We start from the raw sequence: 72,089 nt of genomic DNA on the forward strand, positions 1-72,089 counted from the left end.
TATTGATTGAATTCGAATTCGATTACTAAATCGAATTATGATGAATTTTTTTATCAATCATTAATTGGTCATTAATCGGATTTAGTGACCGATTAAAGACTGAATTTTCAGTCGCTAATTACAATTATTTTTGTAGTGTCTCCTATCCTTCATACACTTCTAAAATCTATCCATGATTTTCTCAATCCTTTTAATATAACAAATAGGAAGAGAACATGTTGCAAAATAGATTGTCAATTAACACGGAAAATTAATAATCATGATACACCCAATTAATACTAATATTAATAATTTTAATCATGTTACTTTTACAGAGGAACAACCCAATAATAAAATTATTATCAACAAATTTTAATAATAATAAAAATTATTAAATTTTAATATTTTTTATGATTAATATATATTTTTATGGAGCATTTTCACTTGTTGACATCACTGCACAAATGCAATCAACCGAATTGAAGACTTGGTCAGTGGTAATTTGCCATGATAGTAAATTTATAAAGGATCAAAGTGAGTGAAGACAGATGAATTTTTAAATAGCCCATCTACTTGCCCTGCATTTCTATTTCATTTGAAAAATGTATTCTTTTCATGCAAGCATTTAAAGATAGAAAGATTCTATGTGTGATGTTACGGATATAATCTAATGGACCTGTGAGCGGACCCGAGTCCAAGTCTGGTCCCTCTCCCGAAAGGCACAGCCAGCTGGATTCTCAAACTTGATGAGTCAAGTCGTTCAACATAGACAACCACTCGAGTGACCTTCGCCTGGCCAGTTCACCTTAGGCTGACGTGGCTAGCCGGATCGCCTATCCGGCTAACTACTAACCGAATCGCCTATTCGGCTATTGCCTTAGCCGAATAGCCATTCAGCTATGGCCTCTGCCGAATCGCCTAGTCGGCTATTGCCTTTGCCGAATAGCCATTCGGCTATGGCCTCTGCCGAATCGCCCAGTCGGCTATTGCCTTTGCCGAATATCCATTCGGCTATGGCCTCTGCCGAATAGCCTAGTCGGCTATTGCCTTTGCCGAATAGCCATTCGGTTATCGCCTCCGCTTAATCGCCTATTCGGCCATATACTGACCGAATCGTCTATTTGGCCATGACCGAATCGCCACTCGCCCATCGCCTTCACCGGATCGCTATTCAGTTATAGCCCTCCGCCGAATCTCCATTCGGCTGACGCCTCCGCCGAATAGCCGTTCGGCTATTGCCTTCGCCGAATTACCCCTAACGCCATAGTAACCCCGCATCGTCTACATGACTACATTCTTAGTTGTATCTCTCAATCGGCCCTGTTGCCCTGAACCATCTCATCATAATCTCTGACAAGCACGCACTTACATTAATTGTCTCTCCACTGTGACACTCTGACACTCTTACGGCGATGAGACAGGGAACTCGATTGTTCCTGACATCTCATTAATCATGATGAGATATTCCTTAATGATGACGTGACACTCGCGCACGCTCATCTCCACCTTAAAAGACCACTCCTTCCGGCAGGTAAAACTCTCGGGCAACTTTTACTCTTTACGCTCAAGTTCTTTAACACTGTTCATCATCTTCTTCTTCCTCCTCTCCTCCACCAGCCACTGACTCGAGCGTCGGAGTGGTCGCGCCAGGGCAACCCCTGGCCTACCTACTGACGTCTGCTGTGCTCGCAGGTTCGGAGGTCCCTGAAGCTCTCCCCGCTCTCTTCTTCTCCTTCCTCTGTTCCAGTCCACGACGAGCTAAGGTCCGGTGACGTGTCCAGGAGCAGTTCTCAAGCGCCAATTATAAATTGTACGTCCTCTTGAATTTCCTATACTTAATGATAATGATGCTTCTTCAGGCTCTCCCCATGCCAAGGCTTTTCAACCATTCGCAATACTCTCCCGACTCGAGCGAAGTCACGGATTGAGCTTAATTCAGGTCTCGGACCTGCTCCATCAGCAATTGCCCTTTTCATGGTTCAACCTCCCTTCGGCTCGGATATAGCCAAGGTTGAGCTTAACTCAGGTCTCAGACCTGCTCCATCAGCAATTGCCCTTTTCAGGGTTCAACCTCCCTTCGGCTCGGACATAGCCAAGGTTGAGCTCAACTCAGGTCTCGGACCTGCTCCATCAGCAATTGTCCTTTTCAGGGTTCAACCTCCCTTCGGCTCGGACATAGCCAGGGTTGAGCTTAAAGGTCTCGGACCTGCTCCATCAGCAATTACCCTTTTCAGGGTTCAACCTCTCCAGCACTCCCGCAGCCATGGTCAAAGCAAACTTAGGTCTCAGACCTACGCCATCGACAAACACCTCCAGCCAACACCTTCTGCAAGGCTCCATATCTCCTCGCTCGGACCAAGTCGTGAAATGAACACTTAGCCATCTCACCGTATACCGTCCTCACAAGCCAGACTCGCAGGCGAATATCTGCCATGTTCTTGTAGCCCCCCAACAGCGCCCTCAGCCACACTTCCTCCGCTCAAGGATAAGGAAATTCGCCGAGGTAAAACATCTCTTCGCCGAATCGCCAACCGGGCTACACCTTCGCCGGATCTACTATCCGGATACGCCTTCGCCGAATCGCCAATCGGGCCACACCTTCGCCGGATCGACGATCCGGGTACGCCTTCGTCGAATCGTCAGTTCAGCAAACACCTCCACCGAATAGCCTATTCGGCAACATCTCCTCTCCGAATCACTAGTCCGGATACACCCCCGCTGAATCGACTACTCCTTCGCCGAAAATCGACGCTTCGGCCATTGCCTTCGCCGAATCGGCCACTCGGCCACCTCTTCACCGAAGCGTTTGCGCGGCAATGCCTTCGTCGAATCTCCAGTCCATCTACGCCTTCGGCAAATCTACGATCCTGCTACGCTTTTTGCCGAAACACCGGTTCGACACCGCCTTCGCCGAATCGCCTATTCGGCAGCGCCTCCACTTAATCGCTTATTCGGCAACAACTCCACCTAATCGCCTATTCGGCAGCGCCTCCGCCGAATCGTCCATTCGGTAATACCTCCACCGAACCCCCTGTTCGGCTAGCGCCTTCGCCGAGTCACCATTCGACCGCCTACACCGAATCGCTCAACCACAGCCCGCCCTTATTCGGTAGTGTCCCGATGAGCAGATAATGAAGCTTAGAGTAACACCGCACTTCGTTGCCAGCAGCCTGTCTCACAAGTATGTTTAGCCGAAAGACCAAGGCACGCAGTCTCCGGCACAACCCTCTCGCCACTCTATGATGAAGACAAAGCTTAGCTTTCTTGTGGTCTTCTCTGAAACCAAGCTTCACTCACATCCTTCCTAATGCTTGCCCTCGTTACTCCTCTAACTTAGACCGGATAAAGCATCAGCCGAATAGACAAGAAGAAGGAAAAGAGAGATAACTGAAATTTTCATTAATACGTCAAAAGATTACATTAAGCAAACCTAAGCCGAACTACAATTACTTCTCCTGGCCCTTCCCCTTGCCCTCACTAGCTATAGGTTTCTTTATCACCTCAGCGGCAGTTCGGACTGATTCGGGCAGCTCCTGCCAGATTCTTTGTGGGTCCAGCTGGTCCAAGGCAGCGCCTGGGATGTTCACCCCCGCTGCCTCAAGCTGTTTCAAAGCGCCCTCAAAGCCGGACTGAAGCATGCTGGCTGTGCGCTCCAAAAATTGATCGGTGAACTCCTCCGACTTCAGCCAGTCCTCCTTGGCCGCCTCGATCCGGTCTTCTTCACCGAGCTTATAGGCAGCAAGCTCGTGGCGCGCATCGGCTGAGACGCCCTCGACCACCTTGGTCGCTTCAGTCAAGTCGGCCACTTGCTTCTTCAAGTCCGCCGCCTCAGCCTCCAGAGCTTCGATTCGCGCCTGCTTCTCTTTGGTTTCATCGCAGACAAAGTCCAGATCTACTTGTTGTTGGTCAAGCTGCTCTTCCAGGTAATACAGCTGATCGTGCTGCTCGACCAGCCGCTCCTCTACCTTGGCCAGCTGCTCCTCCTTTTGCTGCCGCTCCTCATAGGCATCTTGTACCCGAGACAGGGCCTCTTGCAGCTCGCGCTCTAGGTTCTCTGCCCTGTCCTCAGTTGTCTGCTGTTTCGCCAGGGCCAGGTCCACTTGAAGTTGGTGGTGTGCCGCTGCACGCTGGGTCATTTGGAGCTCGCTGATCAGTTTGGTCTCCCGAGTCCGTAGAACCGCGATCTGCCCTTCTAAGGATTGGAACTGCAAGCATATCTGGGGCAGACGGTTGTGAACCTCCAGGATCTCACACAAAGCCTGCACAGAGGAATGACATCAGCCAAGGTTATGGTTAAACTATCCACAAGACAAAGGAGAGAGCATACCCGGACAGAGGAGAAGAGGCCTCGGCTAGTGAGGTCTGACATCACCAAGGGAGCATAATGACTAGGACCCCGGATTGCTCTCGCCAGGTCCAGGAGGCTGTTGATGTCATCCTCTGAGTGAATGAACAGCATCAGCTGGGGCAGAGTAGTCCGTGTCGCTGAAGGAGGGAATATTCCGTCTGGGAAAATACTCGCTGCACCTTGAGGGAAGACTGGAAGAGGACGCATAGGCAGTCGGCGCAGAAGAAGGGCCCGCCGAAGATGAAGCGGCAGCCCTTGCTGTTCCCCTTTGCCCCCCAGGAGCAGTTGCTGGTGGAATCGGGGAAGTCAGCCTCTGGTCACCTCTCCGCGAAGACGCCTCCGTAGCCGCTTGTGGTTCGCCCAGTGGGCAGCTGCAACTGTGGCTTCAGCTTCCTCCTCCACCATTGCTGGCGCCCCTTGGGAATCGGCCGGCAACTCAGAAGGTAACGCGGGTACTGGCGCTCCTGGGGAGGCAACCGGTAACTCCAACGACGCACCGGTGGCCTCGGGTTCAATCTCCTCTACAACCAAAGTAACCACGACGTCAGCTGGCTCGGTGATCGACGCCGTCAGAGGTGGTACCTGCTGGTCTCCCGAGTCGGACGCGGGCGCTATGGGCCGTGGAGCCGACTCCTCTACCGGGACCACCGTTGACACTGCCGGCGCAGTCGGATCCATCCCTGCTGAAATCATCGCCGCACTGGAGACTCCGCGTGACAACTCGACCCAGTCCCAGGAGCGCTCTTCGGCACTACCAAAGGACTCGTCTTCTTCTTCTTCTTCTTCTGTTTAGGCTTGGCCGACGATTCGGGGCGAGCCTTTCCCTTTAATTTGCCCTCTTCAACCGCTGGAGGACGTTGCCGAGACTCCGGTTCAGTAAGAGGCTCCCGGATGGTTAGCGCCGTGGACCTCGACGCCTTCTCGCGTGACTCCTCTATGCGGGGCCGTTTGGCTTTGGGAAGCTTCCCGGACGGTGCTTCAGTAGAAGGCCGCTTGGCAGCTCGGATGGAAGGTGATGGCGGCAGAATCCTTGACAAGGATTCAGCCGCTGCCGAATGGCTGGCAGCTGAAGCCAACGCCGCTGGACTCCCGTCCAAAGGGCTGGGAGTCGCCAACTTCCGGAAAGACGCGCGGTCCCACTTCATAAATTTGTTCAGAGAGGCCGCCATCCAAAGATCTTCTGCAGAAAGCCAATACACATATAAAATTAGAAATAACGAACTACAGTAAGTAAAGTCATCTTACCCAGCGGTTGAGATAACTCCGCGGCTATCGGGCTTAATCCCGCCCGGTTCAGGAGACCCTCCTCGCCGACCAGTCGATCGACATGGAATTTCAAACCAGCTAACACTTCCGCGGTCGTTGAGTAGGCGGTATTCTTCTTGTAAGCCCCCAATTTGGGTGGGAGTGGTAGGTCGTTCTGCCATTCGGGCACATGAATAGGACTTGGGGGGCGAACAAAGAAAAATTTGGTCTTCCAGAATTTAAGGGAGGATGGATACTCGGCCAGGAAGTTGAAACCGGTCCGGGCATTGAAAACGGTGGGGTTCAAGGGAAGGGGTCCCATAGACCTTGAAGAACAACAGACACAGCTAAGTAGGCGAAAAGAATTGGGGGCAAATTGGTTGACAGGAGCCCCAAAATACCCAGCAATCCTAGTAAAAAACTCTGGGATCGGAAATCTCAACCCTCCCTCTAACTGGTCTTGAAAGAAGGTCTGAAAGCCAGGAGGTGGCAGGTGGGGTCGATGATGACTCTTAGGAACCTTGATTTTATACTGGCGGGGGATTTCGTACCGAAGCCTCACCGCCGCCCTCGACGCCTTGTCGAAAACAGACACTGTGGACTCGAACCAAATACTATCAGACTTCGACATCCCCACAAGACCCAATGAAGAAAAAACGCTGACTCAACGGAAAAACACGAGGAAGAAAAACGAGGCTTACACGGAAAGGGTCGCCGGAGAAGAAAAGGCGGAGTACCGGAACACGACTAACGCAGAAAGCGGCGGAGACCCTCGAGGCAGAAGAAGCAAATGATCCGTTGAAAGACGCCGCGCCGCTCATATATACGGAAACCCTAACTGACCACAACCGTCCGATGGCGCACCAGGAAAAAGGCGGGGTTCCACATCCACCGTCGGACGATCGCGGATTCCCGAGCAAATCTGCTGACGTCTGGAAGATCAGTTCGAAAATCACTTCGATCTCTGCGCCTCCTCAAATGCCCGCCTGGGGAAAAGATAGCCTCCCTTTCCGCGCACACTGGCCGCCATTCCTTCCCATTAATGCCGCCATTCCTTCCCATTAATGCTGCCAATAGCAAGGTGACGCGTGTCCTCCACTAAGGAATCGTTTCGCTTAGCACGGTTGCTCAACTAGCTCGCTAATCCGACCGAACGAAGTTTTTGGACCAGACTCAAACTCGAGTCCGACTTGGTCTAGTCAGTCCACTTACGCTGCCTTCGACTAGACTAGCTGGGAGGCTTAATGTTACGGATATAATCTAATGGACCTGTAGCGGACCCGAGTCCAAGTCTGGTCCCTCTCCCGAAAGGCACAGCTAGCTGGATTCTCGAAATTAATGAGTCAAGTCGTTCAACATAGACAACCACTCGAGTGACCTTCGCCTGGCCGGTTCACCTTAGGCTGACGTGGCTAGCCGGATCGCCTATCCGGCTAACTACTAACCGAATCGCCTATTCGGCTATTGCCTTAGCCGAATAGCCATTCAGCTATGGCCTCTGCCGAATCGCCTAGTCGGCTATTGCCTTTGCCGAATAGCCATTCGGCTATGGCCTCTGCCGAATCGCCCAGTCGGCTATTGCCTTTGCCGAATATCCATTCGGCTATGGCCTCTGCCGAATAGCCTAGTCGGCTATTGCCTTTGCCGAATAGCCATTCGGTTATCGCCTCCGCTTAATCGCCTATTCGGCCATATACTGACCGAATCGTCTATTTGGCCATGACCGAATCGCCACTCGCCCATCGCCTTCACCGGATCGCTATTCAATTATAGCCCTTCGCCGAATCTCCATTCGGCTGACGCCTCCGCCGAATAGCCGTTCGGCTATTGCCTTCGCCGAATTACCCCTAACGCCATAGTAACCCCGCATCGTCTACATGACTACATTCTTAGTTGTATCTCTCAATCGACCCTGTTGCCCTGAACCATCTCATCATAATCTCTGACAAGCACGCACTTACATTAATTGTCTCTCCACTGTGATACTCTGACACTCTTACGGCGATGAGACAGGGAACTCGATTGTTCCTGACATCTCATTAATTATGATGAGATATTCCTTAATGATGACGTGACACTCGCGCACGCTCATCTCCACCTTAAAAGACCACTCCTTCTGGCAGGTAAAACTCTCGGGCAACTTTTACTCTTTACGCTCAAGTTCTTTAACACTGTTCATCATCTTCTTCTTCCTCCTCTCCTCCATCCGCCACTGACTTGAGCGTCGGAGTGGTCGCGCCAGGGCAACCCCTGGCCTGCCTACTGACGTCTGCTGTGCTCGCAGGTTCGGAGGTCCCTGAAGCTCTCCCCGCTCTCTTCTTCTCCTTCCTCTGTTCCAGTCCACGGCGAGCTAAGGTCCGGTGACTGTGTCCAGGAGCAGTTCTCAACCGGAACATGTGAATTTATAGGGATAATTTGTGTTGATGCCCCCAACATGTTCCCCTATAACAACTTTGAGCCCCTCTTTTATTCTTCCTGGAATCATCAGTGTTCCACATTGGAGGCTTCCTCCTAATTTGCAGTAGTATTACATCACTGTGATCCATCTTTGTAATTGACTAGGACAACAATATAATACTTCAGCAACAAGGCAATACTTATCTCCATCATATCTTGAAATTTTTTACAGTGGATTGGGTCTTCACTTGCTCCTTTTACATGCAGTTCATGTCAGCCATATCGGCTGTTCTATACAAACGGTATTTTATATTGTTCAATTACATCTGCAGAGAAACAGCTGTCTGCCTATCTTTTTCATCATCTTGGCATCAGCATGACCACACAACACATGTTAACAAGGACAACGATTAAGACTCGAAAGAGAAAACAGAGATTGCTTATGTCATGCCGTGCTTCGAGTGGTAAGACCTTGCCATTGATCAATCAGTAGCTGACAAGAAGCTAAGCACAGTGGAAGGGTTGCCCTTTGTCACCGTCAACAAAAACTCCTGCTTCCGGGACAAAAATTGCCTTTTCTTTCATAGCCCACTTGGATGCCATGCTCTCTGTGTTCATCTTTCTGGAATTCTTTGAGGTTCTACGTACTCCTCTTTTTCTACGGAGTTTCCATTTTTTTTTTCTGAGAACTTGCTTCTCTTTTTTGTTTTCTGTTTTTGTTTCATTCTCCATGAGCGGTTAAGCTTTTCAGCCGAAATTTTCCTTTCTGGTTCGAGTTGCTCGCGTATCTCTGTGCTCTAGAATGATATGCTTTACTGCTCTCGAGCAAGTTGCAAAGCCACTCATATCTCTGATTGCTTTTCCTTTACTCCATCTTTATTTAACTATTCTTGGGGTCTGACTTAGAGAAGCATTTATGCTTCGTGTTTATCTTTTTGTGAAATTGGGTGGAAAGAGAACAGTGCCCGTGACCACTTTCAGTAGAAACAGCATGTGAAAAAACCTCATGAATCACCATTCAGTTGGTTGTCTCCAATTGGCACCAGCTTTTCTTAGCTAATGATAGAAGGTTCTCCACCTGCATGCTTAATTTCTTCATTGCTGTCATTCCTGTAATATGTATATATTTTCCTTGCTAATCCTGCAAGTTTAATATTAGTTAATTCTAGGAATTTGTCTTCCCCTTGTTTATATTCTGAAACATCTCTTCCCTTTTATAGAATTAGGATCTCCAATATGGGTTGTGTTCTATCTAGTCCAAGAGATGCTAGTCCATTAAGAGCCGGGAGTATTGGGGAGGTAGCTGTTTTTGTGCCTGGATTCCGTATCCCCAAAAGCGTGGATTTAACTCAGCAATTAGGTGACTTTTTGTCGAAAAGTCTTTTGGATCGCTTCTCAGCCCTAAGAACTAGAATCGTCTCCATGGCTTCTATCGAGGCTCGGCAATTCACAAAGCCAATGCGAAGAAGAACGACTACAAGACATGGTTTGGAATGAAAAAGTTGCTTTCTAAGTTTAATGTTTTTGCCTCTTTTACAAGATTAAAACCTCATAATTTTTAATCAATTTGAATTCCATCTGTGCTGTAGGTTCTGCTTTGAGCGAACTTGTGCGTGCGGTTGAAGACTACTTGCCTATTCTTTTAGGCCTAGTGAATGATGGTAATTTAAAAATCACCTCACAAACTGATTGCCATTGTTGTTGGGGTTTGCATCATTTAAGTTTATACAATCATATAGTTTCTTGGATTTTATTTTATAGGAAGCCAATTGACAGATAAGGTAAAGTTTATATGGATTAACCTTGAGGATGAGGCAGAGGTTAGTATCGGAATCATTTGTCTTCCTATTCTTATGAAAGTAGCAAAACTTGCAAAATTTTTTTGCCTTTACACAAGTTGAGTCTCTTAAATGCAAGGAAGGAAACTGCCATGACAAATGCTTGGTATGAGGTCTTGTCTGTGCTACACTTGATGGCTATGTTGTCATTGTTTCAAGCCAATTTGTTACTTCTTCCCAAGATGTCACATGAGGGCTACCAACTCAAGATACCTGAAGGTGGGTATTGAGCTTAATTTCTTTGAGCATAAGTTCATTCTCTTTGTCGACTTTGTTGGATTAAACCAAATTAAAGAATCAAATTACAAATTGATTTCTCTTCTACAAGAAGCAAAGTCCAATTTCATCTCAAGTACCTCTTCATGGATTCATTGTACCTTTTCATGAATTCATTAGTTAATGCATTTAATGTCTTGTTGTTTTTCATGTCATCCAAAATCCTATAAATATGGATGAAATGTTAAGTTTGCAACAATTGTGAGAGTTGTAGCAACAAGAAGTCCAATACAAAAAAATCCTATTTGCTTCATAAGTCTTCTCTTTTGTCTTTAAATTTCTTACTTCCTACTTTTTATTCCTTCGCAGTTGAATAAAACCTCAATGCGGTATGTAAGGTTACTACTAAGAAAGTTTAACTATCTGATAAATGCATACAGATCTGTCATGCTCCAAGTGAGCCCTCTTCCTAAGGCTAGAGCATTCCAATGATGTGACAATTCTATTGACACCTTCCTCGTGTTCGTCGACCGATTGAAATACCGAGACACTAAACAATGCTTGTAACACTTCCACATGTGGTAGCAATAGAACACAAGTAATACATATGTACAAGAATGATAAGGAAACATGAACATATTAAGGAAAAATAATAAAAATGTGATCAATTAGTCATAAGCTTTAATGCATAAAAATGAAGTACAAGTATCATTAACATAAAAGAAAATGCAAAGAAATAAATAAATAGTAAATAGACTGAAATTCCTCAGTCATGCAAATCTCTAACTCTCATAGCAATTTAATTTAGTACTCCAGTGGAATTTTGATGTGTAATCAAATAAGTTTGAAATTAGGTCCTGTGATATTTGACATGTGTGTCTAAGTGTATAGAGACTTAGGAGATCATACGTAATATCCAGATGACGAACCTTGGCAGAAGACGCAAGCAAGCGAGAAGGATGACACGGGAAAGGAAGCGACGGACTCAGTGCATCCGAGGTACGAGGAGCTACGGAAGAGTACTCCGGCGGAGCGAGAAGGACGCACGGGAGCGAGCCAGAAGGGCTCGGTGCATCCGAGGGACGAGAGGCTGGGAGGAAGACTGCACAAGGCAATCAAGGCAGAACGGAGAACAGAGGAGGAAAATGGTCAACACAAAGTTGACCATTCCAAGCGCTCGGATCTAATTTGGGCGCCCTATTCCAAGTCAATCCAAGCGCCCCAGGCGCCCAGATCCATTCCGGGCGCTCGGATACCCAATCCACGTCAGCGCGAGCCGTTGCCGAAGCGGATGAGGATGGAGTCCACGTCAGCGGAGTCCAGGTGCCTGAGAGGTTCTAGGTGCCCGGATCGTGAGGAGTCATCTAGACCCGTTAGTGGGACCGTTGACAGATCAGATTGGGATCGACGAATCCAAGCGCCCGAAAGGCTTCCAGGCGCTCGAAAGTGCCACATCAGCACAACGGTCAGATCGAGGTGAAAGCTATAAATAGACTGAAGCTCGATGTAGAATGAACACACTCGAATTATCTATTTCATTCAGTTCGTTTAAAGTCTACGCTCAACTGTTGTACGAGGTTTCTCCACCTTTGGATCAATTCCGACGAGGAGACTTTGATTAGAGCTTTTCATAGTCTTGGACTAACAACTCGAGGGTTGTAACCAAGTAAATTCTGTGCCTCGTATTTTATTTTATGCTATTTACATTTTAATTAGTGTGTCATTGCTCAAAACATTAGCAAGAGAAAGAGGTTAATTTTGCAGGTCGATCTTCACTCCTCCCCTCTAGCGATCCACGAAAAGCTTCACATTGCACCAACAATTGGTATCAGAGCAGGACCGCTCAGAAGGACTAACCACCAACTAAGCAACTAGATCGGGAGGAATGACCAGAGCAAACATCCACCCACCAAAGTTCGAGGGTGAATTCACCATTTGGAAGAGAAAAATGGAGGTATTCTTCAAAATAGATTTTGAAATAATGTTGTGTATTAAAAATGATTTCGAAGTGCCCAGGAACGAGGATGGAGAAGAACTTGATGAATTGCGATGGACCAAGAAGCAACGAGATGAGTTCACAGCCAATGGTAAGGTAGAGTTCCATCTCCTAAATGTTTTACCTGTATAGGAACTCAATTGGATAGGCCACTACAACTCGGCGAAAGACCTCTGGGAAAAGTTTCTAAAACTTCACGAAGGGACCTCAGAAATAAAACTAGCCAGAAGAGACTTGCTGAGGAATCAACTAACTCATCTCCGATTAGAAAAGGGAGAAAAGGTGGCGCAACTACATGTGAAACTTAAAGAGTTAATCACCGACCTCAACAACCTCGGAGAAATAGTGACAAATCGAGACACTCTTAGATATGCATTGAATGCATTTCCAAGAACCCAAGAATGGTCTTCAATAGTGGACTCATATTACATCTCGAAGAACTTAGAGGTAAGTACACTAGAAGAATTATTTTTGACCTTAGAATTACATGAATCTCGATGTGCAGGGTTTAAAGACATAGAACTACCATACAACAACATTGCTCTGCAAGCTAAGAACGACTCAGATTTGGACACATCCTTGGAGCTGGATGAAGAAGCATACTTGGTAAGAAAAATGAAAAAGTTTTTAAAAACTAATAACTTTGATAAGAAACAGGCCTCAAGACTACTAAGAAGAAAAGAGAAAAGAAGAGTGAGGTGCTTCAACTGTGATGAAGAAGGTCACATCAAGGACAACTGTCCTAAACTCAAGCAGAAACCCAAAGAAAAAGGGAAAGAAAAATTAAAAATCCAAACACAAGAATCTGAAAGCAACTTGGGATGAGTCTTCAGAAGACTCGGAGTCAGAGCAAATAGTTGGACTTGCATTGATGGCGATGCAAGAAGAAGAGTCAGAAGTAGGATCCAGCGACGAAAGCAATCATGCAGGGGGAGCCTCAACCTGACGAATCTGAAACGGTAAGTGAGGTACGTAACCTGCCTTCTGATCAACTTTATGATGCAATTAAAATGTTATCTAGTCATTATGTAAAGTTAGGAAGAAATATATGAATTTAAAACAAATCAACACTGAGCTAGAAAATAAATTAGCCACTTCATACTCTAAAGATGAACTAGAAAAAATAAAGGATAAAAATGCAAAATTAAGGGAAACAAATAGAAATTCAAAAATTAGAATTAGAAATTTTTTTATTTGTTCACATAATTTGAATATCATGTTAAAGAACAAAAAATAAAATCTCGACAAGGATCAGGATATAGAGGACCAAAATATAATTATCAAAATTTCAGGGGCCAAATCAAAAAAGTATCAAAAAGGTTTATTTCAGAAAAATATTTAATAAATCCAGTAGGTGTAAATTTATTTTGGGTTCCAAAATCAATTTTGACTACCAAAAATTTTTTTAAGTCAACCAAGAAATTATTTATTTTATGGTTGACTTGATATGCAAAAATATTTTTTGAATATTCTATATGAAATTTCTTATAAAAATTATTTTTTATAGACATATGATATATTTTCTATGAGCATATAAAATTTTAAAATTTTTGAATGATTGCATATTTTTAATAATTATCAAATTAAAATCATGTATTTTGACATTCAAAAATTAATTAAAATATATTTTTGGTGAAAATTAATTTTTCATGATTAAGAAAATTTTGATCCTTATCTGGTTAAAATTTTAGAAGTTTTTATGATCCGAATAATTAGTATCACATTTTTTTCAACCCCAGTATTTTTGTTATTGTCAAAAGGGGGAGAAAATAGATATTAGAAATTAGACATACATGCAGGAGAGTATGTATTATTATTTGTTATTGCATTATGCTTGTTTATGATTTTATTATGGGTATTATTTTTTTCCTAATTTCAAATTTAGTTTGACCAACATCAAAAAGGGGGAGATTGTTAGTACCCTAGTGGAGTTTTGATGTGTAGTCAAATAAGTCTGAAATTAGATCCTGTGGTATTTGACATGTGTGTCTAAGTGTACAGGGACTTAGGAGATCACACGTAATATCCAGATGGTGAACCTTGGCAGAAGACGCAAGCGAGCGAGAAGGATGACACGGGAAAGGAGCCGACAGGCTCAGTGCATCCGAGGTACGAGGAGCTATGGAAGAGTACTCCGGTGGAGTGAGAATGATGCACGGGAGCGAGCCAGAAGGGCTCGGTGCATCCGAGGGACGAGAGGCTGGGAGGAAGACTATGCAAGGCGATCACGGAGAATGGAGGAGGAAAATGCTCCATGAAGTTGACCATTCCAGGTGCCCGTATCCAATCCGAGCGCCCCAGAGTCTAGGCGCCCGGATCCATTTAGGCACTCGAATACCCAATCCACGTCAGCTCGAGCCGTTGCCGAAACGGATGAGGATGGAATCCACGTCAGCGGACTCCAGGCGCCTGGATCGCGAGGAGTCATCTAAACCCGTTAGCGGACCGTTGACAGATCGGATTGGGATCGACGAATCTAAGCGCCTGGAAGTGCCACGTCAGCACAACGGTCAGATCGAGGTGAAGGCTATAAATAGACTGAAGCTCGATGTAGAATAAACACACTCGAATTATTTGTTTCATTCAGTTTGTTTAAAGTCTACGCTCAACCGTTGTACGAGGTTTCTCCACCTCCGGATCAATTCCGATGAGAAGACTTTGATTAGAGCTTTCATAATCTTGGACTAACAATCCGAGGGTTGTAACCAAGTAAAGTCAGTGTCTCGTATTTTATTTTATGCTATTTACATTTTAATTAGTATGTCCTTGCTCAAAACATTAGCAAGAGAAAGAAGTTAATTTTGCAGGTTCGATCTTCACTCCTCCCCTCTAGCGATCCACAAAAAGCTCATGCTGCACCTACATTATCTAGATTGTATTTTATCATGGCTATATACTTTGATATCATAGGAAAACATTTTTAATACAAATCATGATTCTTGGCGTGCACTCGACACATTGTGATATAATTTCAATACTTTTAGTCTAGGTAAAAATTCAACTTTGATTATATGGCTTCAGTTAGAAGCTATTCTTGATCATAGGATACTTATCACACTTATTTATCCAAGTATAAATTATTTTTTAATTATAATTGCATTTAGAATGAGAGAAGAGATGATAAGACACTTGATAAATTAAAAATTTTATGATAGATTTTATATAGTGCATCTAAACTTAGAAATTTTTATAGTATCATATTTTTCCTAGGTAGAGGTCATTAAAATACACTTGCTCTTCAAATTAATTTTTTAAAAATATTTGTTCATGGATTTCTGAATGTTAGACTATTTAATGTCTTTTTTTTATGTCAAACATGATTGATTGATATTGTTTCATTGTGATATGCTTAATTATATGTTGCCCATGCTTTATTTTGTTTTATGTATTTGATGATCATATCTTATTTATAAAGGGAAAGTGTGCACATGTTAAATTTTTAATGAGAATGCGTGGATAAAGGGGAGGTAAAATGTTTGATGTTTACAAGTTTTATCATCATGCTTAATATTTTATACTCATAGTCTTGCTAGTATATTTTTATCATAGGAGAATTATTCCTCCTTTGGATGACCTTGATATCCCCTGCTATCTATATATCTATATATGTTATCAATGTTTATAAAATATTATATAAACGTCTCTGTATTTTACATAATCACAAATAGACCACAACAGTCCCCCTTAAGTTGGTTTGAGTATATTATAGAAACCCCCGGAGCATAGCTGAGTTAGTTACGACGGAACAGAATTGCAGAAGAGTATATTATAGAAACTCATCTTGTTACATATTCAAATCTAGTTTCCTTAGTGATTTGTCAACAAATCAGCTAATTAGTTGTTAAAACTAACAAATGAAATGATGATGCCATTAGATTGCACTTTTCTCTCTACTAAAGTTGGCAATCAATCTCTATCTGTTTTGTGCTTTCATGAATACAAATTTGAAGGCATATGCATTGTACCTTAATTGCCACCATAAAGCTTTTTCTTTTTTTGACTCTTTTGAGGCATATTCTATCTCGGGAATCATACTCTTAACCTAAATAAACTAACATAGTGCTAAGATCATGACTCTATATTGCGCCTCTACACTTGATCTTGCCATCTCTATTTTGCTTCTAGCTTTCTTAGCATATTAGGTTATTTCCTCAAAGGACACAACAACTAAACATAAGTCTATTTGTAGGAGAGTCTACCCAATCTACATTGAAGAACCTTACTTACAATCTAAATATGACTTCAATCACCAAATAAATTACCTTTGCCCCGAGCACTTTTGAGTAACATAGATTCTTTAACTATAACCTAATGGTTATGACATGATCTTTTTAGTAATTGAATGATCACATTAATAATAATGAGATGTTAGGTGTCTCTGAGATGTTAGGTGACTATGAGATAATTTAACTTTCCTATAGTTCCAACAATCAGGGATTCCCCTCGTCGTGATATTAAGCTAGAATTCATGGGAGTATCTACTAATTTAATCCCTAGTATATCAACTCCACTAGCATATCAACTAGATAGTTATCTTGTGAAATGTAGACATCTCCCCTTGAGCAAACAACTTGTATACCTAGAAATTACTTAAGATCATCTTGGTCTTTGCTTTAGAAATGCTAATGGAGATAATCTTTTAATTGTACAATTTTGTTTATAATATTAACTATGAAGAAAATAAAGCAAAATGTGTCTTCTTACATGACAAAAGATTGAAGATTCAGTTACCCATACCATTTTTTAGTCACATTCTATTGAAGAAGAGTTAAAATTCCAAAATAAAATTGTAAACTCTCAGAGATTGCTTTAGCTTGTACAATCATTTCTTTAACTTGCAAACTAGTCTCTCCTTAAGCAACAAGCCCTGAATGCTGCTCAATATGGACTTCCTTTGAAAGATAGGGAGAGGAAGAGGTGAACTCAAGTGATCTTAGCTACTGAAGAAAATGTATCAAGATAGTTGACACTATAAATCTAAGTGTAGCCTTTGGCTACTAGGTGAGCATTAAGTCAATCAACAATGCTAGCTAATTATTATTTGACCAAGAAAACCCACTGTAGCCCATTGTAGTTTTCTAGAAGGGAGAGGAACCAATTAAAAATGTCATTAGAGTGAAAAGTATAAATCTCATCTAAGGTTCTATTAGTTGTATATATGATACCAAATTAGTTGTATATATGATACCATATTAGCTATATATTTGATTGTCATGGTGCAGGTTGTTTTACAGATGACATTGATTTGGTCAATAAGACACATGGAGTAAATGCTTAGCTTGAATTTAGCAGGAAATATTCGAAGTAAAGGTTTTAAGATTACTAAAGTAAAGATAAAATAATATAGAATTTAAGTTTAGTAGTATTATACGTAATAAGACAATTATTAAGGTAAGAGATGACGAGATTGAAAGTTTTATGTATCTAGGAAAATTTTTACAAATGGATAGAGGAGTATATAGAGATGTTTTATATAAGATACAAGAAGGATGACTGATGTAGAGGAAGGCATCAGGTGTTTTGTGATTGTAAGGTACCTCTAAGAAATTTTTATAAAATGACGGTTAGACCTATTATGTTATATGGATGTTAATGTTAAGCTATAAAGCAAACATACGAACAAAAGATGAGAGCCGTAGATATGAATATGTTAAGGTGGATGTGTGGACGTACGAGGATGAATAGGTAATAAATGAAGCATTAAAGAGAAAGTCAGGGTTGCACCTATTGAGAAACTTCGAGAGACACATTTAAGATGGTATGGATACGTACTTAGGCGACCAATAAATGTCTCGATTAGGTGATGTAAAATCATGAAAAATGCACATATTGACCGAAAAAGAGGGAGATCAAAAAAGATTTAGTTAGTAATAATAAAATATAGAAGGGATCGAGCCCAATTACGTAGGAAGATCCATATAGCCAACCCCATTTAGTTAGATAAATGTTTGATTGTTGTTGTTATAATAGAACACACGGGAAACACGAGACTAGAGAAAAATTTGTTACTAAAAATATGCTTTGAGACCCTTAAATTGAGATTCCAAGAGGGAAATTTGAAATTATGTAATAGACACATTGTAGAATTATCTTTATAAACAAATAAGACAACTAATTGAGATGATGCATTCACAATCACTTGGAGTTGCAAAAGTTGAGAATATTCCTCAGTAGGAACTATAATAGTGGCACGTGATTGGGTTAATGAAAGAATATTGGACTAGTCAACATGAGCGATATGTGATGGATAATTGAGGGAAAGTCCATGAAAAGAGTAGCACACATCTTAGACATTGCCTAAATTTATCACAGTGAGTATACTTCGGGTTGTTTTATCTTCCACTATTATCTCTATCTTGCTGTTAGCATCCACGACCACTACATATACACATCAAAAGTGGAGGAATAAAAGAACTACCTATAATTTTAGATCTCACTAACTCTAACTCAAGGCAAATATTAGAGGGGAATTATTCCTCCTTAGAGTTCCCTAGGTAGCCCCCTACTTGTATATATGCTATTAATGATTATGATATTAGTGCCAAATTAGTGCAAGGACATGGGAGCCACTAATAATCTGGAAAAATATAAAATGGTGGTAGGAAAAAAAAAGAATTATCTGTCACAACTATTAGATAGTAGTTATGAGGATCTTTCATTATTTGGAAAGTGCTCCATGAAATTGTATCTTATTTCATGATTGAGGTCATTATAGGATACTCTGATGTAGATTAGGCAGGGCACCTTACAAGTACACAATCTACATCTAACTATTATAATATCTTAAGAGGTAATCTTATTTGTTAAGAAATCAAAAAGTAAATAGTGATTACAGGGCCAAGTGTAGAAGTAGACTATAGAGCCATAATTCTAACAAAATGTGAACTCATTTGGGTTAAACATCTGATAATTGATTTAGGATATGCCCCCGTAGAGCTAATGAAATTTTATTGAGATAATTAAGTTGCAATCCATATAGTCAAATCCAATATTTATGAGAGGACAAAACATATAAAGATAAAAGATTATTATCATTTCATTAGAGAAGAAGTACGATTTAATGTCACTTTTTATTAGTTTTGGAGAAAGCAATTAAGGTATCCTACTAGTGTAATGAGTATCGGATTTTGGACAACTCCTTATCTGTATTCTTATACTCTTGAGAGGTGCAATATGAGAGATGCAACGAGTAAGAAGATCATCTACAAACTCCTCTTATGATGCAGACCCATGGCATGACTTGAATGAGTGAAACCACTGGAGAGCATCTCCTTCTAGATGTAGAGAAGATATCTCCACCTTGAAATTATTTAACATGCCATGAAGGAGAAAAAAATCTTTCAACTCTTGAAGCCAATTCAATAGAATCTTTATTTCTCCAATAAGAGAATTTTTATTATATTTGGTAGGATGTCCAGTTTGTAGTATGTGAAATCTTTTTTCCAAATTGATCAAAAGTATTTTTTTAAAACTACTTTTTTCTTCTAACAAAAATAAACAAATAAGAAAATTTTAATGAAAGATTTTTCAAACAAAATTATAACCGTGTATAGAGATTAAGGCTTAACTTGATTTTGGTGCTAGAAATGGATATAACTATGTTATAGAATGATAATAATGATTGCATTGGGGATGGTAGTAGTGATGGGGGTGGAAGGGTTATAATGTAAGGATAATTGGTGGCAGTTACCAAGTTGATAGGAATTGGTGTCCTATCTTGCTGAAAACCAGAGAAAAGGGTGAAGTGGATTATCATTGTTGGTGTAAGGAGTACTAGTTTGTCTTGAAAGTTTTGATATTTGACAATACACCTAGGTCTGATCAATTTGACCAAGGGTTGATCCAAACAGGACCTAATATTTGAATGTGAGTGAAAGTCTAGTCAGGTCAGTTTGACCAGAAGACTAGCGAGAAGTCTTAGTCAGTTGGACTGGACAAGGAAGTCCTAGTCAGGTTGATCAGGCAAGGAAAGTCCTAGTTGGAAGCTAGGCAAAGGAAGTCCTAGTTGGAGGCTAGACAAGGAAGACCTGATGAGTGAAGCTGGGTAGGAAGTCCTGGTTGGCGGCTGGGCAGGAAGTCCTGGTGAGTGAAGCTGGGCAAGAAATTCTTAACTGGAGGTTAGGTAAGGGAAAATCCAAGCAGGTCAAGGGTGACCGGATGTTTGGCAGGTGAAAAGTCTACCTATGGAAGTGACTAGTCCTAATTGAAGGTTAGATAAGAGAAAGTCTAAGCAGGTCAAGGGTGATCGGATATTTGACAGGTAGGAAGTCTATCTATGGAAGTGACTAGTCCTAATTGAAGGTCAGATAAGAGAAAGTCTAAGCAGGTCAAGGATGACCAGATATTTGACAGGTAGAAAGTCTACCTATGGAAGTGACTAGTCCTAATTGGAATTAGAACGGATAAGCCTAGTAGGTTAGACCTACATGGTAAGACTTAGGTAAGCTTAGTAGGTTAGACGGACTACAAGTATGCTTAGGTTACTTTGTTTGTGTGTATGCTTATCTTGCAAAAACCAGGAGTTGGAAGTAAGATTGAAGAAGCATAGAAGGAGCAAATAGAAACAGCCAAATCAACCTGGGGTCAACTCAGGTCAAATTCAAGTTGAATGGATCCAAGCACCCAGATGTTACTTCAAGCGCTCGGATGGTTTAGGCGCCTCTGGATGGTCCAGACGCCCGAATCAAGAAGAATCGGCCCTGATAAAGATTAAAGAGATCGGATCGGATCTAGGTGCTCGGATAAGAATCCAGAGCGCTAGGAAGAGTCTATATAAGGGCCTCAACGTGCACCACAAGGAGCAATCCTAATTCCTACCATTTTTCATCCTGCGGTGCTTCTGAACGCAACCAACGCCTAACTCGTGCAACTGGAGAAGTTCCAGGAGGAGTGTGCGGTGCTCAAGGGCTTCTAGATCGGCTACACGAGAGTTTGCTATTTATTTTAAGTCATATTGTCTTGTACTTTATCTTTGTTATTATTGGACTGTAAGACGGGTTTCTCCGCCTCTGGACAAAGGTCCGGAAAGGAGACTATTAGTGGGCGGGCACCTTCCCATTCATAGACCTTGGATGTATTAATCTTGAGAGGTTAGGAATTAAGTAAATCCGTGAGTCTCCTGTCTCTTTATTTAATACCGCTGTCAGTCTTTGTGTTAGTAACGAATGAACGAATGAAAGAGAGCATTATTCACCCCCCTTTAGCGCGCCCACCGGTCCTACAATCACTTCAAGGGATCTACCTCCAATAGCCCAAAAGGCTCATAATTTAGGCATTCAAGAATTAACTCATTAACTTGTTGTTTGATTCCTTGCCAAAGGGATACATCTTTATTTATAGGCATCCATGATGTGCCTTGTCAATGATTAAAAAGATTAATTCTAATAACTATCTCTTATTCTTAATAAAATAAAATAATTTACTTATTCTAATTAAATGACATAATAATAAAGGACAATAATTATTAGTTGAAGGAGTAATTTGAATAATTTTCTTATGGGATTGTACTATGACATTCTCCTCACAATTTTCAAATCACAGAAACAGAATAGATTTCTTTCTGGTTTTGGTTAAGAGCGGTGGAGGTTTACAAATTTAGTGAGCTTCCTAAATCTGGAGAAGATATGGACATTGACTTTCCAAATTCAGTAGGAAGAGAGGAGCATAATTGGGGGTTGCTTGGGGGGGGGGAAGGGGGGAAGGAGTGGTTTGAAATCGTGGAAGAGTTCACAATGATTCTGAATATGTGGATCTGATGAAGACAAGGCTTGCATGTGGAAGAAGAGGATAACAAGATTTTTTTTAAATGTATAACTAATCTCTCTGTTGAACCTGTTAAATTTTTCTACAATGGATTGCCAAGGTCACCTTAGTTTTGCTTGGTTCAGCCTATTTACAATGTTGTTTCAAGCCCAAATTGCAACTGAACATAGCTTGCACCCTACAAATTTCAAGTAGATCCAAAAGCAATTAAATGCCCTTCAAATTGGGAAAAGTAATATCATACCTAGTTCAATTTCTATTAAAAACTATGGTAAATATGATCCTGTTGATGATGTGTCAGATTTGGACTCTTGTATTGAGCAGCTATATTCTTGAGATGAAATTTATTAGTAGTTTTTTATATCATGTCATATATATTTCTTTCCCATAGACCATCATTTTGGCATTTTTTAAAATCATGTTTTGATTGAGTAATCAATTGTCTCAGAAACTTTAGCTGCTAAAAAATTAGCCCTATCTATGCTTTTATATTGTTAACAAAATTGAACCCTGAGACTGTCTTAGCTATGTTCTTGTTTGTTATCCTGATGGAAACTCATCTTATTGACACTTCTTTCATCTTATTGACACTTCCTTACAGAGCGCAGAAAGACCTCAATTGATATTTTGTTGAAAGCAGCAGGGTATTTGGACAGTGCTATTAGACATGCTCTTCCTCAGATACCTCCTGAATACAGGTTTATTAATCTTGAGGTTCTTCTCAATCACCAACTTTGTTAACAGATAACATCTACATATCTATTTATTTTGTCAGTCAGGGCATCCACATAAAATCTTTTCAGTGATGTGCAGCTTGTCTTAGTTTTTCTTTATTGTTCCCACTATAATGCAGGAAGGAACTTCCAGTAGACCTAGAAGAACGAGTTCTTCGAGCTCTATGTTTACAGGCTTTGGGCCAGGTATCACATTATTTTTCACTGATAGCTTAAGCTCTAATTAACACAGTTCTATATACTCGTATAGGAAGCATTGTGTACAAAGTAAAAGCTTGGCAACAGTACAGCATATACTATATAGCATGTGCATATTACATTGTATTTTATTTTATGAAAAAAAACTAAACTCAGAGAGAAACAATTCACCATTCACTGACAGAAATACTGCTTCATCAAGTTTGTTAACCTAATCAATTTAAAAGGCTTTGCAGTTAAATTTTTGATTGATTACAGAAAATGTTGGAATATGAGAAATTAGATTTTGGAACCTTCATTTGGTTGCTCAAATTGTTAAGAGAAGAATAATATGACAAACTAACTAATTTTGTGAATGTTTGAAACTGATCTTTATAATAAACCTGACAATCAACCTCACTTAATATGCTTCATATGCCATTGGAAATATGAACTTAACAATGCTGATAACTGTTTGATAATCAGAATACAGAATCATTGGCGGCAACGAACATGACAGACTGATTGTCGCTTAGTCTTCATGTGCTGGTTTATCTTGCAAATTATGTTAGACAAATACATTCTAATTGAATCATCAGAAACTTATTTGGTACTATAGTCATATGTTTTTTTTAAATTTTGATAATAGTGTGTTGATATTCAACTTGGAATGGCAATAGACAGTACCAAGGCAACACTCGCTGTGAAACGGCGATTAGCATGTGAAATGATGAGCTATTGGCACCAGGTATTTATATAATATTTTCTTATCAGATTGATTTTAGATATGTTAGAGATATTATTCAATAAGAAAAGAGAGATAGATGAAAATATCAATAATACGAAGAATATGCGGTTAAAATGGATAGTAATCCCTATATACCAAATGGATTGAAATGTTAGGTTGTGAAGAAACATAGAAAAAGTAGACATAGAGACATAGTATAGTTCTATTTTTCAAATTCAACTTGTGCATGATGTTCTTTACACATTCTATTATTGACAGGCCCATGACAATATAGGGATGCTTCATTTCGACAATGGTTGGGGTAAAAAACACCAACTGTTTGTTAAGTGGAAATGTGCTGAAGCAAAGGTTTGCTAATATATAGCTTGTTTCCATTTTTCTTGTTATGGTAGTCAAATTATCGTCTACAGAGTTCGCATCGCAAAGATTTGTCTATTTAGTGATACCATGCCAAACTAGTTCCACAACTCTAGTCATCTGATTGCATAAAAACAAATTACCACAATAGGTAACTTATGCTTTCTAACAGGCTGCTGCATACTACTACCATGGACTGATACTCGACGAAGGCAACACAGAGAAATCACATGGAATGGCTGCAGCTGCTTTGCAAACGGCAGAAGAAGTTCTGACTGAAAGCAAGAAGTCCTGTGAAGACTTCCATGTTATGCCTCCCACATCAAGGTTTACTAATCGCTCCTGCTAACTTACTGATGACTAAATACTGCACCACAATGCAGTTTCTGAATGTGTTTTACATGGATGTTTGCACATTGTAGTACCATCTGAGAGAAAGATATCGAACAGTCCTAGTATCTTGAATTGTATGTTCACTTCTTCACAGGAATCCACCCCTTTGGGGATCTATGAAATATCTGTCTGAGAAGATTCCCAAGGATGCATCAAACAAGATAAGGATCAACAGGGATCTTTATAGCGAAGAAAGGTATGTACAGTTCTATAATTTTTATGTCAAGATAGTGATATGCTTCACTTCTTGTTTGATTCTTGACTTCTCATCTACACAAATGATCCAATGTTTCGAAGTGTCTCTCTTTCAAAACTGATTCATATTAGTAGGGGTATTGATTGTTCCTCTAGAAACTTTACACACTAGAAATGCACATTCTTTCTCTGACAAAGATATTAGAGAAGTGATTAGTTTTAGCAACTGTAGGAATCTCAAGTCAGCACCTTCACTGCCGGATTTTGCTTTAGCACTAATGCCCGACGACTACCAATTCCCTCCATTGGATCCCTTGTGGAGCCAAGAAGATCACCATGACCGGAAACTTGAAAAGGAAAAGCATGGAGATTGATTCGGTGAGCACAGAAACGGATGATTTCGGCAAGCAAAAGGGTGCCAATCTTCAGCAACCATCATACTGTAAAATTATGTATGGCAAAAGCACAGTAGCAGTGTCTTGTAATAACAAATGGTGCAACTGCAAATAGCAGGGTTGGTGAAAATTAACAGATTATAAATCATAAAAATTTAAAAATAAAAATTATCAAAAAATATATTAATTATAAAAAAAATTTAAAAATTATCAAAAATATCCTAAATACAAAAATACCAAAAATTTTAAAAAAATCTGAAAATTATTAAAAATAATAAAATAATATTCGAATCCTCCTGCATTAATTGTATTGAAATAAATTCGTCCTCGAGTTTAGAATAATATCAAATTGTAGTCTAGGAAGAAGATCATCTGTTATTATCTCGATACTCATTTATTGTGGACAAATAAGTGCTAGAGTAGCTTTATTTGGTCTTTGTCTTTCAAAGATTGATTCTTCTACAAAATCACTTTTCGTACAAGTGGTCTCTGAATCTTTGAAGGTAGAATCAACTTTCTTGATTCCGTCAAATTCATTTGCATTAGTAGGTGCTTCTTCATCAAAGATTTCTCGACGTATATTTCTCATTGCATCCTTCAGTGTCATGTAATTGCCTCCGAGTTAATCTCAATTGCTCATTTTATATAGGAAACATTGTTCCAATTATCAAGGGTATGCATATCTTCTGAATATTCAAGATCTTGATCAATATTCCAAACATAAAATCTTACAGGAGTCTGCTTGGTCTATTAAATCCAACAAGCTCTAGATCATCAATAGTTTGTCGTGATTGCAAAGATGATGCTCTAATAAGAATGCAATCTTCGCAAACAAGCCCAAGCTTAAGTCTGGATGAGATTTGATAACCATCCATGTCACCTTTTATCAATGACTGCCAAATGTCAAATTGATCTGTTTGTGGCATATTCATTATATTTTTACTATTGTCCTCGGGCATGATTGAGTTGGTTAGTGCGAGACAGACTTACTGAAATGGATAAGAGTCGAATTTCAACGAAGTCGAGACAATGTCTTCCCTCGTAGTAGCCAACTATAATTTTTCGATTTACCTTTTCACCGATAATTATGGGATCGACTGTGTGGAACTTCTAGGATGGTGGATTCCACATTCAGTATCACTGAAATGATACTTTTACTGTTTCTGTTGATGACATATGTAGTTCCTTGTAGTGAATTAATGTAGCTCCATTTCACAATTTCTTCACATTCACAGGATGTCAAAACTTCTCCTGGACACTCTGTAAAATGGATTGTTACATTCCATGGCCTTTCTATCAAATTCGAGCCATTGCCGGACTACTGCTCGGTTAGAACCTCCGGAGAATGCCAGATGCATGGATTTGCCATGGCCTTGGATTTCTTGGCTGGTGAGAGCCCAAAACCAGCGATCTTCACATGAAGAAATCCCTCTGAGGAAGGGTTCCTCGCTTTCACCAAGATGTTGAGAGGATTCAAGTCTCCATGGTAGATCTTCTTCGAGTGGAGGTACTCCATTCCTCTCGCAATCTGAAGCATTGTATCCACCACCACCAGCAGAGGAAAGGACACCTTTCTCCTTGAGGAAGATGTCTCCCTTATGTGACCGGAGAGATCCTTGTTCATGAGCTCCATCACCATGAAGCACTCTCTCCTTTCTTCGTCAATGAATGAATAGAGGTACTGCACCACATTTGGGTGGGCGACTGATGACAAGATGGAGATCTCATTCATGAGTGCCCCAACATCATAGATAACATGCTTCACCACATAGCTCTCGCCCATCCTCTGCACCTCCTTGTGGCTACTCCCGGATTCTATGTATTTAATCCATATCTAATAATTTAAAATTTAATAAACCTTAGTTAAATCATTTAAATGGGTTCGATTCGTATCCGCATATATAAATTATAATTAAGCTCACTTTAAAAAATTAAATCAAAAAATCTCTCACTTGGGCTACATGTGATATATATATGATATACGATTATAACTTCAGTTGATATCAAACTCTATGGGTACAAAATACCCTTATAAATAATTTGGTTCATTAACTTCATTGGTTTAAGACTAAAAAGGTTATAACTACTATATATGCATGTAACAAGCCTTAACAGTAATCACAATACTAATGTTATCAATGACATAAATCAAGATGTGGGATATATAATATGAAAATTATATGAAATGTGATCAGTACATATCAATTTTCAATTGGTCTTGAATGACTCATAAGGATCTAATCATATTTGTAAATACTTTATGCTAAACTGCAAAAACAAATTATGATCCAAGTCTTATGATTCCTAAAGGAATCTGTATCATATTTACAAATACCAAATGTTAAACTACAATAGTAAATCATGATATTTTATTTTGGAGTGTCAAACAAACATATAAATACTCATTAATATTTTTTTTAAACTTTAAGTACATACAAATATCAAAATAAAATATTTATCTTTATTAATAAATATAGAACAATAAAATGTATATAGATTCCACTAGACGAATTCTTCTTCCATAAGAAGAACTCCCATATCTACAACATATGCATGAAACACCTTAGGCACTAAGCCCTTGGTGAGTGGATTTGTCAATATGGAATCTGTATTGATGTGCTTTATCATCACCTAATGACTCTGAACTCTTTCTTTAACCACTAGAAACTTGATGTCAATATACTTGGACTTCGACGAACTGCAGTTGTTCTTGGCATAAAGTTTTGCGGCTTTATTATCACAGTTTATCCTGAATGACCTATCAATACCATCAATGATACACAATGTTGTGATGAAATTTCACAACCAAATTCCATGATTGGATGCTTCGTAGCATGCTATCAATTCTGTCTCTATAGTAGAAGTGACTACAAGTGTCTGCTTGACACTTTTCTAAGATATAGCCCTTCCAGCGACAATGAAAATATAGCCTAAAGTGGATCTCCTGCTATCTAAGCATCCAACAAAATTGGAGTCTGAATATCCAATCATCTCAAGATGATCTGACCTCTGATACGAGCATATATCTTTTTGTTTTTTGTAAATATCGCATCACTCTCTTTATTATTTTCTAGTGTGATGGTCCTAGATTACTTATGAATGCTATATCTGGTTGTGTACATACTTGTGCATACATAAGATTTTCCACAACTGACGTATAAAGTAGTTGTTGATGCAGTCTAACCCTAGTCAGACCCGAGTCTGACTCGAGTCAGACCCGAGTCTGACTCGAGTTAGACCTGAGTCTGACTCGAGTCAGACCTGAGTCTGTTTTGATGTTTGACAAAGATTAATTAGATCAACTAATCATAATTTAAGTTTAGCTTTACCTGATTGAATTGAGTTAGGAAAGGTAAATTGAAGGTCGCCCGGGAAATTGATAACTTGCCCGAGTTACCTGGTTTCTAAATAGATTTCTTAGCTCCTGGGTTGATTGGTAAGTTTCCCGAGAGAATACTAATTTGACCAAGAAGGTTTAACCGTGAAAGAAGAGGTTGCCCGGGAATAGATTCCAATGGCAAGCTCTAGCCCGGGAAAAAGATAAACTTAAATAGGAAAGATGAAACCAAGTGAAGATCTCACTGATCGGGTGAGTATCACGGAGAAACTATCCTGATTGTATAAGACATATTCGGGCTTGGCCGGGAGATGGATATCCTAGCTGAGTATATAATATTAAGTGTACCTTGATCGGGAGAAGAAGGGAACGGTTCACACTGACATGGTCGGGAAAGGTTTCTGTTGACCTGGCCGATCAATCTGGTTAAAAGGATCAGGATGTTAACCATGATCTGAGTATAGAGCCGGGAGAAGGTCTCGAGGTTTAGTTAAATAAAAAGAGAAGTCTCCCGAGAATGAGAGCTCATTTTGTTTAGGAGGAAAACCTGACCGGGAAAGGATATCCTGTCCCGGGAGTTAAAAGAATACCTGGAGTTAAAGTTACCCGGGAATAAATCCTATGGACAAGGGTTTGCCCGGGAAATAGGTTGTCGTGGTAGAGGTCAGTAAGGCCGAGTAACAAGAACAATGTTCGGAAGAAAACGAATGATAGTCGAGAGAAAGACCGGGAAAAAGGTAAGGGATTAAATCTGGTTTTCAGCCCCGCTGATCGACCAAGTGGTCGATCAGCTGAGGCTGATCGACCAGCTGATCGATCAGCTGAGGCTGATCGACCAGCTGGTCGATCAGCCTGCCCTGATCGACCGCTGCCATCTGATCGACCAGCTGGTCGATCAGCCTTCGGTGATCGACCAGCTGGTCGATCACCAGATCCTTTGTCAGTTTTTGAGTCGAAGAATTTCTGCCCGGGAAAGCAACATCTTGGCCGAGAAAATATCAAGTTTGCCCGGCAAGGAGATTAACTTCGTCGAGAGAAACTTGTCCGGGAGAATGCTTGTATAGACTGATTTCGGTTCGGAGGAGAGTGCCTTAACCGGAGAAGTGAGATCTTGTTCGGGAAATATACGGAGAAGTGAGATCTTGTTCGGGAGATATAAGATCTTGCCCGGGAATCGGGAAAGGTGAAGTAGGGAAGGTATTACCCTTGGACAAGAGACAAGAAGCCTTGGTGGCTCGGGACTGTAATAGCCGGGAACCTGGTGTTAATGAGCGAATGGAGAAAGCTTTGGTAGCTTGTCTCCGAAGGAGCCTTTGTGGCTCAGGACCGAAGTAGCCAGGAACTTGGTGTTCGTGGGTGAATGGAGAGAGCTTGTGTAGCTCGTCTTCGAAGTGGTCCAGGAGGAGTCTCGGTGACTCAGGACCAGAGAACTTTGTGCTCGGGTGAGAATGAGAAAACCTTTGTGGCTTGTCTCCGGGATGGTCCAGGAGGAGTCTTGGTGGCTCAGGACCGAAGTGGCCAGAAGCTTGGTGCTGATGGCCGGGACAGGTCCGAGAGAGCTTTGGTAGCTCGGCTCGGGACCGTGAGCTTTGGTAGCTCGATCTCAGGGAGCCTAGGTGGCTCAGAACCTGATTAGGCCGGGAGCTTGGTGCGAATGGCTGGGAAGGTCCGAGAGAGCTTTGGTAGCTCGGCTCGGGACTGAGCTTTGGTAGCTCGATGTCAGGGAGCCTTGGTGGCTCAGAACCTGATTGGTCCGAGAGAGCTTTGTTAGCTCGGCTCGAGACCGTGAGCTTTGGTAGCTCGATCATCAGGGAGTCTTTGTGACTCAGAACCTGATAAGTCCGAGAATGCTTTGGTAGCTAAAGCTCGGACATGACTGTTACATTGCTTCCTTTCATACTGTCCTGATGTTGAATGTTCTAATGCTACTTTTGAGTGTGCAGGTATACAAGACAGGTATGGGAGAAATATTTCAAACGAACAGTGGAAGTTCCAAGGCGATCTTCGAACAGTCTTTTCTGCAAAGAGGATTACAGGTAAACGGCGCATGCAAGCTGGTAGCAGTACCTGCGGTTGGCAGGGAAGGGTAGCTGCAGCTTTTGGCAGAAGTCCGTTGGGCACTGTAATCGAGGATGCAGGTCTATAAAGATGTTGAAGAGCCGCTGAGGAAGATAACTTTTTGAACGTTCATTCTTTAAGCGCTGTTCTGAAATCTTGAGATCAATCTGCTAGTCGAAGCTAGAGGAAGAAATAGTGCAACGTCCTGGTTTTTGGAGAGACAGGCTTGAGCTGCAAGCAGTCTTTGTTGTTCTTCTCATTCTTAGTCTTTGACGCATTCTTTAGTTCTCCTTTGTCTTGTGCTTTATTTCATTATCCGTTGAGACAAATCTGTGGAGAGGTCTCTCCACCGAGAAAGAGAAAGAACTTAGCCGGTGTTATCGGGGTTTGATCTGCAGAAAGATCAAGGAGTCGTCCACCTTACGGACACGCCGAGGAGTAGGAGCAAGTTATCTCCGAACCTCGTAAATTCTTGTCTTAGCTTGCTGATCTTCATTTGCCTGTGATCAAGTCATTATTTCCGCTGCGTAACAGAAGATTAAGCAAGAAAAGCGAAAAGAGTGGACGACTATTCACACCCCCCCTCTAGCCGTGTGCATAAGATCCAACAGTAGTTGGTCTATCTCTTTTCTTTCAAGTTCAAGTCGTGGACACTGCTACAAGATGAATCTATCATCTCTAAACACTGGTGTGTCGCTAGGTGCACAGTTATGCATGTCATACCTTATAAGCACCTTTTCAATATAGGCTTTCTGTTAAAGTCCAAGAATGTCTCTTGAATGATCATGATATATCTATATGCCTAATACAAATGATGCTTCACCAAGATCTTTCATTTCAAAATGACTGGATAGGAGTGATTTGGTTTCATGTAGCAGCTCCTTATTATCGCTCACAAGCAATATGTCATCCACATACAGGACAAGTATAACAAACTTGCTCCCACTGAACTTGACATATATACACTAAATCCAAATGAGATAACCACTTGATCAAATTTTTGGTACCATTGATGGGACACCTCTTTTAAACCATAAATGGACTTCTTTAATCTGCATACTAAGTGTTTTGAATCTTTAGGCATAAAGTTCTCTGGTTGTACCATATATATAGACTCCTCAATGTCTCCATTGATAAATACAATCTTTATGTCCACCTGATATAGTTCCAAATGAGAATGAGCTATAAGTGTTATGATTACCCTAAGTGAGTCTTTCGTCGATACAGGTGAGAAAGTCTCTTTGTAATCAATGTTTTTCTTTCGAGTAAATCCCTTGGCAACTAGACGAGCCTTATACTTTTCAACATTGCCCCTTGAATCCTGCTTGATTTTAAATATCCACTTACAACCAACGGGTTTTATCCCTTCCAGCAATTTGATAGGTTCTTAAACGTCATGTCTGCCATAGACTTCAACTCTTCTTGCATGGTATTAATCCACCTTTCAGAATTAGGACATTGTTTGATTTCTTAGAAAGATACATGATCACTTTCCAATCCAATGTCAAACTCGTCCTCTTAGAGATAAACATAATCATGAGACATTGTGGATCTCCGTTCCCTCGTAGATCGTCTTAAAGACACTTGTTCTTGAGGTGATTGAGGTATTTGCTCATCAATATGCGACAATATCTCAATTTCAGTAGAGTGATTTTCCAACCAATTTTATTTATTTCGATTTGAACCAAATCAATTTTATTTATTTCGTCTTCATAAGACGAAGTTCATGATTTTATCTTTGTCCGATCTAACCAGACTTTATTTCTCTCGATCTGAGAATCTAATTCTCAAACTCATTTTAAGTTCTTCGAAGAACTTGTAGTACGTGTGACCCAATATGTTCTTGGTTATGTTGGTCGTCCGTAATTAATCATTAATTATGGAACGATCATGAGTGACACCTAGTAGTACATCTTGATTCCCAATTGATCAGAAAATCAATGATTGATTCTAGAATAATTTCTAAATCCTTCAGCAGCTAAAATAAAGTGTGTCTCATTCCTTTCATCGTCTTATGCCCGTTTGGTTCAGGATATGGTCTATATATGTCAGTCTCCACTAAACTGACTACATCATACCTAGCCCAAACTTATTTTCTTGTTCTATGGATTTAAGTTACTTGTACATGCAGTGTCCAAGAGTATCATACTTTTGACATGCGATGCTTTGGTTAAAAGCTTTTAGTAATAATCCTAACAAGCGATTGCAGGGTATACATCTATTTTTTCAAGGAGCGATAAACCTCTGTGAGCTATCCAAACACATTCGAGAATTTCGACTTATATCCAATCATCCTGGGTCCACACCTCGTCGGAGGTGTTTGCTTAATATGTCAAAGTATAAGCATCCATGACCAAAATGACTTGAATACCGCAAGTTAAAGAAAACTCGCACTTTAGCTGCATTGAGATCTTCATTGACATATGTATAGTACTATATGAAGTCTTATGATAGGTCACTCCAATGAACTAGTTATTTTTAACTAGCATCCACGTTTAACTCTCAACATCCAATGTCTCTAGCCAGTGAAATCAGCTGTTTGGTAAATCAAGGAGTTTAAAACGTGCTAGTTTCAACAGAGTCGATGATGTCCGTGTTCATCAATTCCTTGACTAGGGATAATTTCAGTACATTCATAATTGCACATGTAGAGATGCTTACTAGTTGTGATCCAATTATAAATTCTTTCATACTATGAATCATATTGCGGACATTCAGTAAATGAGTTTAAGATCCAATCAAATATATAGAGAATGTACACTCAAAAAGTGAATTGCTATTTATCCAATAAATAGTATAACCGTAAGACGACTGCTTTAGGACATCTCTCAAATAAAATAGGAGGAGAAAGGAAAAGGAATAGGGAGGAGACTTGAAGGTCTTACGATCTTAGTCACTAGAGACTAAAATTGAAGAGATAGAAAAATGCTTTGAATGGGGCGACATTTGTCACCGTGAGCCCTAATAAAGCCCTGCCCATCAACACAAGTCGTCTGATGTCGAAGGCAAAAGGCGAGCTAACTAGCCTCATCGTCGGATCTGACTCTTGAATCCCTAAAATCTTATTTATTACCTCAAGAATCTTGACGGGCACCTCGAGCCGACCACCCCATGATGGGCTAGACATGCGTTGACATTGAAAAATAATAGCATTAATTGCTAGAGGCGACATCTGAATCACAACTATAATACACAATATCACGTATCACCCACTTTAATGACACTTGACTCGTAGATTACTGAGACGATAAGAGGTAAAGCCATCACGATATCATTAATTGGCAACAAGGACTCAACCTCTCAGTCTTAAGCCCTCGTCTGTGATTGGAACCTCAGGCCACTTTAGTCTAGTCAGTCAAATTAGGGCACTCCTTCAACTAAATTTGAAGAGGAGGCTTGTGATGTGGCAGGATTAACACCTTACGCATGGCACATCGGGGACGGTCAAAAGTCAAGCTAAGGTGTCAGTCAAAGGAGGTCGGGCCTAGGCGGAATAGGCGTGAATCGAGTCCAGGTCAAGGGGAGCCCCTGTCGACCTTTTCAGTTCAGCCAGTTCTACTTGACCTTGTTAACCTTCTCAGCTCAGCCAACTTTGCTAGACCCTGCCGACCTCTTCAGCTTGATTAGCTTTGTTTGGTCCTACCGACCTTTTAAGCTCAGTCAACTCTATTTGCCCCCACCAACCTCCTCAGCTCAGCCAGCTTTGCTCGATCCTGCCGACCTCCTCAGCTCAGTCAACTTTGCTCAACCTTATCGACCTCCTCAGCTTAGCTTGCTCTGCTCATTCTAACTAACCTCCTCAGTTTGGTCAAGTCAACCTCCTCACACCGGCCTCCTCAACTGAATGTGGGATGATATACCCCTCAAAGCATGGGATGACAAAGTCAATGAGATATAGGATAACATGACTCTTAGAGCATGGTGATGAGACGCCCCCCATGAACGTGGAATGACAGGATCAATGAGACGTGGTATGATATGACTCCCAGAGGAGTGTGATGGGACCTCCCCATACTTATTAGTGATGTCCCATCAATTAAGACATGACGAACGTGGGCACCCCTCTTCGCACAGTGGTGAGGTATAATAGCAAGCTTGCATTAGCGAACAGAGGTAGATGCACAAACCATTCTCCAATAATTCTCTTTCATCTATTGTTCTTCTCCTCCTTTCTGCTCTAAAGATTTTACTTGAGTATCAGAGTTGCTGACCCAAGGTTCGCCTTGACCTCTATTCTAATGAGAGTCTAACTCTCGTTGAGTTTTGTAGGGATTCAGACAACCTCTTCTCTACAAGATCACTGGAGATCAGTCAAACTTAAAGACAACTCACCGGTGGTTCACCCCTCCAAATCTTAGGCGGGAACAACCACTAATCAAAAGAAGCCTAGAACATAGTGAACCGACTCACTCATTCCTGGTTCAACACCACTTGGACAACAAGGAATGAACATTGTTAGCATCTAATGGGACATATATATATAATTAATGAATATATATGATCATCAAAATTATTAAGTCAATATGTGATCTAATTTTTATTCGGAATTTGACTTAAGGGCATAATTGTTATGAATTATAATTGTGGATACCATTTTGTAGTATTTCTAATTTGATGAGGGGCCAAATTAGAAATATGCCAATCCTTATAAGGGGTTATGGTCCCCAAAAGGCAGAGCGATAGAATTTTTTTTTCTGAATCCCCATCGTCAGAGAAACTACGGAAACCTAAGGAACTCTGCACCTTTTGGAAGATCATCCTCGGCTGCTAGCGATGGATTCCGGTACGCTTCCGAATTTTATTCTTGTTGTTTCTTAAGAATTGGATAGCAGATACATGCGTTGAGATTTCTCAACATTAGAAAAAATACCAACAATTGGTATCAGAGCGAGGTTATCTTAGTTCTTAAGAAATTCTATTGTGTTGTTCTATTTTTCCTTCTCGAACACATTGTTGTTCTATTTTTCACGATTTCTCTGTGAGTTTGGCCGACGACGAACACGGCAGCACACCGGTACTGTCCGCGTCATGTGGTGTCGGCAATTTGGCTAGAAACAGGCAGCCTCGTCCAGGCACCGGCAAGGCCGGTGCAGGCAGTGGACGGCAGGAGAATGCTTGTTTCTCAATTAAGACAGAGAACGTGAATTAATCAAGTTAATTAAAAAAAAAAAAAAGAGCGTCACGGCAGCCTCGTGCAGGCGCCGGCAAGGCAAGCGCCGCCGGAAGGCGCTGGGTCAGAGAATGTGGATTTTTTTTTTTTTTAATCAAGTTAATTAAAAAAAAAAAAAAAAAATCGGCGTAGAAACGGCCTGTCCGTTTTTTATGACAACGTGGTTTTTTTTTTATTAAGTTAATTAAAAAAAAAAAAAAAAACCATCCACGAAACGTTGCATCAGTTTTTTTTTTTTTTTTTGGCAACGTGGCAACTTGGTTTTTTTGGCAACGTGGCAACGTTGTTTTATTTAATTTGAGATCATTGGTTTTCTGTTTTTTTTTAAATGAACAGTTAATTAATGAAGAAAGAAAAATGTGGATTAATTAAAGGAAAAAAGTTAATTAATTTTACAGTGCGTGCGCGTGAGGAGACGTGCATAATTACTCCTTAATAATCCATTAAATTTAATTATTTAAATAAAATAATTTAATTAAACTATTTTGATAAAATAATTTAATTAACTTATTTTACAATATAGATTTAAATTTTAAATGGATTATATGGATTCTACAGTAAATTACTTAGTTTAAAGAGTTCTTCAACTCTTTAACCTTCATTTTAAAATCTTGTTCTTTAATTAGCATTTAGTTCTTTATTCAAATTAAATAAGTTGAATTATGATGTTGCCAAAGTGACCTCTCTAATTTAGTTTATTTAATTTTGAATTTTGAATGTATGTAATTGTGTATTTCCATGTGATCATTTGATCGGCCCAAAGGAAGGTAAATGGTTGACCGGAGTACATAAATTACCTGTGATAGTAAACACGTAACAATTATAAGGATTTCACATGAGAATAGCAAATCAATCCAAAGAGGGGTTTGTTATTTGTCGTGCTTTATTGTTAGTGTTTGATTATTACAACAAGAGTATTACTAGCAGTTAATTTTACTGTCCAAAGACTTGAAATTAATGGTGCACTAAATATCTTGGATGGGTATGCTAATTATTTTGAACTGGATTGAAAATTAAAGTAGTGTGCATGTTATTTACAGTTTATTTTCTGTTCTCTTTTCAGTTAATGTTGCAAATATCTCTGCCAACTTAAATTCAATACCGGTCCTTAATGGTTCCAACTTTAAGGACTGGAAGGAGAACATTCAGATAGTTCTCGGATGCATGGACATGGACCTTGCGATACGGACAGAGCAACCCCCTACTCCTACGGCAGCTAGCTCTCTTGAAGAGAAAGCTAGATTTGAGAAATGGGAACGCTCTAACCGCATGAGTCTAATGATCATTAAGCGTGCAATTCCGGAGGTGTTCAGGGGTGCAGTGTCTAAGGACACCACCAATGCTAAAGATTACCTTGCAGAACTTGAAAAACGCTTTGCCAAAAGCGATAAGGCTGAAACAAGCACTATTCTTAAGAGCTTGATTTCAATGAAGTATAAGGGCAATGGTAACATAAGGGAGTACATCATGGAGATGTCCAATCTTGCTTCAAAACTTAAGGCATTAAAGCTTGATTTGCATGAGGAGTTACTTGTGCATCTCATTCTGATTTCTCTTCCAGTTCAATTCAACCACTTTAAGGTCAGTTTTAACTGTCAAAAGGAAACGTGGAATTTGAATGAACTGATCTCTCATTGTGTTCAAGAGGAAGAGAGATTGAAGCAAGAAAAGACTGAAAGTGCTCATCTAGCAAGCACCTCTAAGGATAAGGGCAAGAAAAGGAAGAATGTGGATGCTGCAGGTCCAAATGCAAAGAAACAAAACAAAGGAGATTGTTTCTTTTGCAATAAGGTTGGACACATAAAGAAGGAATGTACCAAATATCGTGCATGGCGCGAGAAAAAGGGTATGTTTCTTAATTTGGTTTGTTCTGAAGTAAATTTAGCTTCAGTACCTAGAAATACTTGGTGGTTAGACTCCGGTGCTACTACTAACATCAGTATTTCAATGCAGGGTTGCCTGAACTACCGAAAGCCAAGTGATGCTGAAAGACGCATTTTTGTGGGCGATGGAAAATCGGTAGAAGTTGAAGCAATAGGGCACTTTAGATTGTTACTTAGTACTGGTCACTATTTGGATTTAATAGATACTTTTGTGGTACCGTCTTTTAGACGGAATTTAATTTCTGTTTGTTATTTGGACAAATCTGGTTACTCTTGTTCATTTGGAAACAATCAGTTTCAGTTATCTATTGGTAATTCAATTGTTGGAACCGGTTCATTAATGCAATATGACAATCTATATTTACTTGATACAAATGCTTCATATAATGAAACCCTAAACATTGAATCAAGAGGTACTAAACGAAAACTAAATGATAATACTTCGGGTGCATTATGGCACAAACGTCTAGGTCACATCTCTAGAAATAGAGTTGAACGTCTTGTGTCAGATGGGATCCTGAATTCCATTGATTTCACGGACTTTAATGTCTGTGTTGAATGCATTAAAGGAAAACAAACCAAAGATAGAAAATTGAATGCATATAGAGCTACGGAAGTCCTTGAGTTGATACATACGGATGTATGTGGGCCATTTCCAATTCCTTCTTGGAATGGTCAACGCTATTTCGTATCATTCATAGACGATTTCTCTAGATATGCATACATTTTTCTTATTCAAGAAAAGGCTCAAACATTGGACGTGTTCAAGTCATTTAAGGCTGAAGTTGAAAATCAACTTAACAGAAAGATAAAGAAAGTAAAGTCCGATCGTGGTGGTGAATACTACGGTCGGTATGACGGTTCAGGTGAACAACGTCCAGGGCCTTTTGCCAAATACCTAGAGGAGTGTGGTATCGTCCCACAATACACCATGCCGGGCTCTCCAAGCATGAATGGTGTAGCGGAAAGACGAAATCGCACTCTACAGGATATGGTAAGGAGTATGGTTAGCCATTCTTCCTTACCAAAGTCACTCTGGGGTGAGGCATTAAAAACTGCAGCATACATTCTCAATAGAGTACCAACAAAAGCAGCTGCTAAAACACCTTATGAGCTTTGGTTAGGGCGAAAACCTAGCCTAAAGCATTTCCATGTTTGGGGATGTCCAGCTGAAGCAAGGCCTTATAAGCCTCATACGGATAAATTGGACCCCAAAACAGTTAGCAGCTATTTTATTGGCTATTCTGAGCGATCAAGGGGCTATAAATTTTATGATCCCAACTTAAAATCGATTTTCGAGACGGGTACAGCTGTATTTTTTGAGGATATTGAGTTTGGGGGGAAGAATCAAATAAAAGATTTTGTCTTTGAGGAAGAATCAACTTCTACTTCGGTTAACGAGGAGTTGATTCCTATTCCGATTTCTTTGGACAATGATCAGGATTCTCGTCCGGTCATTGAAAATACCGGAATAATTCCAGAAAATCAAGACAATGTTAATCTTCCAGAGGTGCAAACTCAACAACCTCAAGAAGAAGCTATTGAGGAACAAGTGTCATTGCGGCGATCTACAAGAGAAAGGAGAAGCACTATGTCGGATGACTATGTATTTCTTCAGGAACATGAGGATGATCCTGGTATGACGGAAGATGATCCCATCAATTTTCGTCAAGCCATGGATAGTTCCATTTCAGAAAAGTGGATTGATGCAATGAATGAAGAGTATAAGTCTATGCAAGACAATAAAGTTTGGGAACTTGTCCCATTACCAGAAGGTATGAAACCTATTGGTTGTAAATGGATTTTTAAAACCAAAAGGGATTCAAGAGGTAATGTGGAAAAGTATAAAGCTCGTCTTGTGGCAAAAGGCTTTACTCAAAAATATGGGATTGACTATAAAGAGACTTTTTCTCCGGTTTCAACCAAAGACTCTTTTAGGACAATCATGGCACTTGTTGCACATTTTGATATGGAGCTACATCAGATGGATGTAAAGACGGCGTTTCTCAATGGAGACATTGATGAAACAATCTATATGGTGCAACCAGAAAACTTTGTGTCAGGAGATCCAAAGAATATGGTTTGCAAATTAAAGAAATCCATCTATGGGCTTAAGCAAGCGTCTCGTCAGTGGTACCATAAATTTCATGAGGTAATTCTCTCATTTGGTTTTGGAGCGAATTTAATTGATGATTGTGTGTATCACAAATTCAGTGGGAGTAAACACATATATTTGGTTTTATATGTGGATGACATTTTGCTTGCCACAAATGATATAGGCTTATTGCACCAAACCAAGAATTTTTTGTCAAGAAATTTCGAGATGAAAGATCTTGGTGAGGCCTCATTTGTATTAGGAATTCAGATACATCGGGATCGTTCTCGAGGTATTCTTAGATTGTCACAAATGGGCTATATCGATAAAGTACTTAAAAGATATGGCATGCAAGATTGTAAACCAGGAAGCACCCCGGTCGCTAAGGGAGACAAATTTAGTCTCAAACAATGCCCTAAAGGAAATCTTGAAATTCAGGAAATGCAAAAGATTCCATATGCTTCGGCAGTTGGAAGTCTTATGTATGCTCAGGTTTGTACGCGTCCGGATATTGCGTACATAGTTGGCGTATTAGGCAGATATTTAAGCAACCCAGGTATGGATCACTGGAAAGCAGCTAAAAGGGTTATGAGATATCTGAAGAGAACTAGAGGTTACATGCTCACGTATCAGAGGTCAGATAGTCTTGAGATCATTGGGTATTCTGACTCTGATTTTGGAGGATGCCAAGATAGTTTGAGATCCACTTCGGGCTATGTCTTCATGTTGGCTGGTGGAGCCATTTCTTGGAGGAGTTCCAAACAGGGACTCACAGCTTCCTCCACCATGGCAGCAGAATTTGTAGCATGTTATGAGGCATCAAATCATGCAATATGGCTGAAGAGTCTTGTCACGGAGCTGCGTATTCTGGAAGGGATTGAAAGACCCCTTAAATTATTTTGTGACAATAAATCAGCTGTATTATATTCTAACAACAATAGGAGCTCAACGAAGTCAAAGCATATCGACATCAAGTTCCTAGTTGTGAAGGAAAGGGTACAAAGTGGACAGATTTCTATAGAACACTTGGGTACAAACTCCATGGTAGCTGACCCACTGACAAAGGGTTTGCCACCTAATGTCTTTCTTGAGCATACTGCTCGTATGGGAGTTTTAGAGATGGATGATCTCTAGGTTGAGTGGGAGTTTGTAATTTTTTGATTGTCTTTCAGTTTGTTTTATAGATACTCATGTGTTTGTTATTCTGATCAGTAATAAAGCATCATTCAGTTCATTACACTTTGTACAATTATGTTAAAGTTTGATCTCACTAAAGTTAAAGTTGGACCAGTTGAAAATTGACATGAACAGATCACCTTGCATGTAATTTTCATGCCACTAATTCATGATTGATCTATGTCATTTAGTTATGTTGATGTATGTGACCATTGATAGGTTTAGTTGTGATTGATACAACGAAGACCGCTTTGATCCTATGTTAATATGACTAATGGACGAGATTGTTAGGAATGTCCTTGGATTTGATGACAATATTGTGCACACTAAGGATATATCATTCATTTTAATTATATATATATATGTCCAGTGGGAGATTGTTAGCATCTAATGGGACAATATATATAATTAAATGAATATATATGGTCATCAAATTATTAAGTCAATATGTGATCTAATTTTTATTCGGAATTTGACTTAAGGGCATAATTGTTATGAATTATAAATGTGGATACCATTTTGTAGTATTTCTAATTTGATGAGGGGCCAAATTAGAAATATGCCAATCCTTATAAGGGGTTATGGTCCCCAAAAGGCAAAGCGATAGAATTTATTTTTCGCTGAATCCCCATCGTCAGAGAAACTACGGAAACCTAAGGAACTCTGCACCTTTTGGAAGATCATCCTCGGCTGCTAGCGATGGATTCCGGTACGCTTCCGAATTTTGTTCTTGTTGTTTCTTAAGAATTGGATAGATGATACATGCGTTGAGATTTCTCAACATTAGGAAAAATACCAACCGAGTGCCGCCGGAAGCTCGGCAGCGACGGGACTCAGGCCAGCCCGGAAGGGGAAGTCCTTCCTCCCCGACTAGCTTGGTAACATCAAATTGAAGGCCCTTCAGCACTTCATAAGCGTCTTGGTAGACCTTGTTCTTCTTGTAAGGTTTTAAGACGGGCAAGGCTGGAAGCTCGTCCCGCCATTCAGTCGGGAATTCGAAAGGACTCGGGGGGGAGATGTAGAAGAATTGGGGGTGCCACCCCTTGTTGGAAGAAGGATTCCCGACCAGGAAAGGGAGGCCTGGTCTCGAGTTGAAGAAAAAGACACCCTCTTTTTTCATCTGCTTCGGATAAAAGAAAAAGTGGAATACTGCCGGGTCTAAGGGGATTTGGTACATGCGGAAGACTAAGACGACTCCACAGAGGAGTCGGAAAGAATTCGGGGCAAGTTGGTTCAGCGGGAGCTGAAAGTACTCGGCCACTTCCTGAAAGAAAGCAGGAATCGGGAAGCGGAGACCCCCCTCTAGCTGGCCATAGAAGAATGTGGCGTACCCGGGTGGGGGAGTGTGAAGACGATGGTGGGGCTCGGGAACCTCTATCCTATACTCACTCGGGATTTCGTATTTCAGACGCATCTTCGAGCGGGTTCTCTCGGTGAACTTGGTGACTTCGGACTCATACCAAGGACCCGGGGGCGGAACACTCTCAGACGGTGTCTCTGTCGACGGAACACTCACGGATGGCACAGACCCCTCAGAAGCCATTGCACTCAACCAGAGAAGACCTAAAGCAGCGCTACGGAAGAAGGAAAAGAAGACTCGACCAGAGAAGAACGCTTACTTGGTGCAAAGAAGGAAGGAAGCGGCGACGAGAAGGAAATCGGAGGAGAGAGCAGAGAAGAAGGCAGCTGAAGACGGCGAGGAGAGGCGCAGTGCGCCAAGGCCTCCCCTACTTATACCGAACCCTAGCAAAGCACAGCCGTCCGATCAGACAGTCGAAAAAGGGCGGGATCTCCTGGCAGCCGTCCGATGATGCGAGTTTCCGAGGCGTGATACGGCGCAATTATGGCGACGATTCGGCTGTCCCATCGGACACCCCGCCGCAGTAAAGCACGCCATGCCGATCACGTGCGCCGGCCGACTCGTCCAATGTCCCCCCGACACGTGGCAGCCCATCACTGGCGGGTCAATGCAGGAATGTCAACCGGTACCACTCGACTCGGACTGGGTCTAGTCAGTCGAACACGTCTCCTTCGACTAGACTAGTGGGAAGGCTGGTGTTACGGTCGTAAGGATACGGGTCGGGACCCGACCGAGAGACATGACCGAGTCGAGTCAACTATCCAAGGACAGTCGGCTAAAGCACTGAGGCCCGGATCCAGGTTCCCGGGTACCAGCCCAGAGGCTCTCCACCCGAGCCCGGCAGCCCAGTGGGCCCGCCGAGGAGATGAGTAATCTTACCAGGCCGACTCCCAGATACGCCGAGTGGCTGGCATACTCGACTCACCGACTCCCAGATACGCCGAGTGGCTGGCATACTCGACTCACCGACCCTCACAGATGGCCCGATTGAGTAGCAGCCCCGACCCGACCCAGGGAGTCGGGGCCGAATCGTACCTTTTGTCCTACTGACCACTCCTTCTGACAGCCACGCCGCCCGGCATGGCCACGCGCCGCCTCGGCGTACGACACTGTCCACAGTGTACTTCGACATTAAAGGCACCATTCCGCGCCAGTACAGAAAGTACCCGCACAGTAAGGTTCCCCTTGCTGTACCCAGGGTACGGACCAGCTCCTCCTTATATAAGGCGAGCCCCTGTAGAGGGGCCAGGTATGTGCTCACTGTTCTCTACTTCTTCCACTCGTTTTCTCTCATAATTAAACACTAACAGCATATACTATAAACTCAATCTCATCCACCTAAGTGCTTGACCTAAAAATGCAAAGTGCATTTGTTTTCACAGAAGGAATAAACAAACTACATACATTAATAAATTGATGATATCATGACTTATGATTCGAATTAAATCATAAAATATTAATTTAATATATTAAATCGAAATTCATTGAGAGATCTATAAATGATTATTGAGTGTAACCTATAACAACTCAGTCTTAAACTCAAAAAATATCATTTAAAACTTTTCCAAAAACTTCAAATAATATTTATCATTATATTAAGATTATTTTCATTGTTTAAGTCATGAAGATTATTTTGAGAGTATTTAAATATTTACATTATCTTTTATTTTGAATCAATTTTATTCGGTTGAATTTAAAGATAATTTTTTCATTACGTTGGATGATTTTCGATATTTTCTCTAAAATTCTGTTATGACAATGATGATTACTATTCTGTCTAATGTCACATTAGTACTAAAATGACACAGCAATAATCAATGAAAACCTAATTAATTAGATCCAAAAGTGAGAGTAAACACAGACTGACCCTGGCCTCATCATTTCCAACCACAACCATGCACCAACTAACAACCGAAGAGACCTCAGTTTAAGGTCCCCCTCCCTCTCACTGTGATCTTTAGCCAAAACAATTAATCCTTGGCTTGCTGTAAAGGCACAGTCCATTTAAATTTCAGGACCACAGCATTTCACCAAAAATGTCTTATCTCTACTACGTTATATATGCTATAGTTTTAAATATGTGTAATTAGATCTTATGTGGCTCCACAAGAGACAGATCCGGAATGAGACACAGTAGCAACCACCCTTCACCTGCAGTTCCCTGAAAATGCCTGAGCAAACTAATTAAGTAATCTCTTGTTTATACGATTAATTATCGGATTCGAAGTTCATACATCCCTTGTTTTTTTCTTTCTTTCTTTTTTCGACTGCACACACGTCATGCTGCATGAGGGTGATGATGGTGCTGCATCTCGTAGAGTGATGGGAGACAATGTAATCATGGAGGCCAACAGCTTAGGGAGACATCACTTGATTTGGCTCTGTGCATTCTCACACTGCCACTGTGTAATGGCATCGCCCCATGCCATTTCTTAACTAGCTAGCATGGCGTCTTCCACACCAGAATGCTCGATTTACAGTCATTTATGAGCTGCTAATCAGTAAACTCTTCGCTTTTTCTGGAAGCGCTCCTATACTGCAAGAGAGAAGCTAGCCGAGAAGGGTACTGTAGAAGTGGAATTACGTGATTATGGCCACTAGTCCTCTCTCTCTCTCTCTCTCTCTCTCTCTCTCTCTCCTCTCTCTCTCTCCAATATTTGACATCTAGAGCTTGGCCACCCATTTGGAGGGCCAAGTCTTGTGTGGAGAAGCCAAGAAACAATTGGCTGCCTAATATGATTAATACTCCTGATTTATTGCTGAGAGAAAATGCCCCCACAAAGTTAGACGTGCCTTTTAATTTTCCCAAACATCATATTCAGAAAAAGAAGACAACCAGTATTCTACATCAAATGTTAAGTGAAGAACAAGCGCACAGAGAAAACATCAAATTAAATAAACAAACAGGTTGAGTAAGCTCCTGCTTCCCAGAACTCTGGTGAGTTTCCTAAATGATAATGAAAAACTTTGGTGCCACATCTTTTTATATATCTTGATTATTATTATTATTATGGCTCTTTCTTAACAGACACTGTAAAACTACATGCATGGATGAATGCTAATTAACTATATCTTCCAATAGTGTTAACTATTTCGTATTAATTCCATGCATGACAATGAACTCGAATGATTAAGACAGATCACTCAGAAGAAAGAGCTACCATACGAGTGCCAAAAAGAATCGATCGATGGTCCAATTTTTATTTTTTTTCTCCTTTCTTTTTCAGAGACAGTTGCATTGTAGTTTTCGGGCGAATAGTTGGATGAAGAAAACACAGAGTTATCACTATTTAGCCGACCCAATTAATTATGCCAATCAAATTCTCAACGAGAGGTTCATTTCATGGGCAAAAAAACTTAACTAATAAGTCGGTGGAGAGAATAAAATATAATGATTTTGGTATAAGCTATTTATATTTGCGTTTTACCAAAGTGTTCATCTAAAAGTTTCCTAGTATTCATATTTTTTAAAATAATTTTTAATATTTATTCATATTTTGAGTCATTAATTATTTGTCATTAAATTATTTTGGTTAAAATATTTATGTGGCACAAGATTTCTTGAATTATTTATAAAGAAAATATAAATTTTTGTCGACTCGACTGACATAAACTAACTAAAGCGCCAGATTATATCGCCCATTCCGTCACCCGTTACGGATCGGAGCCGATACGATCGATGCTTCTCGTCGCTTCGCATGCCTCCCTGGTCCCCACTTCTCTTTATAACTGCCAGCCCGCCCGCGCCGGTGGCAGAGCAAGGAGCCACCGTCGCAGCCCCCGTCACGACCCGGAATGCCGCTACGATGAGACATAACGCTCTGGTGGAGGAAGCGGAGGAGGAAGACGCGGAAGAGTTCTACGAGTCCTTGGACCGGATCGTCTCCTCCTCCGGCTCCTCCACCTCTGCCTCCGACGACGACGCTCCCTCCCCGTCGCCATCCCTCCACGTCTGGACCTCGGAACCTGCTCCCATCGCCGAGCGCCGTCGCGTACTCCTTCAGCGCCTCGGCCTCGCCGCAGACCCTAAGCTCGCCCGCCTTCCTCTCCCGGCCACCACTGCCGGGATATCCCGATCCAGATTTGACGACACCGTAGAACCCTCGTCTGTGCATGTACCCGACCCCCCTTTCCGCCCTTGCCGGCACCGGCATCAGAGATCCATCAATCTGCCGGTTTCGAGATCTCGAGCCTCGTCGGCCGGGATTCTCGAGGTCTCCGATGGAGACGGAGGAAGTGGAGACAGACGGTGGGAGAATGGAGGTGACGGCCCGTCGCGCGACGACCCCAGGCGCTTAATCAAGAACCTCGACAACGGGAGGGAGTTCGTGGTGAAGGAGTTCGGGAAAGATGGGAAGTGCGATAAATTGAGGGAGGTGACCACTGGAAGGCAGCTCACGATGCAAGAGTTTGAGATGTGTGTTGGTTGTTCCCCTATTGTTCAAGAACTAATGAGGCGACAGAATGTGGAGCAGGCGGAGGCGGGATGGCGCGGGGGGTACGACTTCAGTAGTTCTAGGAGCGGGCCACCGAGCGATGGGGTTGTGAGACAGTCGAAGAAGAAAAGAAGCTGGTTGAGGAGCCTTAGGACTGTGGCTGGGGCGGTGATGGCTGTAGGTCACCACCACCACCATGATCGTCGGAGCAGTGATGAAAAGGAAACTTCTTCAGATAAGGGAGGGAGGAGGTCGAGCTCAGCGACCGACGATAGCCAAGATGGCGCCCTCCCCCTTGACCTTCGGATCAAGGTCTGGCAATGTGGGAAGTCCCACAAGGAGCTCACTGGTTTGAGCATGAGCCAGGCAATTCAGGCACATAACGGTTCCATTTGGACCATCAAGTTCAGTCTTGACGGACGGTACCTGGCTAGTGCAGGAGAGGACCGTGTCATCCATGTGTGGGAAATCTCTTATATCAATACAAAGGTGGATTTGCTCAAGGCTACAGAGGAGAATGGGAATTTCAGGCCGTTTGCTATGGCTATTCCTAACTGCCCGTCTGATCCAAGATCAGTGCTGGCAGGTGCAGAAGCAAACCACTGGGATAAGAAGAGAAGAACAAAGATGAAATCTAAAAGTTCAGACTATGTTACGACGCCTGAGCGTGTGTTTGCTTTGTCAGAGAAACCTGTATGTTCTTTCAGAGGACATGTGGATGACGTCCTTGATCTCTCATGGTCAAAATCAAAGGTATGTTTTAGCCATAATTAAGTTAAATTTTGAACCAAAAAACTTATTAGATGTCATGGTATGGCCTCGTATAGAGCTAGTGACTAGCTACCATGCACATACACTAAATAGTTGTGATGGGATAGAAACTCTATACGATCAAGGCATCAAAAATTGAAGGTCAGTCTGGCCACTTGTAGCACCGCTCCAGTAGGCAAGGTTTAGGTGGTTAGCCTTTTAAAATTGAATCATATATTGAAAATTGCAATTTTAAAGATATACAAGAGTTTTGAATGGATTTAATTTAGCAGGGTAAAAAAATTTTAATTTGCTTAATAAGATAAGATGAAAAATCAGGTAAAAAAGATGATGAAGAAGAGGATATAGGTACTTTGTTGAATGAACTTGTAGAGAATAGAGGTAAAAATAGTCACAACTCTAAAAAAACAATAATATCTATAAATTTTTTAAAAATGTATGAGATAAAAGTAACAAAAGAAGAGGGAGATCAAACTTAGAGAAGAAACAAAAGAAAATTTGACAGGAAAATGACTTTAAATGGCTAAAAGATTATTGGCATTGGGTGAAGAGGGACTCTCAATGTCGTTAGAAAGAGTAGATTCAGGCAAAGTGGAATGTACATAGGCAAATTAGAAGAGTTAGTAATAAGCTTTATCAACAAATGAATTCGAAGCAAAAAAGAAATTCTTTTATGCCCTGAACTTGGTGGATCTCCTAGGCGGACCGCTTGACCTGCCTCTTAAAATGCTTGCTTATCAAGGGCCGTCCACCACCTAGGCAAAGCTGCCTCCACGGCACTTTAAAACCATGTCTATTTACACATAATATCTCAGTTAAATAAATTAAAATTTGGCATTTGACTTATGTTTCTTATGCTAAGACCACTAATATACTATTTAACATGGGTATTAGTTTATGTTCTTTCAGCATTCCAAACATAAGTATATTGTAAAACTAGATCTCTATCTGTTTTCACAGGCATTAGTTTCTTTGTAAACCAGGTCTAGTCTCAAGCATAAATCTAGAACATTTATGCTCACTGTACTGCTACGTAGCGTTTTAAACTACTCTTGCTTAGAATTTGAAAAAGATTTTGAAGATTTCTAACTGTAACACCAGAAGCAAGAAAGATAGAGACATTGAGAAAGGACCAAATAAGAAGAAAACAACATCAAATGGAACAATAAACACAGGTTTTATGTTATTTGACAAGCTTGCTTAACCATTATCTTGAAATGTACATCATATCACCAGAGTCTAGTACCATTGTACAACATACCCCATACAAATGGTTTGCTTCTCCTTTTTATGGAGAAAAGAATCAAGAACATACTTACATACAATACCAAAATAGTCAGCAGAACACCTGGTCAAGAACACTTGGTAAAGTTGAGCTGCATCAGCAAGTGAGAAAGCCATCAATTTGCTCTAAGACTGTATGGGTCATCACATTAACAAAGCCATCAAGCCACTCCGATACTCTGCATAAATTGCCATGGATCACGGGAACTGTCCATGTGACCCTAGTAGGGTATGTTGAACCTTGCAGCCTAGATGAGCTCACTGGATTGCTCAACTTTCAAAAATCCTCCTTAGTGCATCGCAGATTCCACAGTTCCAACACTTTGTTCATAATACTTGTTGTTGCCATTGCAGTACTTTAGTTTTTCAATCAAAAAGTCTTAAGTTTTTGTCTTCAAACCATATAGGAAAATTTTCTGAACTTGTGTGATCCCATTATACAAATATTACAGTGACATTTTCTTCCCTTGAAATAAATGCTGTTACATAATGATTGATAATCTGTTCTTAAATTATTGCTTGATGTTTTCCCACCTATATTGTTGTTATTATTGATTTATTGTTTAGGGAGTTTACTTTTTATGGAAAAATTCACAACCTTTATTGGCTCTACAGTATCTGCTTTCATCTTCAATGGACAAAACTGTTCGACTTTGGCACTTGTCCAGCAATTCTTGTTTAAAAACTTTCACACATAGCGACTATGGTAAATTCAGATTATCTTTTGACTAATTCTCTGTTTCCTATTTTTGTTATGCTTGCTTACCTTTCTATTTTATGTTTACATTACATCATTCTCCTTATGCAGTGACTTGCATCCAGTTCAATCCTATCGATGACAGGTATTTCATAAGTGGATCCCTTGATGCGAAAGTCCGCATTTGGAGTATTCCTAATCGACAAATTGTTGATTGGAATGATTTGCATGAGATGATTACTGCTGCTTGCTACACCCCTGATGGACAGGTATTAACTGTAATGCATGATTCTGAACTGCATACCTTGTTTTGGGCGATTTTCATTAGTATGCCATGATTCAAGGTTTTGATTCTTGAAGGGTGCTCTAATTGGTTCACACATTGGAAATTGCCACCTGTATAGAATATCTGGTATGGATCATTGAAAGTTATATTTCTCTTATGTATTTACTTTTTTTACTTTCAAAATGATTATATAATCAGGTCTGTTTCATTTAGATAATAAGCTGCTGCATAAAACTTGTATTGACTTACAAAATAAGAGAAAGAAGTCCAGACACAAAAAAGTTACTGGTTTCCAGGTATCCTCCTCATGTACTATGTTTCTTGGTTTTGAAATTATACTATGCCTCTCCATCTATTTAAGTGCCACTTTAAAACAGTTGTTTGTGTTTTGCTGACCATCATTCTTAACAGTTTGTTCCTGGGAATAACTCAAAGGTGTTAGTTACATCAGCAGATTCACGAGTTCGGGTACTCGACGGTGATGACCTAGTCCATAAGTTTAAAGGTAAAGATCTACCCTGTTGGAGACTTAAATATGAGTTTCTGTATTGTGTTTTTAAAAAGTGTTTAAGAGCACAGGAGCAGCTTTTAGGTGGGAAATTTAATTTAGTTAATATCTAGGATGACTGGAAAGGATAACAGAGGCAAAATCCTACTTGAAATAAAAACTGGCATGCTTCATGTTCTATATTTTTTACAAGATAGTAATTAACAAATGGCATTTATATGTGTGTGATTGTTATTGTGGTTTGTTGAATAGATTAGTCTGAGATCCAATCAATATCATTAGCTTGGTATGCTTTCTTTTATATACTCTGCTCAATATTACATAGTAAATGCATTCTTGAACCATGTCAATTATCAGCTTAGTTGGGTATCGCAGGTTCCTGGTGGAAGAACTAAGATATGAGTTTGGGCAGTGTGTACGTGTGGCAAGTTAATGTAACTACTCAAGATAAGGGATATTAGCAAGTTGATTTTTTTTAACTGTATTTTACAACAACTCTACTTGTCGAAATATATCCTAGCCAGAAAACAATCTCACTCAGAGAAAGAGGACCTCACATAGAGAACAAATTTCACATAGAAAACAAATCTCACAAAGAGCAATATAATATCATCATCAATTGGGATCCAAACCCCTTTATAAACCATTAATAATACTAATTCTCTATAAAATGGCCTAGCTCATCCCAAAAAAATCTCTAACAAACTTTTCTAGAAGTTTAAATAAATTTAAAGATTAAAACAACTCTTAATAATTAAAAAAATTTTGAAATTTAAATTTCTAAAATTTTAATAAATTTAACCATAATTTTTGGATTGCATCAGTTAGCCATATTGCATAAGCTCAACTTAATAGTAATAATCATATAGGAGCAAAACCTTTGAAAATGACCAGAGACTTGGGTTCGCTGTATATAAGCTGACAAAGGTCACAACCTAACTGTGTGGGACTAAATAAGCTGCCTCTGTTCACAACTAGCCTCATGTTGGAGTTCCTAGGTACCTACCAAATAGAACTAGTGAGCCTCACTTAGTGAATTACATGACAACGATGTAGATCAGCATCATCCCAATTCTAAGTCATCTAAGATATGTAATTCCTCTTAGTTAGTCCACAACTTATGTGAGCCTGAATTTGAGGGACACAATGGGCCATCGACCTTAAGCAGCACCATGGCAACGTAGTTGATGCAACCAAGCTCCATAGCCATGCATCTCGTCTTTCAGGTGCTAGTGTGGCTGAAAACTTGATTCCATTAGTTTTACAATAATTGGGGAGGTCTTGAAGCCTAAGTTACTCTACCTAAGTAGCTAACCATTTTGAGTTGATTTGGGTCTCTAAATATTATCATTAGAGTGTTCTGGGTATGGGATTAGTGTTAGACATAGCTCAAGGGTGAGCTTCATCTGAGGAGGGGGGTATATCATGGACTTTTCTACAAGTGTATCCATGATAACTGATTGGCCTGGCCAGGTTTCTTAGGCTAGTCTTGCTTTTCAGATGTGTTGGGTTAGAGAGCTGAAAGGTTGTTCAATTGGTTTCACATGGTTCAGTTTAGGAAGTCTTGAATTGTTGGAGTTCCCCTGCTAAAGTGGCTAGACATTTTAATGTATTTAGGCCTATAACACAATCTTCCTCATTTATGAATTGACATCTTCATTAAGATTCAAAGTATAAACACTAGCCTAAAGTTATTCCTAGCTGTTATACACGGTTCATTTGTGACTTCACTATCATAAACCTCTTTATTTGAATCACCATAGGAAGCCTAAGACTAGGATCACTTTAGTGACATTATCACAGCACATCTGATTAAGATCTAATCCATTGACCCACTGGCTGTAAATGCTTTTGTTTCAATTAATGGTAGTCTAGGGCGGGGCTTATAATCCTTCAAGCACAACTTCAATTTACAATGTGAGATTAGGTAAGTTGGTTGTGCACAGACTTCAATGTTGTGGCAAACTTATTTAGTCTCAGTCTGAAAGTCAAAAACTATTCAATAGGCAATAAGACTAATCAAGATTCTGGGTCATTTTTTGCCAGCCAAAGTAAAGAATATCTAGCTTAATTTTCATACCATGATAGCAACGTAGAAAGTCACCCCCAGCATCTCATTTATTCTTAATTGTCATTTGTCACCGTTGCAACATCCTTAAGCCATTTGCAACATTGTTCAAGCAATGTTGTTTTGCTAGCAAGTAATATTTCTTGAAAATTTGGTGCATCCTTTTAAATCCTTTCCTTAAAAGGCATTTGTTTAATATGTTCGATAAATGTATATATGATTTCAATTTTGTATTCCATGGCCTTGTCCTATGTGTCAATAGCTGCATTCACAATGCATTTCCTGATTATAGGACACTGCTTGAAACAAATGTATTACTATTTTCGCCATCCTTTACCACAGTAAGAACAAGCATTTTAATTAATGAGAATGGCATACGTGTTCAAATTGTTCTAACTTGATCCAACTGAAATTCACTTTTCCAAAGGTTACCCTTACCTTTCACAATACTTCATAGCTTGGGAGAAGTGCAAGCTTGACTAAAAGTTATGCTAAGTACAATCTGTTTGTTCTGTTATTCCCACTAAAAATGGTAAAGTTGGAGCTTCTGAATCACTAAAGATGCCACCATTTTCTTCAAGATTCTCAGTTCTTACATGTAATTGATCTATCATTGTTAAATCCATCTGCATTTACTGAAGGATTTGTCTCTTCGATGACAAGGTTTGTGAAAGCCTAGGGCATCCCCACACCCCTCCAAGTGGAGTAGCCTTTCCTTTCCTCTTTTATCCAATGACTCCCTCCCATGAATTTGCCTCTACGGCATGGGGACAAGCAGTGAAGCTTTTAAACTCAAGCAAATTCCAGTTTGAAGAAGAGCATTTGTTAGTGTAGGTAGACTGTCATGAAAATTTGAAGATGGAGGAAATTAAAGATGTAGTGGCATTGAACCTAGGTGGTAATAATGGGTGAGTATTTTTCTAGAAAAGTGAAATGCAAATAAGCAGTGTTAAAAAAACAGAGTAGCAACATGAAAACAAGCCTAATCACAGGCAATAAATGTAAGTTTGACACCAAAACTTGATAATACAGAATCTTCTTGTTAGAGGATTCTCCTGTTATTTGTTTTCATTTTCCTTACATTAGAAGCCATTTTCTCCATGAATAAATAGCCAACAGATTTTGAGTTGTGATGAAGCAACCCAGTTTCTTCAAACATTGGTGTTAGTACTCTATTACTTGATCATTCCTCAGCTTATTCCAGAGAAATGACACTTTTCTCTCTTTCCTAGGCTTTCGCAACAGAAGCAGCCAAATCTCTGCATACTGGACTACTGGTGGCAAGTATGTGATCTGTGCCAGTGAGGACTCTAATGTATATATATGGAGATATGACGAAGATCCTCAGCCTGGTCGGACCAGAACCATTGCAACCGTCACACAATCTTATGAGTATTTCCATTGTCAAGGAGTGACATTAGCTGTTCCTTGGCCTTGCTCCGGAATGGGAAGGGCTGTGGCAATCCATTCAAACGAACAAAAGTATCTCAGTGAAGAAACTCAAGCAAATTTGCCACTGAAAGATAAAGCCAACAGATGTTATCTTTCACCTGCTCCTGCTTATCTGAAGACTAATCAACAACAGAACAACAGCATTCCCAGCTCAAAATCAAATCACTTTTGTGATAGGGGTTCAGCAACTTGGTCTGAAGAGCTCATGGCAAATAAACAGAGCCCTCAAAACTACAGTGATCTGTTCATTGGTGGGTGTATGCTGGCGCAAAGTACATCATCCTGGGGATTGGTAATTGTCACTGCAAGTCGTTGTGGAGAAATCAGAATTTTTCAGAATATAGACTTTCAATGCCGACTATAATTTGTGAAGAAATCATCAACAAACCTCCATTTTCCAGGTTGATGCTGTAGTTGTGTGCAGTTGGATGTGGATTTCATTTTGTCCACCCATAATCCAAGTTGACTTGCAGGAGAACAAATCCAACAAAGATTTCAGTATTGTCAGTGTTGCTGCAATGTATATAAAATAGAAGCTAAAGATGGTGATACTCGGAGCTTCATAGGTCTTTTTCTTCACTCTCTTTTATTTTCTTTTAATTTATATAGCAATTATGTTTTTGGGATATTTTGTTCCGCCAGAGCCCCACTTCCCATTGTTTTATTCTACGATATACCAATGTAATCATAGATTCAATTGTAATGTTACACAAAAGTTACACGTAGAATATAGGATAATTATTTTTATTGAATGTGTTAGAAGTTCTTTGGACAGCAAGAAGGAACTAACTAATCACGGGGTTTTTTGTGTTCCAACATTCTGCTTTTGACTGTCGGACTATGTTGCTAATTAAGCCTTCAATTGTGAATACCTGAGGCTTTATGGTGGGTTTGGCTCGCAGAAGAGAATAGTCACTTCTTGTTTGTGCAGTTTGATTCATAGAATGAAACTTGATAAAGAATAAAATAATGTACATTAAAGGATGAAGTAGATTAAAATAAAATATAGTTTCACATTCTTTAATTTGGTTCATACAATTGAGACAAAAAATAGTTCACACAACTTTAAATATATTTGTACAAATAATAGTTCATTCGGCTCACTTGGTTAGCTTAGTTCACTTGATAGATCTTATTTCCTTTGTACTCAACTCTCTTGGTTTGCCTAACCTAGTCTACCCAAACCTCTTCTCCCTTTTAGATGGCCTGATAGCCTAGCCTACAATTTACCTTAATTTACCTTCTTATCTATATAGATAGTCTAACTTAATTCACTTTAACTACCATGACTATGTGGTTTTCTTACATTCACTTTTCCACCTTGTACTAACCCTTATATTAAGCTCCTTTAATTTTTTTTTAACTATCAATATAATCTATGAAGGAGAGTCTTGGTGTAATAGTAAAATTGTCGTGTGACCTGGAAGCCACGAGTTTGAGTCTTGAAAACAATCTCTTGTAAAGCAAAACAAGACTACGTATAATAAAACTTTCCCTAGATACGTTATATTGGCAGAAACTTCGTACACTAAACTATCCTTTACTATCTATATAATCTATCCTTGATGTCTAGCTTAGTTCCATAGGTCTAATAACAAGTTACTTCACTCCACTCCTAGTTTATCTAATTCACTCAGTTTGTTAAATTGTTTGGCCCACCCAATATATTTGGCCCCTTTGATTTGTTTGACCTACCTTCACATTGCCAACTTTACTTATCCACCTTACTTAGCATGTTTAGCTCATCTCGTCTACTTGATTTGTCGACACATTTGGTCACTTGCCTTGATCGACTCGTTTTGTTTTGGCATATCCTATATGTTCGATAGTCTTACCCACCAATTGTTCAACTTATTTCACCCGCATGAGTTTCACTCGACTCACTTAGCCTCTCTAATTTGTCCAATCTACTTAACCAAGTTTGCTCAACCTTAGTGCTATTACTTATTAATACTTAAAAAATACACAAAGAAAAAAATAAAATAGAATAATCTTTCACAGAAAAATTAAAAGACTAAATATATCCAGAAAATATTAAAATCCTAATCATAAATATTAGGAGACTAATTTCAAATATCATGTATTGTATTATAAGGATTAGAGTTTAATGATGTACTGATGAGCAATAAAGATAGGTAGATATGACTACCTTTAATAATTAACCCTAATGATTTTTCCTAAACTCCAACATTTGCAATGAGTTGCATCTATCTTAGAAGCACAATTTTATGTCTATCTATATCATCCTCATATGTTTCATTTAAATAAAATTGAATGCATGAGGGTTGAGGGGCATGCATTGACTGAAGCAGTGGTGGATGTGTCTCCATATTATGCCATTTTGGTTGATGTGTTAGTAGGAGCACACTTAGATTACCCTCTAATTGGGTTTTTAGAAAAGTTTAAGAATTCACATATTGAAGACAAAATGAGCATTGATGTCAGAGGGGAGGCTAAGGTTTTAGGCAGATTTCCTCACTCTTTAAAGAACTTAATTCATAGCTACTAATGTAATGCCTTCAACTTGAAACTTTGAGTCCCCGCTTTTGATAGGTGCATTTCTTCATCTTTATACCAATCTTGTGCAAATAAGAATATATCCGTTCATCTTGTTCATGCTATTCTTTAGCGTCTAGAATGTAGATGGCTTTGATCCTTCATAGGCGGTAACCAAGTAATTTGGAGTAAGCTAGTGGTTCACAAAGACAATTTTGGATGATCTCCTTCCTATTGATTTAATATGGTGCAAGTTCTAAGGAAATTGACCAATATCTAACATATTTAATCTTTTTTGTTATTATCACTCATATAGTGTCAAAGATAAACTTATAAAATGGTATTCACTCACTCAATCTAGTTATCTACTTATGGCGATTGACATGTCCAAATCCAAGACAAGTTACATAAAAGCTTGCTCCAAAATCTTTTGGCAAGTTTGGCAAGAGTTAAGCCCCTCTTATGGGATCTAACAAGTGATTGATTTTAGGATCTCCAACCCATTTGGAGTTATGACATTCTTTTATGATGTCTCTTCAAATTTTCAATGTAATCACATAGAACTTACCCTCTTTAGTGTATAATAGTCCATTTTCAATATAAAATTTATTATTTTTTACTTACGTTTACTATATGAGTGATGAATCATGCAATAACCTCTATTTGATCTGTATTTTTCTCTCTCATGTTTTGTATCAACTGGTTAATGGTTAATGGACAACACTTTTTTCTAAGAATGTCAACTACAATTACTTTGTTTGTTACTTATAAGTTGATCTGAATCATTAGTTGCTCGTGCAAAGCCTGAGGTTCTGAGTCTAACATGATCAATTTTATGATCATCTATGAGGACATAAATTGAAAAGTTACAGTTGACCACGATGAGAGAGGGTATTACCTCAGCTCGGTCGAGATTCGACCCTTGTCCACTTCAATAAGTCTGTCTCGTCATAACCAACTCAACTATGTCCTGAGAATGATATACCCATGACTCACAATTGTCAATGATGTAGCGTAAAGCTAGAGAAGTAAATGGTAGGCAAAAAAGATAGACGCAAGTAGGCAGGAAATTAAATGCCCACTCTTTGTAAAGTGGCAACGCGAGGCCAAGCTGCAATGTTTGACCACTACAACTTCTTGTTCTGCTATCAAACAATCGTACCTTCTACCATTCAATGCAACCTACTCTTATCCTTGACAATGCAATTCATTGCATAATACAGAGCTGTTTTGACGTGTATGTGGATAAGCAAATGCCACTCAGCACGTTTTTAGAGATAATCACATGTGGATAAGCATTATGCAACCTACTTAGAGCTGTCAAACGGGTCAATCCATGGCGGGGCGGGCTAACCCATGACGGGTCCATCATATGGCGGACCGGGGCGGACTAACCCACCAATTTGGCGGGTTGAAAAATCTCCAACCCAACTCAAGTCAAGGCGGGCCGCGGGTTAGGCGGGCCAACCCGCGGGCATGTTAAAAAATAAAAAAAATATTAAAAATATTAAAAATTTTAAGTTTGAAGTATAATTTAAATTGATTAAGTTGAAAATTTTAAATTTGAATTATAATTTATAAGTTTAAATTGTATTTTAAATAGATGAACCCCACTAATTCATTAAGTTTTATACTTTAATTTTAAAATTTAAAATAAATAAATAAACTTTCCCAACCCGCGGGCCAATCCAAGCCCGCCGCGGGCCAACCCACGCGGTCGCGGGCCTAGGCGGGCCAATCCACCTCAACCCATCTTAAAATGGATTGATAAAATTTCAATCCAACCCGTCTAAATTTCTTAGCAGGGCAGACCAACCCGGCGGGTCTAACCCAACGGCTATAAACCTACTCTTATCCTTGACAATGCAATTCATTGCATAATACAGAGCTGTTTTGACGTGTATGTGGATAAGCCAATGCCACTCAGCACGTTTTTAGTGATAATCAACTGTTTGAAAGCTTGACTTTGGTGCCGCCCGTTGACTAATTAAGATCTATCCACTTCTCGAAATCTGTCCCTTTCCCATGATATTTTCTTCTTATCTTACCAACTCAATTGGAAGTCAACCTTGCGTTTGGTAAATCTCTCCGTTCTTGTTTAAGTTTCGAGTTCCAACACGGCAGTCGACAACATCGCTGACATGAAGTTTTTGGTCGTCCTCTGCTTCCTGCTCTGCTCGCTCTCCGCCGAGGCCACGAGCTTCGCCTCCGTCCGCGACACCGACGGCCGGAGCCTGCGCCCGGGCCACGAGTACTACATCCTCCCCCTCATCCGCGGCCGCGGCGGCGGCCTCACTCTCGCGGCCCGCAGCAACGACAGTTCCTTTGCATGCCCGCTCGCAGTGGCTCAAGAGGGCTTGGAGGTCGACTCCGGCCTCCCGGTGATCTTTTCGCCGGCGCCCGAGGGCAGCGAGTTCGTGAAGATGTCGACCGACCTCAACGTGAGGTTCTCCGCGGCAACCATCTGCGTGCAGTCGACGGTGTGGCGGCTTGGCGACGTGGACGCGTCCACCGGGCGGCGGTACGTGATTTCCGGCGGCGTCGAGGGGAGCCCCGGCGCTGGGACGGCGAGCAACTGGTTCAAGATAGAGAGGTACGGGGAGAGGGACTACAAGCTGGTGCATTGCCCGAGCGTGTGCCAGGACTGCAAGGTGGTGTGCGGGGATCTGGGTGTGTTTGTGGAGGGAGAAAACAGGTGGTTGGGGCTGGACGGCGACCCATTTCCGGTCATGTTCACGAATGCACATCCAGGATATGCAAACTAGCTCACTTCAGTGGTCGTCCTCCTACCTGTTTCATCGATCAATTAGATAAAAGCTATGAAATAAAGATGTGGATTTTCCTTGTCATATCATATAGGTATCTACTGGAAACGTGATGGTTGAATGATTTTATAACAATATCTTAATGTTTGGTGCCTAATTCAATATCTCTATCAGCTTAACAAGGAGACAGGATCAGGTCCACTCGTATGGCAAGATAAAATAAAACACAAGATCATGAGACAGAAAATGTAGGCTAAATCATGAGACAGTTCATATGTTAATTTCATATCTCAACTTGATTATCATAATTTATCTCAATCATGATTATTTAATCATGTTATATCAAATTATCATCAGTATAATCTCATCATAAATAATTAATTATTATAATCAGTGTCAACAGCTGTATAAGCAATATAACATAAGTCAATATCATCAGAGTAGAAAAATCAAATAATCAACAATCTCATGCTCTAGGCTAACAACGCCTCTTCAGAATATATCGTCGCATACGTTATCTAACGTACGAGCTCTCTCTCTAGCCCTCACTGGTGGAAGACAAATAAACACTGACCGCGGCCTCTGCCCTACCACAACGATATGTGGCTGATCACGTGCTCTGGACCGAGGACTACGTCTCGCACCATTACTCAGGTGTACGGTCCAGTACTTTGGTATATAACTCTGGTATAAAAATTAAGCTCATAGTAACACCTTTCAATATTTATCAATTTCTTTTATCTCATTTCACGTTATATCTTTTTCATTAATTATCATCATTGTTACATTCTTAGTATGTATCTTCATGATTTGGTCTGAACGATCAACTCAACCAAATTAAATATTATTCATTCATTTAGGTATCACAAGCAAATTTGCAAGTAAGGATAAGTATTAACCAGATGTAATATCAACAACATAAGAAATAAAAGGTCAAGTAGTATAAAAAGACAAGTATCAATAGCAGAATAAATGAGAATATCTATTTGAATTTTGAAAAACACCCTTTCCCATTTTAAATCCCTCAGATGAATCCATGTGCGAACAGGAAATACATCAATTATTTACCCTTTAATAATTTAATTATTTTAATCCTGTTTCAATATTTTAAAGATCATTTTAATCCCCTTTTTAAAACAATTATACACATATAAATATACATATATCAATTTAATATTTATTTATTCATGTACAGAGAATATTAAGAGTCCAATGATAAAAGGTACCCACCTGGTGTGACGCACGTCAAAATCAGAATCTCTCCGTATAACCGAATTTATAAATCACGATCCTGTAATTTACACAAAATGCGGCACCCTATAATAGTATAATATTATACGGAGTAAATCCCAATCACATCTAGACTGTCTCAACTAAGTTCCACTAACCTCCAGTCAATCTTAACTAGGTCAAATCCTAAATCCAACATTATCATTAGTTATTTAATTATCTACCAAATTAAATTAATCTCTTTATTAATTAGGTATAAACCCTAATTCCACTTAGATCGATAATTTAATTAAACTCTTGTTAATTAAACACTAATTAATTTTATCAATTTTAATCGTATCTAAAGTACCCTAATCAAATCCAAATTCAATTGCATCCACTCCCCACCATATAACAGGATTAATCCCATTAACCTTAACCGATTCAAATACCTAATCTAATCATGGTAACAACAAATCCTAATCAATTCATCATTTCTAATTAATCAACTGAACCTGATTAGTTGATTTATCAAACTAATTTAATTGACTCCTGGATTATCAAATTAACCTAATTATTTAACTAAACCTTAATCTAATTAACTAATCTCAATTTAATAAATCAATAAACCTGATACTTGGCGTCGGGCAGAGGAAGGGCAGAGCAACGGCGGCTGTGCAGCGGCGATCGGGGCAGAAGGCGCTGGCTCTGGCGGCAGGCGACAGGCAGAGGAGCTGGCTCTGGCGGGAGGCGACGGGCAGAGGAGGGGATCGCGAACACGCTGTGGGTGGCGGAGTGGTGCGGCGGCGGTTGGTTCGCGGCGGCAGTGGCGAGACGGAGAGGAGAGGAAAGGGCTGATCCCTCGACTGCCCTCCTTGCACGGCCTTTTAAAGGCTGCCTACCCAATGTTTTCGCCGGCGGACGCGGCACGAAGGCGGCGTCTGTCGGTTCCGCCAAACTCGGCGAAGACGTGGTCGCGCGGTGGGGAAAAGGAGTCGCGCAACAGGAAATCGCGATTTTGAGATGAAATTTCCCAAAGGTTTCGGGTTTTTAAATCCAAACCCATTAACCCTATATCAAATGATGGTTAAATGGGCTTTAATTGGGCTCTAAATTGAGGCTGATTATTTGGGCTTTAATTGGCTGCAATTAGATTGGTTTAATGGATTTAATAATGAGACTTAATCGTATAAATACCTAACATTAAATGATTAATTATTTAATCTAACAATTAATCCCCTTAATCTTTATAAATCAATTAGGGCTATTTACAATTAACTCCTAAACTTCTGATATATTACATTCTTATTGCCATTTTTTGTTAGAATTCTCCATTTATATATAATATATATCTATGTGTCATTGTCTTCCGCTATCATTGTTTGAAATCAGGTAACATTTTTATGTATAAATTTCATATCTCAATTTAATTATCATTTATTATCATCAATGTTATATTTTGAAATAATTAAAAAGGTCTTAAGTTACAAATTTTAAAATTTATTGGACCTTTATGCAAAAATGCAATACAGGGTCTTTAAAATCTCTCTAATAATAAAACCCTAATGCACCCTCAAACTCCTCACGCCACCGCCGCCATCCTTACTCCTTGTCATCGTTGTCGCCACACGTCGTTGTCGTCGCACATCGTCGTAGTCGTCGTAGTTATCACAACACTGCCAAATTTAATTGAGGTGGAGTTCTTGCTTGAATTCTTTTGGATCATCTCTATGCATGATTAACTATTTTTTTATTTTTATTCTTCCTTCCCGGTAAAGTCAACTCTACCAGCAACCTTTAATATGTTGTTCATTCCAAGAGTTTGCTGTCCGATCTTTCTTAATGAATTTGGAGTATCCATAGCTGCTTTCTCTAGTTAGTTTCCTTTATTGGCTGCTTGTGTTGCTTTCTAACTAATGCATATAATAAAGAATATGTGTTTATTATTTTGCTTGATCTCCTCATGGGCTTGTCCCTTTTTATATCCGATTAGTTATTGTTTTAATGATAAATTTTAAAAACGGATATCCGAAATTATTATGAAAAAATAAAGAGCAGTTGAATCTCATAAATAAATTTATATAGTTCTTATAACCGAAACAAGAAATAAAATCACACAAGAAAGAGTGTGATTAAATACTCATAAGAAGTTATATAACTTTTCAACCAAAGTAATAACGGAGTGAATATAACTGTCGTGCCATAGCACTTTCAGGGGCGGCATCTTAAGCCCACGGAGGGCCCTAGGCGAATTTTTTTTTAAAAATGATTGTTATTATTTTAAAAAATTTTCTCTCACCCTTTTTTATTCGGACTTGAGACCGACAATGGTGGGTTTAAAAATTTTTTAAAATAAATTAAAATTTTAATTTTAAAAATAAATTTTTTATATAAAATTAAATTTTCTTGCTTTTTTAGATGCAAAATTATTAATTAAATTTTCATATTCAAGTTTTAATAATAAATTTTTTTCAATTGATAACATTGCTAAATTATTTAATCTTTCTTGAGACATAGTTGAACGTAAATAAGACTTTATTAATTTTAATTTTGAAAAACTTCTTTCCGCTGAAGCTACACTAACAGGTATGGTCAGTAATATTCTATAAGCTATCCATGCATTAGGAAAAGAATTTAATTTTTTTATAAGATTTAATACTTCAAGTGCTGTTTTTAATTCTGGATTTATTATTTCTTTTAAGACTTTCAATTCTAAAAATAAATCTAAACCATCAATATCTTGTGACATATCATGTGTTAAAAAATTTTCAAGATTCAAACATTTTTCTTTTAAAAAATCATTATCAAGAAATTTTAACTTCTCTACCTCATATAAAAAATTAAAATTATCTTCGTATATTTTAAATTGTTCAAACCTACTTTGAAGTGAAGAAATAGCATGATCAATAATATAATTAAAGTAATTGATTTTAAAAGATTCTTCAGGTGATAATTTTACTTCATTACTTACATTCTCATCAAATCGTTTATTTTTTCTAATTACACGTTTTTCACGAAATTTTGGTTCTATATTCATTTCATTTGCAATTTCTTTAGCAGAAATCATAGCAGATATAAATCCATTTTCTCTATATTCATTCAAAAAAGAAATAAGACCTTTTAATTGATCTAATGCAATAGCAATGTTCATATCTTTATATTGTAAAAATTTACTAACAGTATTAACTGCGAATAATATATCATACCAAATAACCATACCTAATAAAAATTCAAAATTTTCAATCTCATATGTTGCTAAAGAAATTGCTTCACTTTTTGTTTTAGGATCATCACTAGTATCTGCAAGTTTGTATAAAGCTTCTCTTATTTGTGGAGCTTGATATTTTATAGCTTTAACACTTTCAAGACGACTTTCCCAACGTGTTTGTGATAATGGTTTTAGAGTTAATTTAGAAACATAATCTAGTAAGATTTTCCATCTTTTGGTAGAAGAGGAAAATAATGAGTAAATACGTTGTATAACACCAAAAAATGTTATAGCACTAGGACAAGAATTAGTCATATCACATAGTACTAAATTAAGACTATGACAACCACATGGTGTATAAAAAGCTCTAGAATTTATATCTAGCAGTCTTTTTTGTACACCTTGTTGTTTACCCTTCATATTAGATCCATTATCATAACCTTGTCCTCTTATATCTTGTACATCAAGTTGAATTTCTTTTAATATAGTGATAAGCGTATCAAAAAGTCCTTTTCCTGATGTATCATCTACTTTTAAAAATTCTATAAAATATTCTTCTATTTTAATTGGACTTGTTGAAATATCTACACATCTTAATATAAGAGACATTTGTTCTTGATGACTTATATCTGGAGTACAATCAAGTATAACAGAAAAATATTTTGCTTCCTTTATTTTTTTAATTATAGTATTTTTTATTTCTATTCCTAATATATTTATTAACTCATTTTGTATATTATGACCAAGATAATGATTATAAGTTTCACCATTTTGAATACGTTTGAGGTGTTCTTGCATTACAGGATCAAATTCTGCAATCATTTCAATTAAACCTAAAAAATTACCATTATTATCTTGATAAATCTTCTCATTTGTACCACGAAATGCTAAATTATTTTTTGCAAGATTTTTAATTACAATAATAATTCTTATTAAAACATTTTTCCAATGTTCTTTTTCCTTATTTATCTTTTCTTGTAAATTATGATCGATAGTTTTGTTTTTAATTAATCTCATTTCAATATCAAACCAAGTATTCATATTTATAATATGGTCACTGCTTATTTCATGACTTTTAAGCTTGGCACTAAGATTTTTCCAATCTCGACAACCTTCATTTGCTAATTGAATTGTAATTATTTTTTTACTAAATAATTTACAACAAAAGCAAAATACTTTATCTAATTCTTTTGAATATATTAACCATCTTCTATCATGTTTTTCTCCATTTGGTAATTTTCGGATATAATGCATTATAGAAAAATGTCTACAATTTTCATCATTTGGGTATTTATAGGTTTCTCTAATTGGACCTTTTTCAACTAATAAATCTATTAAATTTGTATTTATATTTTTCCGCAATCGCCTTATGATTATAATTTGTATTGAATAAATTCACTGTTTAAGTGCATATTTTATATGTTTGATTGGATCTTAGACTTGTTCACTGAATGTCCACAATACATTTCATAGCATGAGAGAATTTGTGATACGATCACAAACTGTGAGTTTCTCTACATGTGTAATTATGAAAGTATTGAAACTTTCCCTAGTCGATGAATTGATGAACACGGACGTTATCAATTCTGTTGAGACTGGCACGTTTATACTCCTTGGTTTACCAAGCAGTAGCTCTCACTAGCTGGAGACATTGGATGTTGAGAGTTAAACGTGGATGCTAGTTAAAGGTAACTAGTTCATTGGAATGACCTGCCGTGAGACTTCATGTGGTTTCCTTTTATGTCAATGAAGTTCTCAGTGCAGCTTAAGTGCGAGTTTCCTCAGACTTGCGGTATTCAAGTCACCTTGGTCGCGGAAGCTTATACTTTAACATCTTAAGTAAGCATCTCCAAGGAGGTGTGGACCCGAGATGATTGGGTATGAGTTGAAGTGCCCGAAGGTGTTTGAATAGCCCACAGAGGATTCACCGCTCTTTATAAAAGAGACGTATACCCTACGGCCGCTTGTTTGGATTGTTACTGAAAGTCTTTGGCCAAAGCAACACGTATTCTTGAACACGTGTACGAGTAACTCGAATCCTCAGAACAAGGAAGTAAGCTTGGGCTAGGTGTGACGTAGTCAGCCTAGTGGGGACTGACACACACAGACCATGTCCTGAACCAAGCGGGTATAAGACGGTGAAAGGAACGAGGCACGTTTCAGTAAAGCTGCTGAAGGGTTTAGAAATTGTTCTGAAATCAGTTATTGATTTTCCGGTCAATTGGGGATCATGATGTACTACTAGGTGCCACTCATGATCGATCCGAAATTAGGAGTTAATTTCGGACGACCAACATAACCGGGAACCTATTGGGTCACACGCATTACAAGTTTGAAAGGACTTAAAACGAGTTTGGGGATTAGATTCTCAGAACAGAAGAAATCCGGTTAGACCGGACAAAGGCAAATGATGGATTCTATCTTATGAAGATAGATTAATCGAAATCGGAAATGATCTAGTTGTTGAACCGGACAAATCGATTTTGAACCAAAGATTGAACCAACTCGGTTTGGTTTGTGTTGGAAAGCATTTTGGCAAAATGGAAGGCATGACAAGCTTCGTCTTGAGAAGACGAAACAAACGAAACTTGTTTGGGTTGAATCGGAGTTCATTTGGTCATTCAATTAAAGGATTTGGTTGCGAACCAAGTTAAACCAAACCAAAATTCGAGTTGAACAAAAACATTATCCATTGAACCCGGTTCAATGGAGGAAAAACCTAAAGCCCAAAACCGGTTCATGCATACCCGGTTCAGCCACTTCCCTTCTCCTCACGCGCGAACGTCTGCGCGATCTCCTCCCGACGCCGAACGCCCAAAACAGGAAAGAAATTTCCATACATGGCCGGATCTTGGGCAAGGAAGGAAAGGGATTTCTTCTTCCAACCGTCGCGCACACAAAGAAGGCAAAAACATCTTGATTGCTGCTGATTTTGCAAGATAAGGAAGAAGATTTGATCTCCTTCCCAAAGTTGTCGGTGAGGAAAAGGAAGGAGGGTTGGCCGGCTGGATGGAGATTTGGGTTTCGGCTCTTTAAAAGGAGGTGAGGCCGATGGTTTTAGGTTGATCGAAACCTCTCTTGCGGTTTTTCTCTTCCACCGATTCCCCTTCTTCCTTGTTTCTGTCCGAAGCAAGAACCTGCTGGTTCTTTGTTTCTGTCGGCCGGAAACCACCACAACCGGAGCTTCTCCCTGTGCTGTCCGGTTGATGCTTGTCTTGTGCCTGCTGCTGTGAGCAACTGTTGCTGCCCGTGGCTGGAGCTGCTGCTTGCTTGCTGCCGTTTGTTGCTTGCTGCCGTGAGCTCCTTTTGCCGCCTGCTGCTGTGCCTTTGTGAAGATCACCGGAAACCAGTTTACCGGCGATCGTTAGAAAACCCCGGAAACGAAAGCAACGTGTGTTGTTGCGCGTTTCCGATTTTAGGGTATTCTTCTGTATCGACCGTTGCTGATTAACGGCTAGTACCGCAACCAGCAACGCGACTCGTGCTTAAGAAGCTGTCCCGACAAACTTGGCGTGGATCACCGATAGAGCAACTCAACGGTTCATGCCCTTTCCGCTCAGAGTCATACAACAGGTATACCTAGAATAATGGTTATTCTGAATATTTTAAATTGCTATTATCTGTGCAATCTGTTGTATCTTGCATGCGTGCGATGTGTGTGTTGTAATAATTAGTTTATTACTTATTTTGCTTCCGCTGTATTCGTTTTGAAACGCATAAACACGCGCAACGCACCTAGCCGATCCCAACAGTATCAAGAAAAATTAGCATGTCTAGATATCTGAGCTAGGAAAAACTGAGTCAAAGTAGTATCAAGTCTGTACTTATAAACTAGAGGCAAAAAAATATAGACAGTTAGCTAATGGTTAAGTGGGTAATCAGAAAAGATGAACATGAATTTAATCTTATTTAAGAAGTCAAGGAAATATAATAGATCACAATTTCTTATTGTCATTTGAAGTTCTTTTTAGAATTCTCCATTTATATATAATATATATCTATGTGTCATTGTCTTCAGTTATCATTATTTGGAATCAGGTAACATTTTTATGTATGAATTTCATATCTTAATTTAATTATCATTTATTATCATCAATGTTATATCTTGAAATAATTAAAAAAGATCTTAGTTATAAATTTTAAAATTTATTGGACCTTTATGCAAAAATGCAAATACATGGTCTTTAAAACCTCTAACAATAAAACCCTAATGCACCCTCAAACTCCTCACGCCGCCGCCCTTGCTCCTTGTCGTCATCGTCATTGTCGCCAAATGTTGTTGTCGTTGCACGTCGTCATCGCCGCACGTTGTCGCAATCGTTGTACGTCATCACTGTCAAATTTAATTGAGGTGGAGTTCTTGCTTGAATTCTTTTGGATCATCTCTGTGCATGATTAACTATTTTTTTATTCTTATTCTTCCTTCTCGATAAAGTCGACTCTACCGGCAACCTTTAATATGTTGTTCATTCCAAGAGTTCGCTGTCCGATCTTTCTTAATGAATTGGAGTATCCATAGCTGCTTTCTCTAGTTAGTTTCCTTTATTGGCTGCTTGCACTACAAAAATTAAAGCAAATAGCGACGGACGATTTCCGTCGCTATTCGGTCGCTAATCGAGCTTAGCGACCGAATAGAGACGGAAATCGTCCGTCGCGTAAAATTCCGTCGTTGACGTCATTTTAGCGACGGAATTTATAATTCCGTCGCTAATTAGAGACGGAAATTTTTTTCCGTCGCTAAAAGTAACGACGAACTATTATTTCCGTCTCTAAGAATTAGAGACGGAATTTAATTTCCGTCTCTAAAATTAGCGACGGAAATAATAATCCGTCTCTAATTTTAGAGACGGAATTATAAATTCCGTCTCTAATTAGAGACGGAAATTTAAATTCTATCTCTAATTTTTAAAATAAAAATAAAAATAATCGTTTATTAGCGACAGAATGATAAATTCCGTCACTACAAAAATTCCGTCTTAGTTTGATTAGCCCTGTGAACGGCTATGCCAAAAACCAACCTCAATACTTGTGGCGTACATGACAAAATCAATATAGCCAAGTACTAAATAGTTGGGACAAATCGATTGGTTGCAATTTCCAAATCCCTTAAGGTAAACCAATGACCCCAGTCGAGGTAAGAGAACTCTGGCAGGCCGGCTGATACAAACTCAGTAGCAACAGGTCTAAAATTTCTCTACTTATGCCTAAGCAATTTAGGGTACAAATATTTAGATCTAAAATTTCTGCCTTCAAATTTTTACCTCTGCTTGCCACTACAAAGGGAGGGAATAGGCGCTGCGGATTGCTAGGCGGGCGGCCGGGCAGCGAGCTCTGGAGAGGACCTCGGCGGCTGGGCGAGCACGGGAGGAGACCTCGGCGGCTGGGCTGGGCTGGGCGAGCTCTGGAGGAGTCCTCGGCGAAGGCGGGAGGCAAAGAATGGGCGGAGGCGGGAGGCGAAGAACGCGGTCGGGGTCGCGAGTCGTGAAGATTCACGGAAACCTGAATCACTCGCGAAGAAGAAACCTAGAGGAGAGAAAGGCCCCGTGGGCTGTGACTATGCCAGAGGAGAGAACGCTAGAGGAGAGAACGCCGACCGCGAGAGAACGCCGGAGGAGAGTAGTGCCGGAGGAGAGAACGCCGGCCGCGAGAGAACGCCGGCGGAGAGTAGTGCCGGAGGAGAGAATGATGAAACGCGCGCGCACGAAGAAAAGGACCGGCGGAGCCCTCTAATCGCGACTTTAGCGACGGAATTTTCTTCCGTCGCTATAATTAGAGATAAAATATTAATTTCCGTCTCTAATTAGAGACGAAAATTAATATTCCGTCTCTAATTAGCGACGGAAATAAATCCCGTCGCTATAATTAGAGACGAAAATTAATATTCCGTCTCTAATTATAGCGACGGAAGAAAATTCCGTCTCTAATTCCGTCGCTATTTCATGATTTTTTTGTAGTGTTGTGTTGCTTTCTAACTAATGTATATAATAGGTAGGTGCCTTGGAGAGCACTTTGATCTTGGCACCATTCACCCCATGGGTAGAGTGAATGGCTTCATAGAAGCGCACTGCTTACATTACAAACTTTTGCCCCTTTTTCATATTTTTCTTTTATATTAAGCAAATTGGAATTAGTGTATTTAGAATTAACTCATTCGTTTTCATTCCAGAATCAAATATATTCATTATTCATTTCTTTCCCCCAGCAAGCATATCCTCTTGCAAAAATCTATCTCCACATAGATAGGATAGTTTTTTTTCTGCAGGACAAGTTTGATATATTGAATTGCCTTCTCAACATGATATAATAAAGTAGAACATTTACCATATAAATCTATGCTTTACGAGTTTGATGTTGATTAAGTTTTAAAGTTTAAGCTGGAATAGAAAGCAGATTTAAATTCTTTATTGCAATTGTTAAATTTTACTGCAAGACCTTTAGGTTAATAATAACAAGTAAATAATGAGTTTATGTTATCTGTTAGAAATAATAAAGAGTACGTGTTTAATATTTTGCTTGATCTCCTCATGGGCTTGTCCCTTTTTATATCCGATTAGTTATTGTTTTAATGATAAAATTTAAAAATGGATATCCGAAATTATTATGAGAAAATAAAGAGTAGTTGAATCTCATAAACAAATTTATACAGTTTTTATAACCGAAACAAGAAATAAAATCACACAAGAAAGAGTGTGGTTAAATGTTCATAAGAAGTTATATAACTTCTCAACCAAAGTAATAACGGAGTGAATATAACTATCGTGCTATAGCACTTCAGTGCTATTAGTTATAAACGACATGAAATTAATTATATATAGAGAGAGTTTCTGCTCCATGGTGTATAAAGAGCTTTCGAGTTTTTTTGCGCATGCAGAAACTTCTACTAAATTGAGATAAAAATTTTCTCACAGGGTGAATTGCAAGTCATTCATCCTATTCTTATGTGAGGCATCTCACGGGATGGATTGCAGGTCGTCTATTCTATTTTCATGTGAGATATTTTCAGGTGGATTATGAATCGTTCACATGAGCTATGTCTGTATAGATGCATACTTATGATGTAATTTCGTTACGGGTGGATTGCAGGTCGTTCACTTTGTTATACGATGCATCTCTTTCAAGTGGATTACAAGTCGCTCACTTTGATATTTTTCATTTATACATGATGTGTTCATATTAGGTGCACATCCTTGTTGAGGATGTTATATGTGGTTCACCCACTCAACAGGCTATGCTGAGTGATAGATAAAATAAAACTATAATGGGTGTAATGTGGAAAAATGAGAAATTAAGGAGAACTGATGAATATAATTCAGAAGACAATAAAAGATGAATGTTAAGGAATAATTGTAAATATGTGATGTGTTTGTATGAGGTGGAAGGCAGGTTGTTCACTTTTTCCTAAACGACATATTCTAGATGAGTAGATTGTATGTCGTTTACCCATTCAAGAAATCATTTTAAGTGATCGAATAAAATAAGGCAATAATGGGAACGGATGAAAAAAAGGAAAGAAAAGATGAATGACATGGAAATTATAAAAGATACATGATATTGTTGATCTTTTTATTAATATTTTCATACACGTCTTTCATATCTCCACTGTGCACTTTGTGCTCACTCTCCTTTTTCTTTGACTCCAGGTTAATTGTTGAGATATATACATAACACTAAGAGAGTTATTCCAGAGGTATGTATATAGTCAGATTATTTAGTTTTACTATGTATTTTGCTCTGACATTGTTACAGTTCACGAGCGGCGAGCGAAGCTAGTGTTGCGGCAAACCTAGTTCGTGCGGGGCGTGACAATCAATTATGATAACTTCTCAATCCTGATTATTTAATTAAGTTTTATATATAATCATCACTAATATAATCTTAACAGGTGTCATGGTGATGAGAGGGGGTCAAGGAGGATCATCCATTGGCATGTCTTAAATCAGGACTCTGTGAGGCTTCCCACAGACGGCGCCAAAATATGTTCCTATTGAGATCAGCTTCTGGACACATCACCGGCTTCTCAGCACCAGGATGGATCCGGGTCGAGTGAAGGAGGACCGCAAAGCCTAATGAGCCTGCGAGCACCACAATCATGAGAAGGAAGGCTAGGGGTGCCCTGGCGCAACCACTCCGATGCTTAAGTCAGTAGGCGAAGAGGAAGAAGAACAGCAAGAGCAGAGGAGAATGAGTGAGTTTTTGTTTATGCGTGCGCGCCTACCTGATTGTGGAGAGGGGTCATCCTTATATATGCGAAACAGACGTCTCATATCATAATTAAGGAAAGTGTTCCATCATCAGCAAGAACCTTGTCATAAGGAATGGAATGGTCAAAATAAAAGTCTCATCGTCGATATGCAATTGAAGGGTCATTTCGCACGTGTCTGTCAGAGTAGGGATTATGATTGGTGGCAAGGGCATGTTAGGGGAAATGATGGGTATTCATGAGGATGATCTTTCTGTATGATGGGAAGAGTAATATTTAATGGAGCAAGGCACCGAGAGTTGAAGGTTGTCTGAGTCGAGTCTGAGTTGAGTCCAAGTAGGGGTAAGGGTGTAAACGAGCCAAGCTGCTCATGAGCTATTCGAGTCTCAGCTCGAAAAAAAGTTCGTTTGAGTTCGTTCGATTAAGTTAACGAGCCAAGCTTGAGTCTGATTTCGAGCTCAAAAATATTATCAAGCCGAGCTCGAGCCTGCTTTCGAGCTCGAAAATATTATCAAGACGAGCTCGAGCTTAATAATATTTGGTTCGTGAGCTCACGAACATGTTCATTTAAAGGCTCACGGACGTGTTCGCGAACATATTTATTTAAAGGCTCACGAACGTATTTATTAAGAGACTCGCGAATATATATATATATATATATATATATATATATATATATATATATATAAATATATATATATATATATATATATATATATATATATATATATATATATATAGCCAAGCTCGAACTAAGCTCGTTTAACTTTTAAATGAACTATTTTCGAACCGAGCTTGAACTAAATTTGTTTAACTTTAAAATGAGCCTTTTTTGAACCGAGCTCGAGCC

General features: G+C 39.6%; 3 protein-coding genes and 1 pseudogene across 4 annotated transcripts; 3 read left to right on the forward strand and 1 right to left on the reverse strand.

The window, feature by feature from the left end:
* The first annotated feature begins 8,532 nt into the window (after nt 1-8,532).
* On the forward strand, nt 8,533-24,906 carry LOC141846174 (uncharacterized). Of its 2 annotated transcripts, none has more exons than XM_074734171.1 (12): nt 8,533-8,606; nt 9,190-9,455; nt 9,559-9,630; nt 9,731-9,789; nt 9,891-10,026; nt 22,383-22,479; nt 22,635-22,701; nt 23,342-23,440; nt 23,699-23,788; nt 23,970-24,124; nt 24,285-24,386; nt 24,618-24,906. In XM_074734171.1, the coding sequence occupies exons 1-12, from the start codon at nt 8,566-8,568 to the stop codon at nt 24,757-24,759; spliced, it is 1,326 nt and encodes a 441-aa protein (XP_074590272.1). In that variant the 5' UTR covers nt 8,533-8,565; the 3' UTR covers nt 24,760-24,906. The 2 variants fall into 2 exon arrangements, with proteins under 2 accessions (XP_074590272.1, XP_074590273.1); XM_074734172.1 differs by lacking the exon at nt 8,533-8,606 and adding an exon at nt 8,929-9,038.
* Nucleotides 24,907-25,174: 268 nt separating this feature from the next.
* LOC141845937 (autophagy protein 5-like) lies at nt 25,175-26,563 on the reverse strand (annotated as a pseudogene).
* Nucleotides 26,564-45,665: 19,102 nt separating this feature from the next.
* LOC141846164 (uncharacterized) lies at nt 45,666-53,933 on the forward strand. Its single transcript, XM_074734163.1, has 7 exons — nt 45,666-47,048; nt 48,966-49,056; nt 49,159-49,316; nt 49,408-49,459; nt 49,547-49,629; nt 49,745-49,838; nt 53,142-53,933. The coding sequence occupies exons 1-7, from the start codon at nt 45,666-45,668 to the stop codon at nt 53,723-53,725; spliced, it is 2,445 nt and encodes an 814-aa protein (XP_074590264.1). The 3' UTR covers nt 53,726-53,933.
* Nucleotides 53,934-57,912: 3,979 nt separating this feature from the next.
* On the forward strand, nt 57,913-58,759 carry LOC141846625 (kunitz trypsin inhibitor 5-like). The gene has a single exon (XM_074734662.1). The coding sequence runs from the start codon at nt 57,999-58,001 to the stop codon at nt 58,620-58,622; it is 624 nt and encodes a 207-aa protein (XP_074590763.1). The 5' UTR covers nt 57,913-57,998; the 3' UTR covers nt 58,623-58,759.
* The last annotated feature ends 13,330 nt before the right edge of the window (nt 58,760-72,089 follow it).

The sequence above is a fragment of the Curcuma longa genome, chromosome 15 (assembly GCF_044706935.1).
Source record: "Curcuma longa cultivar G26 ecotype Majalengka, Jawa Barat chromosome 15, ITB_CL_G26_1.1, whole genome shotgun sequence".
In the NCBI taxonomy this organism is placed as follows: Eukaryota; Viridiplantae; Streptophyta; class Magnoliopsida; order Zingiberales; family Zingiberaceae; genus Curcuma; species Curcuma longa.

Bases quoted from the DNA above. Each gene is read 5' to 3' on its own strand.
- LOC141846174 (XM_074734171.1), top strand. From the start codon at position 8,566: ATGCCATGCTCTCTGTGTTCATCTTTCTGGAATTCTTTGAG. The intron at 9,456-9,558 runs GTTTGGAATGAA...TCTGTGCTGTAG, and splicing joins AAGAACGACTACAAGACATG to GTTCTGCTTTGAGCGAACTT. The intron at 9,631-9,730 runs GTAATTTAAAAA...TTTATTTTATAG, and splicing joins TTTAGGCCTAGTGAATGATG to GAAGCCAATTGACAGATAAG.
- LOC141846164 (XM_074734163.1), top strand. From the start codon at position 45,666: ATGAGACATAACGCTCTGGTGGAGGAAGCGGAGGAGGAAGACGCGGAA. The intron at 47,049-48,965 runs GTATGTTTTAGC...TTGGCTCTACAG, and splicing joins TCTCATGGTCAAAATCAAAG to TATCTGCTTTCATCTTCAAT. The intron at 49,630-49,744 runs GTATCCTCCTCA...CATTCTTAACAG, and splicing joins AAAAAGTTACTGGTTTCCAG to TTTGTTCCTGGGAATAACTC.
- LOC141846625 (XM_074734662.1), top strand. From the start codon at position 57,999: ATGAAGTTTTTGGTCGTCCTCTGCTTCCTGCTCTGCTCGCTCTCCGCC.